At 41.9% G+C, this 63391-nt stretch overlaps 1 protein-coding gene across 1 annotated transcript; it reads right to left on the minus strand.

Moving 5' to 3' along the window:
* Positions 1-8044: 8044 nt before the first annotated feature.
* Positions 8045-60508, minus strand: HTR1F (5-hydroxytryptamine receptor 1F). The gene is made up of 2 exons (XM_073617009.1): positions 60357-60508; positions 8045-14553 (listed from the first exon to the last, which is right to left on the minus strand). The coding sequence occupies exon 2, from the start codon at positions 14511-14513 to the stop codon at positions 13422-13424; it is 1092 nt and encodes a 363-aa protein (XP_073473110.1). The 5' UTR covers positions 14514-14553; positions 60357-60508; the 3' UTR covers positions 8045-13421.
* Positions 60509-63391: the final 2883 nt, after the last annotated feature.

Genomic DNA, 63391 nt, shown 5'->3' on the forward strand with positions numbered 1-63391 from the left:
TATTAAGTAATACATATTAATGATAAGTTGAGCTCAACAATTTTTTGGTATCTTAAAAAAAAAAAAAAAAAAAAAAAGTGCACTGTTTATGTAATGTAATGTAATGTAATGTATATTTGTGTTTCATATGCTAATGTATTGTTACAGGTATATAACCATTGGATTATTTTGTTTCTAGGAGGAAAATTGAATATTTATTACTAAATTTTATTGGTGTTTTTTTCTCAGATTCGATAATTGGGTTTCCTGGCTTTAAAGGGTTGGCTCGTGTACCCACTACTGTTCAGTGATCCTGGCGCCTCAGTGCTGCAAGGGATATTTCTTTGCCCTTTGGCCAGTTGTGTTTGGTAGCAGAAGTTCCTCGAGTTGGATACACATTATGCAATTTTTGTTTTCCAATTTCCTTCAGATTTACCTTCAGATGTGTAGTATGAGGGCCTGCCTGATGGCATACAAGTTGAGAGTGTATAGTTTTGGGAGAGCCTGGAGAAGAGTTGTGCAGGAAGATTGTGTATATTGCACTCTGTGTTCTGGATGGAGAGGTCATTGCTGGGAAGGAAGCACCTGGGTATTATTTGGGACATAGACGAGTTTGTTTCTGGGTCCTAAGGAATACCAATGTAACGTTAACCAGGGAACTAGAGGGTTCCTTGAACCTAACCATAGGTAGAGGTGCATTGTATACCCTGGGCATGGTCTCTGAAATCCAGGCACAGGGATGGAGTTGTGTGGGCACGCTGTATTCTCCTCAGTGGATACCCATAGGTGTCCTTCCTGTCCTAGACTCCTTGGTACCTTAACTAGTGGTCTGTGTCCTGCATGACAGGAAGACCAGTGCCCCAGAAGGTGTGCAGCCTCTATAAAGAAACTTGTGTACCTGGTGGCAGGTGGTTTTCAATCCGGGTATTCTGACTATTTCCCATCCTTAGGAAAGAGAGGCTTAATGGAGACTGTCTTTGGAGCTGGAGGTGGGGCACTGGGTACCCTAACACACTATGGAGCTGGAGCTATTCAGGATCACATTGGGGGGGTCTTGTGCTACATATCAGGGAAGGGGTTAGGAAAGCCAACTTGCTCTGTCCAGCATCACTTTGCAGGGACAGACAGGTGGGGGTAGTATCCAGGTTGCCTATGAGTCGTAATAGATTGGTGGATGACTCAGTTCCAGGATCGTCAAAAATCTTACTTGCACTGTTCTCATCCCTAATGGCAGGGATGGAACATTGTGCAGATATCACGGTCAATCTGGGTACTATCCTATCAGACTCTACTGGATTACACCCTGGAGTCCATCTTGTTCTGATGGTTTGAGTATGGACAGCCTCAGATGACTGGTACTGATGAGTGCTAGAGGAAGGTAAGGGTTGTGCTATGGGAAAAGGCAATAAAGCTGGCACGGGGGGGGGGGGTCATGTCTAATGGATGCCGGGGTAGTGTCCCAACTGGTCCTAAACAAAGTTAAAACTACTTGAGACTGGAGACCAGGGTACTGGTGCTAGTATCACATGTCTAATGATGCACCGTCTTCAGCATCAGATTAAATGGTACTCAGCAGGGTACACTACCTCGGGGAGTCTATAGTACACCTCCTCTGGCCCGTGGCATGGATATAGCAGGAACACCGGGTTGTACCCCGATCACCCCTGAAGAAAGGTTTTATAGCAAACCTGACATCCCCTTACACCTACAGAAACTTCCTCTGGTATTTGGGGCTGAGTTAAAAGCTTGGCTGATGGATTTCGGACAACAGGATGAAATATTAAATGTACTAAGAGATGCTGAGAAACAAGCCACCATACGACTCACCCATGATCAAAATAGATTAATCCAAGTATCCCACGCTTTAGACGCAGACGCTAAGATTTCCTGGTGGGAAAGTTTATTTGGGTATAGTCCGAACGCTACAGCTTTCCTAAACATTTTGCTCCACCCTGTTGTTGTCCTAACCTGTGCAGCCTTATTGCTTTTCCTGATGCAGGTAATAATGTGCATTACTATCAGGAGAATGAATGCCAAAACTATGAGAATGTGTACCTCAACAAGGTATCTTCTCACAAGGAACAGAAAGGCCACTAACTCAGAAACAAATCTCCGAGGAAGCCAGATCCAATCCAGACCAGTACAAAGAAGTTGCGCATTTAAGAGAGGACCCTAGAACTATATTTTTCTTGTTCCAGGGATAAGCCTCTTCAATTTTAGTAATAAAGTGCAGTCAGGTTTACCTAAATTCCAAAAGTTTTAATCATTTTTTTTTATTTTTTATTTTTTTTTCCTCTCCCTTTTGTTGTTAATATCTGTGTACCTGACCTGCAAAAATACTGTTCATGGGAGAGGAGTTTTTTTTTAGAAAAAACATTTGTTTTGTTTTTATTTATTTTTTTGTATTATGTTTTTTTTTTTAACCAATGTATTCATTTTTTTTTTTTTATATATATACAGATTCAAGGCTCTTTAACAGTCTTGGTTGGAGCAGCGTTCAATCTGTAGTTTTTTTCATTTTTTGTTCTTTTTTTTTTTTTTTTTTTTTTTTTTTCTCATTTCCACTATTTGTCACCTCTCTTCCATTCCTTTTTCTTCTTTAATATTATGCTCTCTGAGTTTTTTTTCCTTTGATTTCTATCATCTATCTTCTCAAGATAATGTAACTAAGACATCAGTCATATCATTTTTGGTTTAAAAAAGACTTATTTTGACCATATTGTTAACTAAAGTATCCCTGAACATCCAGTTTTATGTCTTAATGTAATTTCACCTCCCCTAGTCTACCTACTACCTTAACCTGAGCCCCGTGAGCAGGTGTGGTGAACCCAGGGACCTGGCAATAACAGACAGTATTGTCTATCCCTACCATCAAGGGCCATGGATGATACTGGCTGTTGCTCAGACTCTGTACCCTGTGGGGAACCCACTCTACTCGTCCACATTACACCCTTTATGAGTATTTAGTCTTAATGGCCAACACTCTGCTCCTGTCCAGCATTTCTCCAATATCTGTACACTAACGTTCTCCTCTCTCTTTTTGTATTCATGCACGACTGTCTGGAGGCCTGCCCGACTCCACCTGAAGAAGCAGCGACCACCAAGTTATTTCTTGAGATAAATGTGTCACGAATAAGACTTTCCTGGACTTTCCTTCACCATGCTGAAAAGTGCTGTCTCGCGGTCCGATCCAATCAATGCAACCATTACATGGTCTTACAAAGATACAGGACTAGATATGCTAGGATCCCGCCATCAATGTTGGAGTTCCGCTCCTCCAAGGCAGAGGAGTGATGAAACATTGCAATACAGACACTCATGGTTTGGATGTGAAGTCTCCAATGGACCAAGATTTCTTTGCTATCTTAAGCCTACTTTGTTCCGGCGTGTTCAAGAAAGGAAGAGGAGGCCGCAGTGGTGGTGGAGAAGGGTCGGGGCTTCTGGGCTGTTGTGGGTGGGTGCAAGATCATTGAAGGAGGACATAAGTTCAAGAATGAACTTCAGGGGGAAATGTGATGGAAATATTGGATATCATATTTATATCAATGAGATTCAAGTGGACCATTGCAAGGACTCCAATTTAAACTGCCTTGCCTCATAGGATGTGTATGTGTATGTATGTATGTATGTATGTATATATATAGATATATATATATATCTATATATATAGATATATATATCTACGTGTATATGTGGGTATCTATATATATTTAATATGTTTCTTAATATAACAAAGCTCACCTTAAGAAATGTAGTTACCTTGATTTGAACCCGAGAAGCCCTAGAGGTGTTGATTAGATCAAAGAGTATTGGCAGACTTTAAGGCATTCATTCTTCAGGGGGCCATTAACATGCTTCCAATACACTGATGGGAATCAGGGAAGGTCCCCTAGGTGGTAATCAACTCACCAGGGGCCATTAACATACTACGGTCGGGACTGTTTGGGCTGGGAGATCAAAGGAGATTGTTCATTAATTCATAGACTGGTAGGCACCGAGGGGGTCGCACTATAACAGCAATGTCCGAGCATGAATTTTGAGACATCTCTTTCATTTGTGGCATCTTCTGATTGGTGGAGAATGCATATAAAAGGAAGTGGGCTAAATGGTTACAGTCAGTCCAGCCCGAGAACATCTGAGGGACATGCTGTCGGTGTAAAGTATCTATGTCTATCTTTCTTTCTAACCTTTTTTTCATCCTAGGATTTATCTTATAACTTTGTATATCTTGTATATGTCCATTGAAAACAATTATGAGTTTATGCCTGAATTAACTTAGAATTAACTTTGCAGCCTAGAGCCAACACTATAGAGATATATGATAAATTCTAATCATTCTAACCTTCTTTTTCTGTGTAAATAAATGTAATTTTTATCTTTTTTCCCTGTTATCACTCGTTTTTATTTTTATATAGACAAAGGTTTAATCACTTATATTTGTATCGTTAATCGTTTAAGTGAGGTATAAATATTTCCGTAACAAATGGTGCCCCCTGTGTGAGGAAGTACTAACAGACTGTATGTGTGACTTATTACTAGTTCTTGTATTCTGCAGATCACAGCTGTACTTTTCTTTTTTAAAGAATAAGCTCTTTAGAGGTAACTACATTGACTAATGCAGTTTTCATGCTGAATGAATGGTTCTTCCTATATTTGATTACTACGTGAGCTAAGACTGGGGATTCTACTATCAATGTCAGTGTCACCTTGCTCTAGTCCATGAATGGTGTGCAGGTCTATTGTTTATACAACAAAAAAAAAAGAAAAAAAAGAAAGGAAGATAAATGGAGTGATTGCAATCTTTGCAAATGTGTTTGTTTTGTTCCTTCTCACGGTCAGAAAAGACAGAAGCATTTGTCTTAGGAGTAATACAAACAAAAACTGGAGGAAATTTTATTTTTCTATACATCTTGGCACAAAATTAAATATTTGCATGTTTAAGATTATAAATTGTACAGTGAAAATAACTGTATTTATCATAGCAATTATAACAAAATGTCAGTTTCTCCAAAATCTTGTCTTTAACATATTTATATATATATATTTTTTTTGGCTAATTCACAGAAGATTCAGAAATTGTTTTGATGGCTTTCTAAATGTATTGGCTAGGGATGAAGTTAAAGTATCAAACAGCATGCTGCAAATGCTGCGTACACACGATTGGAAATGCCGCCAGCAAAACTCCGATGAGAGCTTTTTGTCGATGTGACTGTGTGTATGCTCCATCGGTCTTTTGCTGGCGGAATTCCAGCCAGCAAAAGATTGCGAGCATGTTTTCTATTTTTCGGTCGGGAAAAGTTCGTATCCGAAAATGTGTTCGTTTGTATGCAATTCGGACGCGCAAAAAATCACGCATACTCAGAAACAATTTGACGCATGCTCGAAAGCATTGAACTTCATTTTCTCGGCTCGTTGTAGTGTTGTACGTCACAGCGTTCTTGACAGTCGAAAGTTCAGAGAACTTTTGTGTGACCGTGTGTATGCAAGGCAAGCTTGAGCGGAATTCCGTCGGAAAAACCATCCAAGTTTTTTCTGACAGAAATTCTGATCGTGTGTACGCGGCAAAAGAGTTGGGTCAGGATTACAGATTGTGATGATAATAATACCAATGTCCCCTGGCAGAAAACCCTGATATTGGCACATGAATATCTTCATGGCCTCTCTAAAGGGATACAGCTGTAGGCATAGGTGTGACTACAAATCAGGGGTCCCCAATTTTTTCTTGACATTTATCTGAGGATAAATTATGCTCAGATCAATCATAGTAGATTAATTCCCCCTGGCAGTACAACTGACCACCAGCAATAGACCTCTTGTCCAGCTGTATACACCCCCAACAATATATCTTTCATCCACATCAGAAATGTAACCAACAACATACTTCTCTCAGTTTCGCTTACATGCAAGTCATTGATCAGCAATTTCTGATGGTCATATCAATCAATAAAAGAGCAGGATCTTTAGTACATTTCCCAAATCTAGGGAAACTGGAGCTACCTGCCCTATTACCTTAAAGTGTTACTAAACCCACAACAGTAAAATCAGTCTGTACATGCAGTAAAGCATGCTTGTTATACTCACTGTGGAACCTAAGGGGTTAATACTCCACATTGTGTAAAAAGGCTGTTTGATCCTGTCTTCTCTGATCTTCCACAGTCCCCCAATCCATCTCCTTATAGAACAGAGGCTAGGGGACAAGCTGAACATGCTTAGGTTGGTGTGTATTGCTAGAGAGTATTTTTTCTTGGGAGAGTGCATGTGATCAGCACAGGGCCAATCAGCACTGTCCAGACAGAGGATCAGGGGTCCTGCAGCCTCATAGAACAATCAGGGGAGAATGAAAACCCCTCCTTCAAGCTTTATCCAGACACCGATAGAAGTCACAAGACTACTCTAACTGCTGATTAGAAAAGGTATTTAGCAGTTTATATTTACCTTATTTATTGCATTTCCATGTTCTGTGTACTGTGGGAGACCAGATACAGTGATACTGTGGTTGAGTGTGATACATCACTTCCGCCCTCATTGGAACGCAGGTGGGGCGCAAATGGCGTCCCTGCTTCCTGCATTGTATGCTTGCTTTTATATTGCATATTGCGATGGAACTTTTACATTTTTTAAAATAAAATCGTGACAAACTTTGCTATGGGAGCCTGAGTCCTTTCATCACCCCACAGATGACTGGAGATCTGGCGGAATGATCCGAGCTCACTAGGATCTCTCTTGGCTGAATCGTTGGAATATCATTATCTTTCTGCGCATATGACTACCTGTACGGGGTCTCATGTAGGTCTGGTGAGTAGGAATGTGTGACAGGTGTTGGTGGAGGAAGATTCACAGTCACCCCTAATTGGCTTTACCAGCACAAAGTATTTTTCTGCAAAGATTTATTTCTTTGGACATTGCACTGTAGGGATATTGCACTCTATATTGGACACGTTAACATTATTGGCTATTCATAATTATGCACTTGCACTTTATATAGTATGATTTTATATTTGTATTGTATGTTTATGGCAATTGTCACTCACTGGTGACACCAAGTGATTTTGTTTGACATTGCACTCACTGATGGTATGATTTTTATGATTTTTAGTGTATTGTACACACTCAATCGAGAGCATGGTTTAATTAATATATTTATTAATTCTATTTGCACATTTACAAGCCACTTTGCCTATAACAAGCAGCTCTCAGACCAAGTAAAATATATAATCCATCTGCGCAGGTAAGGGTAATTCCATTCACCCCTTATTCACCATAGTGAATGCAGGGTCCTGGGTTTAGTAACACTTTAAATGTCTATAATTTCTCATTAAAACCCAACTCTGGGCTCTGCTCTCCTGGGTGTATTTATGCTTTATTTTTCTATTTTCTTATTATTCTATACTTCTCCTTTACTTACCATTTTCCGATGTTTTCGGGCCACATAATGCAGAGGGTCCACTTTATTTTCAGTTCTTCTTGTGGTATGTGATACTTACTGTATTTATTGGCGTATAACACGCACAGGCGTATAACATCCACATTCATTTTAATAGGGAAGTTTCAGGAAAGAAACTTACATTTTAAATAAGGAACTTTGAAGCAAAATAAGGGTCAGTGCTCATCTGCAGCCTCACCATTGCCGTCAATGCAGCCTGATCAATGCCCATCTGCAGCCTCACAAGTGTCATGAATGCAGCCTCATCAGTCCACATCAATGCAGCCTCACCATTGCCATCAATGCAGCAGCCTCACCATTGTATCAATGCAGCAGTGTCACCATTGCCATTAATGCAGCAGCCTCACCATTGCCATCAGTGCAGCAGCCTCACCATTGCCTTCAATGCAGTAGCCTCACCATTGCCATCAGTGCAGCCTAATCGATGCCCATCTGCAGCCTAGAGGGGACAGGGAGGGGGGTGGGACGAGCGCCGACAGATTACATACAGTGAGGAGCTCCTATGATAGACAGAACAGTGGTCCAATGGTGGCCCAGGAGACGAGACTTCCTATTACAGAGGCCGCCAAGTAAACAGGAGATTCTCACTGTATGTAATCTGACGGCGCTCGTTCCGCCCCCCTCCCTGTCCCCTCCGAGGCAGCTAAAATTGAAGTATTGGCGTATAACACGCACACGCTATTTGTACCCAATTTTCAGGGTGAAAAAGTGCATGTTATACACCAATAAATACAGTACTCACTTAATGAGCCCAGTCTTGACGATGCTGGGTGTCACTGAACCCAAAAAACTCTGGTGGTGGAAAAGCAATTACTGGGAGAGAGGAGGTGAGTATTGCAGAGCTGCTTTTTTTAACACTTCGAAAAGGACTATTTTTATATTTTTCATTTGCTCAGAGTTGGGCTTTAAAGTACAATTAAACCCTCAGTCAGGCTGCATATACAGTAATAAAAAATGCCTCTTTGTGTTTTTAATTCTTTTTCATTTTTGTATCTGCTCAATGCTGCAGCAAGGGTTAGTGGGACAGAACTAGGAGAGTCAGACCACTGAACTGTCCTGGACGTGTTGTACTCAATTCTCTGACAAAATCTCCTGGGTTTAACATTTTGTTTCAGCAATAGGTCACAACAAGAAACTATGGAGAGAATATTTTGGCACTGGAGTCTATAAGAAATATAGCAATCTTGTGATTCAACAGGTCACTCTAAATGTAAAGTATTGACACTATTGCTAAGAGTGCAAAACCACTAATATCAATAGTGTAAAAAGTTACATTGAAAATATAATTAATAATAATATCTTAATCAGATCTAAAATGAATGTTTCTATATCAATTTATGAATATTTTCGGTTAATAACATCTTAAAGTGGACACAAAGCAGCATAAAGGTCAATTAATGCATAAATCATAAAGAAAATAATATAGCCCAACAATGCTTTATTTCGAAATAGAATAGCCTTAAGGAGAACTCCAGTGAAAGGAATTATGTAGATAATAAAAATTAGCAGTAAAGGTCTAAACTGCAAAGGTGGAATTTTAATGAAACTATAAATTGAAAATAAACATTTGTTGACAAATGTCTCATATGCAACACAGCAATGTGTTGAAAATTAGGTGACTGTCAACAATATAAAGGCATTTTTGTTTAAGTTTTGGATGGAATGGGAAAATTTTTCTTGCTTTCTGGTCTCTGCCGGGGAGATTCACCCTCTTTATTTGTCTTGGTGACTGCTATCACCAGAACTAAAAGTCATGGGAGGTCCAAAAAAACTGTCACTACAACAGGACTGCTGTCTAAGAGGGCATGACCTTATTTTGGAGAGCTTTCATCTTACTTGTTGCATGTTGGGAGGTGATTTACTAAAACTGGAGAGTACAAAATCCGGTGCAGCTCTGCATAGAAACAAATCAGCTTCCAGGTTTTTCTGTCAAAGCTTAACTGAACAAGCTGAAGTTAGAAGCTGATTGGCTACCATACAGAACTGCACCAGATTTTGCACTCTCCAGTTTAATAAATCAAACCCGTTGTGTCTATAGGAGTCTTTCCCTACTCCATCCAAGATAAAAAAAAAAAAAAAACTGTTTTGGCTTTAGGTACAGCATATTTTAAGCTCGGTTCACAACTATGCAGTTTGCTTTTGATCCATTTCTGCAGTGCTTTTTTGATGTGTTTTCAGTTTTTATGCTTTTTTTATTGGCCACTTTGTTGTTGGGCGGCAAAGCCTATTGAACCAAAAATGCACCATTTTGCACTTAACCACGTGCGCCCACGGGGGCGTGCAGCAGGGCAAACGGTGGTGTGGTGTGTCAGTCTGACACACCGCATCTCTGATCTAGGTAAAGAGCCTCTGACAGAGGGAGGGATAGGTTTGCAATCAGTTTCAAATAAGATCATAGCTCCCAACTGTCCCTGATTTCGAGAAATGTCCCTCTGTCCTTCCACCCCCCTCATTTGTCCATCATTTTGGTCTGATCTATAAAGTTGTATATAAAATGCACTTTTTAGCTTTCAAAAAGTGTTTCCCAGAGCTAAACCTTTCATCCAAATTCTAAATGCTGCATTTGTAAATTTAAAAAGCCAATAGAAAGGAATAGTAGTGGTAAAAAAAAAACCCTTGTGGATTTAATTAACCTTTTTTTTGGTTAATTCTCCTTTAAGGGGATGTGGCAGGAGGTGTGTCCTTTGCTTACATATGTTTGCTAGTAGGTGTCCCTCATTCCCATCTCAAAATGTTGGGAGGTATGTAAGATGAGTGTTCTGCCATTCAGGATCACAAAAAATCAAAATTTGTGTGACTTTTTTCCTAATCTGAGATCTAATTTCTGATTTGTACACAGCAGAAATACTGTTTTCATTCTCTCTATGATGGCAAAATACTCCTGTACACCCTGTACACCTTTACTATACCCAACTCCTTATACTGACCCAATTATTTCTAGTATCCTTGCGTCAGTCTCTTCACTAGTGACTATTAATAATGTATGGCTATCATCGGGAAGGAACTTCCATGCAGACATAACAGTCTAGTAAAGTAATCTACATTGGGGGTTGGCAACAGTTTTATTGCACTTTAAACGTTGATCCCACTGTGCCACCAGCTCCAAGCCTGGCGTCTCCCTTGGGGTGTAAAGAACTACAAGGGATCTCTTTTTTTTTTTTTTTTTTTAAAAAGAGAAGAAATGTGTTCAGTAAAGCAGTTAACATCCTGGCAGGATTATACGCCTTCCCTGCACTCAGGGATCTTCATTCATGTCTGTGTGGTGTTTGGATGGAAAGGTCAACTGTGTGCACAGCCTGCAGCAAGCAGGATAAGTGGCACTTCTAGCTCTGATCCTAATAAAGTGAATATGCTGTGCATACTGTGCTGTACATCCTATAATAAAGAAATAGGCGTGTAGAGAGAGATCAAGATTACTGACAGCAGCATTCTGTGCTGGGCGCTTGCTGTCAGAAGTGTTACATTTTTTTAATTGTAGTTTACCAGTCTACAAATTTAGTGGCTTTATTAATTTAGTTTGTAGTCTTTTTTTTCACCTACTGATTCTGCCAATAGTGCACACAGAATCTAGTGAAGCTGTGCATAGTAATCAGCTTCTAGGTTTTATTGTCCAAGATTAATTGAACAAGCTAAAGTTAAAAGCTAATTGGTTACTATACAGGGCTGCACTGGATTCTGTGTGCACCAGTTTTAGTAAATCCCCCTTTATTTCCTAGGGTGACGACTAGGGTTGCACATATACCGATAATGGTATCCGTATCGGTGCTGATACTAAGCATTTGCACAAGTTTTGGTACTTGTGCAAATGCAGTGATACTTAAAACCGATACCTACTGGCTTGGTTCTTCCAGCTGTCACCGTGATTCTCCCGCTGACAACTGAAATGTACACAAAAGAATGCAGCAATTATCAGATGTTAGGGTTGGGGCAGCAAAGTCCTTAACAACTGATGACACATTCATCTGTCAGCAGGCTTCCCCGCTGACAGATAAATGTGATTCAAACCAGGGGCAGCTGCTGCTAGATCCTGTAGGATCAGAGCACTCTCCTGCTGGGTCTCCATTCCATCTCCAGCCTGCAGTGCAGCACGAGCATGAGAGGAGAGAGCCGGGACGAAGAGAAGTCAGCAGCTGGATGTACGGCATGAGGAAGGGAACCGCGAGATGGGTGCAACCGATGCCCTGCATGGAAGTCCTGCTTGCCCTGATATCACTATCCTCCACCCCCTCCCAGACTGTCAGATCTATTGCAGGAAGCAGGCAGCAGTGCTGCTCTTCTTCAGCTGAAGCCACCTCCTCCCAGTTAATGGTAGAAGAACAGGTAGCATAGCAGCATGTCGCACATAGGTCTTCAGCAGTAGGTAGTACAGTGGGAAACAGGAGTACAGGGGGGCACAGTGGGGACTCGGGTAATAGGTATCGGTAATTGGTATCGGCACGTACTTAAAAAAAAGAATCTGTACTCGTAGCTAAAAAAGTGGCATCTGTGCATCCCTAGTGACAACGATTACTCTCTGTACTGCAGGGATCAGCAACTTGTCTCCAGTCATCAACTACAGCCATGTGACAGGTGAGATCATGATGCCTTTCCTTCTTGCAGACATCAGATTAGAGTGCTAATATGAATGCAGAAGTTTTAAGCCGGCCATACACGGGTTGAATTCTGAAAGAATTTTCTTACGAAAATTGTAACTAAGATTTTTCGCAGCAATGGCTGACTTCCATGCTGCCATCGAATTTGAGTGATTGGGCATATTGGAAATTTTTTGAAAAACGAACACATTGCTAATCAATGATGGGAGAATTGTGCGAGAAATATAATCAAAAAAGAAACGCGCATGAGCTATGACCTGGAAAGAAAAGAACTTTCCTGGCAACAAATGTTCTTTTCTGTAGCAACATGCGGTGAAATCAAAGGCTTGGTTGATTGAATTTCAAAATCATTGCTGGCGCCATCAGATCACAAATGCACAAAATTTCTGATTTTCGAAAGAAAATTTGTTCGGAATTCGATACATGTATGGTCTGCATTAGGCTCTTTCTTGATGCATTTTATATAAGACAGCTGAGTGGAGACCTCAAAAGACTTTACTCTTTCTGCCGGGCACCACTGAATCTGGGGACTGGTGAGTGAAATATTACAGAGGGAGGAGAGAATTGGTGCTTACCACTGACCTCTGGGACCTGCATAACTTACTCTTGCCCACTGCACTCTGTGATACTTACTACTGCCCCCTGCACTCTGTTGTTTACAATTTATCATCTATTACCAGCTTTAGACTTCTCAAATATAAAACCATCAGAATACACTCCTACATAGATTATGAAGCCCATGGTTGTACCAGGCTGTGGCATTAGCAATTCTGGCTTGTATCTATAATCATTGTTCATTTCTTCTGCAGTGGGCTGTCTGAGTTTCTAGAATCTCTTATTTAAAAAAAGCAAGCACGAATACTTGGAGGAGGAGTTGTGTAAAATAGAAATTTTGATACCAGATCACAGAGTCAAAGGGGTCGTGATAAATCAATTACCCCTCTTTTCCCCTCTACATTATTTTCCCCTGGAGTGCTCCTTGAAGCGTACTCAAGACTGATAACTCAGTTTGGTGGATACAGGCAGATTTAGTCACCCACCAGTTTTTTTTTTTTCTAACCATTAGTTATTCCTTGCAGGGAAATATTTATTAAGTCAAAGACTCAATCGGGCCACATGCAGCTCGGAATTGACTTTTGCAGTCTGCAGGAACAAGACCACATACTCTAAATATGGTACAAGCAAAGTCATTACAAGGGACCGAGCTGGGAACAATCTTTTTCCAAGATCCCTGAAATGTATTAAAAGCTGATGGATGACTAAACCAATTAGCGTCCATTTATCCTTTAGTTTTCAGTTTTTGGCAGAAGACTGGCTTTTTAAGATTAATCTGAGGTCATCTTACTGAAATATAACACAAGTTTAGTACAGTATATGAATTATAAAAAAAAAATTCAAGTAAACTGTCATAGGTAATGTCTACAGCGCATTAGTTTCTGAAATGCTTTTTTAAAGTCTTCATTGAAGATGGTATAAATCAGGGGGTTGATTAAGGAATTGAGGTATCCAAGCCACGCGAGGAAGTTGGACATGTCATCAGATATATAACATGCATCACACACGTTTACAATAAACTCCTTAACGAAGAATGGAAGCCAGCAAATTACAAATGCCCCCAAGATCAAACCTAAAGTGGTGGCAGCTTTGCGTTCTCTGTTGCTGGATATCCTTTGTTTCCTCAAAGCTTTCTCGTGTTTCATTTCAGTTAAAGGATTTCTAATTGTGATGTGGATCTTATCAAAATCTGTCGAGTGGTCAGAGAAAGACTTTTCCGGTATACATAAGGTAGAACTTTTCCCACATGCCTCCAGAAGAACCTGGCCATTCTGTTCTCTCTCACATCGACTCACATTCCTTTTGTGATACAATGATTTTGCCGCTCTGTAAATTTTATAGTAAAGAATAAGTATCAACACTAGTGGGATATAAAAGGCTCCAAAGGTAGAGTAAATTGTAAAAACAATGTGATCATGTTTGATGATGCATTCATCTTCGTGGTTGTGCTTTTGGTGCCGCCAGAACAAGGCTGGCATAGAGATGAAGATAGAAATGATCCATACTATAGCAATCATAAAGGCAGCATGCTGAGGCGTTCGTTTTCTGGCATACGCCACAGCATCGGTGATAGCTCTGTAACGATCCAATGCAATTGCAGCAAGGTGAAGTATTGAGCATGTGCAACACGTAATGTCTACGCTCAACCAGATGTCACAAACAGCTTGACCCATAACCCAAGTTTCCTTTACAATGTACATGATACTGAAAGGCATGACCAGGACGGCAACCAGAAAATCTGTTACAGCAAGGGAACATATCAGATAGTTAGCGGGGTGGTGGAGTTTCCTTGTCACAATTATTGCAGCGATCACCAGAGAGTTGATTGCAGTTGTCATTATCGTCAAGATAGACAGGGACAGTGAAGTAAGAATTTGGCTTGTGATCCCTTTTATTAGTTGTCCAGAAGTGCAGTTATATTCTGTTATGTTTAGTATATCCATATTCTTTCTAAACCCCAAGTTTACAGGGCAAAATTGGTATCTAAAAAAAAGAAAGCAGATGGTTAGATGAAGAATTATCAAAATATTGCCTGGGGACTTTAAAAGGCAACTTTCCTAAAGCTGGTACTTCAGTTTTCTGTTCTTGTTGGCGAACTGAATCATATGAAACTGTATGAAAACAGTTACTCACTGACTACTGGACTCTCAACTGCCACTGCTATTACAAGCTGTAGGATGATGTTTTTTTTCTAACATGGATTTCTCTATAATGTAGAGGAAACTCAAAACTTGGGAGTCCAACAGTCAGCAAATAAAAACTTTCTTATCACTTTGTGGGAAGGGTGAAGAGACAAACCACTGTAGGAATTTGTGCTACCGAAGTCCCAGGAAAATATTTAAAAAAAAAAAAATCAGCAAATATTGTCTATAAACATCTTTAATATCAGGTGACCCTCTGGAAAAAAGTTTGCTGTGGTGAGATAAAATAACTGAGACTGCATCATGCTGCATTTTGGTAAAATGGCCCTTTCTATTCCTAAAGCATGTAAATATAGAAATACACTTCAAATCCATTAGATGCTTCAAATGCATTCATTATATCCCAAAGCATGTAGTCTAAACGAACCAAACAGCAATGTTTCATAACTGCAAATTTTGACTTTTTGCCAAAAAACGTTTTCACACTGAGGCGGTTTTCAGGCGTTTTACCGCTAGAAATAGCCTCTAATGCCTGAAAACAGCCTCCCTATTCATTTCAGTGTGACTTTTCACACTGAGGCGGTGCGCTTGTGGGACGTTCTGAAAAGTCCTGCAAGCAGCATCTTTGGATTGGTGTATACACCGCTCCCAAAACGTCCTGCCCATTGAAATGAATGGACAGCGCTGCCAAAGCGCCGCAACACGGGCGCTTTTAACCCTTTCTTCGGCCACTAGCGGGGGGTAAAAGCGCCCCGCTAGCAGCTGAAAAGCGCCGCTAAAACTAGCGACGCTTTACTGCTAACGCGGAACAGCTACAGTGTGAAAGTAGCCTTAACATCTAAACAAACACCCCTATTCTTAACCACTCTGATGAATGATGAGAGCAGCAACACAAGACTTTAAGACCCCTTTCATACTGAGGCGGTTTTCAGAGCTTTAGCCTCTGAAAAGCATCTGAAAACCGCCTCCCATTCATTGCAGCGTATCTTTTCACACTGGGGCGGTGCGCTTGCGGAACGTTACAAAAAAGTCCTGCAAGCAGCATCATTGGGGTGGGTTGGGAGCACTGTAAATAGCGCTCCCAAAACGCCCTGGGCAGCGCTTTCAAAGGGCTGCAAAACTGGACTCTTTACCATTTTTGGGGGGAAAAACCGCCCCACTACCGACTGAAAAGTGCCACTTGAAGAGGCAAAAGAAGCGGCGCTTTAGTGCTAACAGCACAGGCGCTCAGTGTGAAAGGGGTCTTACAGAAATGATAACCCAAATTTTGGGGGAAGACTTGAGCTTGAGTTTTGTTCACCAATCATGCACCAATTAATTTAGCCACACACAGGATTTTTTTGTTCACCCTGTAGGCTGAAAAAAATAAATGAACAGATTCCTCCATACTATATAGCGTAGATGGATGAATCTCCTGCTATGGTCAATGTATTCTGACAGCTGGCATCATCTCATTGGATGCAGCTGCTGTTTAACTGACAATTATCCGTCTGGCTGTTTTGATTTCTCAATTGAAGGATATCGGGCCGGAGGATGGCTCCAGGGCTATTCATGTAGTGAATTTCTTCCGGTTCATCAACAATCAGCCAAAATTCACATTGGGATTGATTTACTAAAACTGGAAAGTGCAAAATCTGGTGCAGCTGTGCATGTTAGCCAATCAGCTTCTAACTTCATCTTGTTCAATTAAGCTTTAAAGTGGAGTTCCACCCACTTTTACAACTCTTCAGCATCCCTCACTAAACTGTGCACTGTAAACGAATTGGATATTTAAAAAAAAATTTCTCAGCACCCACTGTATATCTGCTGCATTCATTTTTCACTTCCTCCTCCCTGGGCGCGGAACATCGCATCATTTCCTGTTTGCAATGCCTTCTGGGAAGGGGCGGCAACTTCCTCTGACACTTCCGTTGCTATGGAAACCTGACCTGAAACCTATTACACTGCTTGTGCTGCACTGAGCATGTGCGAGATCTGCAAGGATGAGATCCAGGAAGAAATACAGTCTGGCTTCAGATGCCCACACTTAAGATGGCCACGGCCTGCTGTAAGTTTATAAAATAACAAACTACTGCTATTGACTAACAAAACAGACCTTAGTTTACAGACTAACTTTACTAGAATACATTAAGCTTGTGTATTATGGGGTATTTTTATTTAAAAAGTATAATTTCGGCTGGAACACCACTTTAACAAAAAAACCTGGATGCAAATCGGTTTCTTTGCAGGGCTGCATTGCACTCTCCAGTTTTAGTAAATTGCCACCCAATATATTGTGCCTGTCTGGCACTAGAAGAAACCAGCCAACCAAATGTATTTTTGTTTGGGTGCTTCTGCTCTGGTACTTCCTGGAGCCAGTGTGCTTCACTCAGCAATCAGACAAAATTCGCATTGGGGTTGATTTTCTAAAACTGGAACATGCAACATCTGTTTAAGCTGTGCATGGTAGCCAATCAGCTTGTTCAATTAGGCTGTGACAAAAAAAAAAGCTGGAGCCTGATTGGCTACCATGCACAGCTGCACCAGATTTTTCACTCTCCAGTTTTAGTAAATCAACCTCGTAATGTGCGGCCACCTTTAGTTTATACATAAAACAGTCCATGTTTGGCTGCTGTGTTTGTTAAAACTGGAAAGGGAAGGATGCTTTAAAGCAGGCACTACATTCTATAAGGATTTAGTCACACTGGATTGGATGCAGATCATCCACCACAGAGGGGTTGATTTAATAAAGGCAAATCGAATGTGCACATTGTAAGTGCAGTTGCATTAATTTTCCTTAGTAATGTGGCAAAGCTTCACTTTGTAAATAATACCCAACCAGGTGCAAATAAAGTAAAAAAAGCATTTTCTTTCTTACACATAATTGGATGATGGAAATCAGCAGAGCTTTATCACATTTACTAAGCTCTGGGGAAACTGAGCGCAGCTGCACTTGCAAAGTGCACAGTCTATGTGCCTTTGGAAAATCAACCCTCATTTGCCTTTATTAAATTAAAGTGGTTAAATTAAAGCCACTATATTCAATTCATACCATCCTCTCTGTTTAATAATGTAAGCCGTGCTTTGTAAAAAAAAATGCAACTATATACCTGATATACCGCTCGGCGCTCACGTGACTGGTCATCTATCTCAACCTGACATCTGCAGTGGACGGGGCCAAGAATCCCCCGCTGACGTCAGTCAGGAGAGGAGGAGGAGAGGAAGAGAGAGGTGGCCGATCACGTGAGTGCCGAGCAGCACTCGGAAATCAGGCACATAGCTGCATTATCCCTTTCATAACTAAGCCTATTTCTGACATTTGGTGTTTGCAAGTTAAAATCTGTATTTCTGCTAGAAAATTACTTAGAACCCCCAAACATTATGTATATTTTTTTTAGCAGAGAATATAGAGAATAAAATGGCAATTGTTGCAATATTTTATGTCACACGGTATTTGTGCAGCGGTCTTTTAAACGCAACTTTTTGGGGAAGAAGACATTTTCATGAATTTAAAAAAAATAAAACAGTAAAGTTATCCCAATTTTTTTGTATAATGTGAAAGATGATGTTATGCCGAGTAAATAGATATCAAACATGTCATGCTTTGAAATTGCGCACACTCGCGGAATGGCAACAAACTACGGTACCTAAAAATCTCCATAAGCGACATTAAAAAAATATAATGGTTACCAGGTTAGAGTTACAGAGGAGGTCTAGTGCTAGAATTATTGCTCTCGCTCTGACAATAGCGGAGCGACTGTAAACACCATTTACATATGCGGGCGCGACTTCCGTATGCGTTTTCTTTGCTGTGCGAGCTTACGGGGGCACTTTAAATTTTTTTTTTTAATTTCATTTATTTTTATTTTTTTACATTGTGGTTTTTTTTTTTTAAATTTTTGATCACTTTTATTGCTGTCATAAGGAATGTAAACATCCCTTGTGACAGTAATAGGTCGTGACAGGTACTCTTTATGGAGGGATCGGGGGTCTAAAAGACACCAAATCCCTCCTTTGCACTTCAAAGTATTCAGATTGCTGGAAATGGCGATTCTGAATACTGTATATTTTTCAAAAACTGGCGCTATTGGCAGCTGAGTAAACAGGAAGTGACGTTGTGACATCACTTCCGTGTTTACAGAGAGAAGACTGGAATTAAGCCATTTCCAGCTTCGTGCCAGTCTGTCTCTAGCCGCCGGAAGTGGTGGATCGAGGATCGGGTCTCCCGGTGGGACAGGAGGCCCGGTAAGAGCGGTGGAAGGCGGGGATGTCCCCTCCCGCTCCTCCGGGATAACAACCGAGCGGCTTTTAGCTGCATCAGTTGTTATCCCTGGATAGCCGATAGCCAGCTCTAAAAAATGGTACTGGGATGATGCCTACAGCTGCGGGCATCTTCCCGGTATAACCACCTAAAGCCAAAGCCGCATATATGCGTACGCTCGGCGGCAAGGGGTTATTTTTATAAGGTACATACGCAGGGGCAGCTTACATTATTAAAAAGAGAGGGTAGTGTGAAACTTTAACTGTAATTTCAGCAGCAGGAGGGAAGGGGGTGGAGAGCTGCGAATGACGGAGGCACGTAAATTGACCATGGTGTCAGGGCTCAGCAGCCATGATAAACAGTGGCCAGTTTACAGGGGGGAGGGCAGAACCAGGCAATATCAGCCAGGTATTTCAGGTGATACAGAGGGCCAAATTACACAGCACAAGCATTGTGCTGTATAACATGCTTTAAAGGAACAGGATCATTTTTTTTTTTTGGGTAACAAACACTTTAACCCCCATGACTTTTCCTAGCAGGCATACCTGCCACAGTGCCCAAAAACACTCTTCCCCTCATTTACTAAGTTCTGGAGCAAATTCCTTTGTAGAGTGCAACTGCACTTGCAAAGCACCCATTCTACTTTAGTAAATCAACCCAGTGTAAAAAAATAGCCATGGCATAAAAATTGCTGACCATCATACTGGACAGCCTCCTCCCATCCTGCTGCGAAATGTGAGATATTCAACAGAGTGTGCACTTTTATACCCAGTCTCTGCAATGTGTCTGGTAGACACCTGCCAGCAGTGTCAGGACAAAGCCATCTAGAGCCCAGGGCGAACACGCCAAACTGTGACCCCACCCAAGATGTATGAGCTTTATGTGGTAGCAAAAATACACCCCCCAAAAAATTGAGCACTAATCTGCATGCTTACCCCCTAAGCATAAATATCTCCTCCTCCCAGGACAAATCTGCTCCCTGCTGAAATTGCCTCTCCCAGCACAAATGTTTGCCTCCTCTCCCAGCTCAAATCGCCCCCCCCCAAAAAAATCCTCTACCCCTCAAATTTCCCTTCCAAATGTACCTCCCCCCACACTCCAAATCCCAGCACAAATACCCTAATCCCCCCTCTTAGCACAAATACTCTCCAATCAACTAGCACAACTCCCCCCGCATACAAATTTCCCCTCCTACTAGCCCTCTCCCCTTCTACCATATCACCACTTCTATCACCCCAAATCAAATTACCTTTCCAGTTTACACCCCCAAATTTCCCCTCCTAAAGCAAGTTTTACCCTCTGCTGCCCCCCAAATTCCCCCACCCAGCACAAAGCACCTCCTCCTGATTTCTTGTGTTGCCCCCCCCCCCCCCCCCACCTCATATGATGCCACAGGGCCCAGGGCAGCAACCCCTCCTGCCCACCAAATAGTCTTGGCCCTGCTTGTCAGGCAAAATAGCCAAAGAGAACAATGGGAATGAGCCATAATACTGAAGATTGTATACCAATACTATTTAGGAAAATAGTAGTAATATTTTTTAAAATCAAGTGTGGTTTGGCAGTATTTTCACCATTGCCATTGTTTTCCATAACTTCTACATTTCTCACTCTATTTGTCTTCAAGTAGACATGAATAATCTGTACAAGCACTCTGAGCAAAGAAAGCTTCGTGTGCTGCTGTGTAAAAAAGAGCTGTTTGCATGGTGAGAAATACAGTGCCGTGTCTGCTTCAGTTTGATCCCAACAGGTGAAGATGTGTAAAGCTAACTACCTAATACTCCGACGAAAGCTGAGGTCTAGAGCAACAGATGTCCTATATTTTCTAAACAGAGAATGTAAATGAGCGGAAGGGATTAGGTTAGAGCCATTCTCTTATTTAATCCTCCACCGAAAAATTCCTAATTTTACTGAAACATGGGTGCTCAACCTGTGGCCCTCCAGCTGTTTCAGAGCTACAACTTCCATAAGTCATTGCAAGGCTGACAGTTACAAGCATGACTTCTAAAGGACAGGGGAATGATGGGGATTGTAGTTTCACAACAGCTGGAGGGCCACAGGTTGGGCACCCATGCGAGGGAGCAGTGCCCATTACCATCCAATGGTATAACCTTCCATGGAGCAAAAATAGAGGCATTGAATACAAATGAACACATCATCAAACACAAACATGAATAACAAATTAAGCAGAGTATAAAAATTCCCCAGTGTCAACTTTATCAGAAGACATTAATATAATAATGATGAGAAAATCAAATGCAAATTCTGTATATGATTCAGCAAATGTTTTGAAATGAAAATTTCACCTTTGATCTCAATTTCTATAATTCTTCTCTTTGAAGTTAAAAAAAACGAATTTGCTTTAAGATTGTGGTAATTTGGAAAGTTCTGTCTTTTAGAAGTTTTCAGATCTAGTATAAAAGTACCTTATTGCTTTGCTTTAGAAGCTAAATACAGTGATTAAATATTAAATGGATTTTTCCTGCTGTCCATGCAGTTCTGAAATTTACAAAGCCCTGCTATACAGAACAGTTCTGACTAATAGGAGAAGGGGACCTGATCTTTTTCTACTGGACTTTCACTTTCAATTACAGTTTTCCACTCCCACCCACCCTGTTACTGGACAATGTAAGTAAAAGCAGCACTTTGATTAAAGTGATTCTAAAGTCTAATTTTTTTAAAATGTAAAAATAACAAACATGTTATACTTACCTGCTCTGTGCAGTGGTTTTGCACAGAACAGCCCAGATCCTCCTCTTCTCGGGTCCCTCACCAGATTTTAATTGACAGCAGCCAGAGCCAATGGCACCCTGCTGCTGTCTCAGCCAATGAGGAGGGAGAGTCCCAGGCAGCCAAGATTCTTATGAAATATCGCTGGATCGAGATGGGCTCAGGTAAGTATTAGGGGGCTGAGGGTGGCTGCTGAGGGGGCCTTCTGACTTCACAATCTTTTTAAAGCCCTGTACACGTGATCAGAACATCATACAAAAAATACTGCTTTCGAAGCAATCGTATGATAATCTGATTGTTAGTATACAGCTGTTTTCTGAAGGGACAAACACAAACATTTTTCTCGTAGGATTCCAGATCGTACGATTTTTGTTTAATCAGTACAGTTTTTGTCTGAAAATACAATACATTACATCACTTCCGAAATTATATTCTGTTGCGTACTTTAGCAACCTATTAATTTTCGATATGAGACTAGCAAAAAAAAAAATGGACGATGGGTTGCTTATTTTTATTGGATAAAAACAGCATTTACTTGCACTTGGATTTGTTTTATGAACATTAAGTACGGTATATTTTATATCATGTTGTATTAATTTAGCACCTTACTATTTAATTTTACTTATGCACAAATTTGTTATCACAGATTTTGGTGCAGGTTGCTTTTATATGTTAAAATCTTCCCTGGCGCAGAATTATATTTCCAAGTTAAAGGGGTTGTAAAACCTCATTTTTTGTTTTTTTAAAAATAACAAACATGTTATACTTACGTCCACTGTGCAGCTCGTTTTGCACAGAGTGGCCCCGAACACCGACTTCTGGTGGCTCTCGGAGCTCCTCCTCACATCAGATAACCCCCTTGGAGAAGCGCTCTCCCTGAGTCCAGCATTTGCGTCCATAGACAGGAATGCCGGACTCGGCCCCGCCCCTGACACCCGCGTCATTGGATTTGATTGACAGCAGCGGGAGCCAATGGCTGTGCCCGTGTCTCCGCCGACTGAAAGAAGGGGCTCAGGTAAGTAAAACGGGGGGGCTGGGGGGCCGGTCAATGCCAGGTGTTTTTTTACCTTAATGCATAGGATGCATTAAGGTGAAAAAACACGAGGGTTTACAACCCCTTTAAATGTAGGTACTTAGAGAAGATGTATAGCCAAAGCTTTTTTGGCTGTACTTCTCTTATGGATCACAGGAGTGCAGTTTGTTTTGCATTCCTGTGACCTGTTTTCCCCTGACAGCTGGCTAAAGCTCATGTCACAGACCCGGCCCCATCTCTGAAAAAGATCCCGACCATATGATCGGGATTTGCCCAGAAGCCTGGACTGGCAGCTGGCTCAGCCTCTCAGTGAGCCACTGAGAGCTTGACCCAGCTGCTCCCGTTCCCTCCGCAGACCAGCACTGCAGTGAGCACTGGAGGGGCAGAGCAGAGAGCCGGTGATTGACAATCACGTCTATCTGCTCACTGAAGAGTGAAAGCTGTTTGATCGCTCAGTTCTCAGTCTTAAAGGTGGCGGGGGACAGCTGAAACTGGGATCGGTGCTGCAGCCATCTAAGGTAAGTATGAATGGTTATTTTTTTCTTAGTCCATACTACTCTTTTAACACTATTTGCATTGAAATAAATACAATAATGACATATTAATGATAACAGATTTGCATTCATTTGTGTCTTTTAATTCTGCCTTGAGTTCAGCTATGTGTATTTACACACACTCATTGGAACTTATACGTAAACTATAACAGGCTCTGATCAAAAGTATTTCAATGTTTCTTTTTGTAATGTTTACCAGCTTGTTAACAGATGTTTTATATAGCTTTCTGATGTTTTGTATAAGTTCTTTGTTTTACAGGTCATCACTTAATAAACAGGGCTTCCCTGATATAGATGTAGCACCCCTGATGTACAGACTATTGCAGGTAAAACATTTTCTGACTCACAGTAACTGGGTAAGTCTGGTTAATTGGTCAGGGTTTTTGTAGATCAGGCTGGAGGGATCTATAGGTCAGGCCTCTGGCACCTCCCCCTGGTTCTGGAAGCTTGTGGGTGGAGGCCAGGAGGTCCTGATCTGCATATTTATGGGTATCTGGCCAATCCCTAGGCAGGGGGCTTGGCATGGTGGCCGGATTAGCCCATAAATTTTGTGGAGCCTGGCCAGCAGGGAAGTTGGGTGGAAGATAGAGTGAGGAAGCTTTGTTGTGTAGCCTGGGAGTGGACCCAGGGGCTGAGGGGGCTCTGCCTCTAGGCTGGCAGCTGAAAAAGGAAGAAGGACAGAGGGATCTTTACTACTCCACAGTCTCTTCTAGTAGACAGCTGAGAAAGGAAGGATAGAGGGATCTCTACTACCCCACAGTCTCTTCTAGGAGACACCCTGGCTTGCCAGGAAAGACCTGAACAGCAAGAGGCCTGAACAGCAGTCTCTTCCAAGGCAACAGGATTTCCAGGGACAGTGTGAGTACTTCTACACCCCCAGGGCCTAAAAAGGAGAAGGCTGCCCGATGCAATATCTAGCAAGCTTTCTGGAACAGTGACAACAAGCTAAACTCAATCCCTTGTCCTGGGACTTTTCACCAAGCAGCTTGGTGGGCTGGTATTTTCAAGAGAGGGAACACAGAGCTCCTCCAAGTTGGGACTTTGCTAAAATTTCACCAGGGGACACAGAGCTCCTAGAAAGGGAATTTGCATTGCCATTTCTAGAAAGACCGTTGCTCTTCCAGAGGGAATACGGTTGAGGATTTCATGTTCAAGTCATGTTGGGCATCCCATGACCCTTATTCCCTATCCAAGGTTTTTTCCCCCCAAAAAAACATCAAAACCAAATCCATGGACTGATTTCTGTCTCAGGATGAGAGAAAAATGCGGGCTTCCTGAATGTGCAGGACAAGGGAGACCCAAAATCCAGCAGCCCTCTAACGGGTAGAGCTACATAGAGTATGCAGGGCATGCTGATCCTTCTACTAGAAAGAGCAGCACTAGTCCTAAACTTGTCCACTGGAACTGAAGGTATAAAATCCAGATAGACAGGCTCTTCAGTCGAGGACTTCTTATTCAATCTGATGTGTGTGTACGTGAAGTGCTCTAATAGCCAAGAGCACAGGAACAAGTTTGAGTTGCAGTTCTCCGGAGGTAGACTTTTCATTCATTCAGCCATCCTCCATGTAAAGTGCTTCTCATTGTGGGAACCAATAAGTCTTCTATGAATGGAGCAGGGGCCAGAAATAGGAACATAGTCAGCACTTTTGACTAGTGCCTGCTATAGTTGCAGACGCTCATATTAACTCTCACAGCACCGGAAGACCACAGCTGCATGGGCGGCAGAGGAATGAAAATTTTGACCTAACACAGCAGACACCAGCACAAAGGACACCTTTTTCATTGTAAATACTGCTCCTGGTGCTGTAAAAAAAAAAATCACTAGACTTCAGATTTATGAGTTGTAAGTCAATTAGCAGATGTGTACATTTAGGATAGACCTGAACTGTACTTTAAATTTAGGTCTGACTGATATATTAACTAATATAACATGAGGGATTCCTAATACAAACTCTATTCAGTCACAAGCACCGGAGCACAGCTGCGATGGCTGGAAATAAAGCCGCCATCAAAGGGTGAGGATATGATCAAGCTGAGCCACTGCTATAACAAAGTGTTGGAAAAAAACTCCAATACTCTTAGATCTTGTCAAATAAAATATAAACTGGGTGAAGATCAATTATAAACTCACACATATTCTTCAAAATATTCAAAAGAAGTTTGAGTAAACCTGGGATCTGTTTATTCGTTATACTTCACTGGACTGAGACTCAAGAGGAACAACTGTATTTTCCCCTTCTTTTCTACAGCATACTGTATAGTCTAGCATTCTTTAGTGATACTTGTAATTGATGTTTTGTAGGATCTGATGTGATATCGCTTTGTTGTACTTAAAGGACATAGGAATCTGATATGGCTGTTAAAAGGAGGCAAAGACATGATATAGAAGCCTTTATTAGTGTAGTTTTAAACCATTCCTTATATTAGACGACATGTCAGGTTTTGTGATCTGTAACAACTTTATTGAAAAAAATCAATAAACAGTATGAAATACAAGCAGAGTTTTGATTATCCGGATCTGCCTGATTGTTGCGCTTTCACAGCTATGGATATACTTAGATGCTGAAGAGAGACTGGAGCTGCTGGTAGGTATTAGGCAGCTTTTCTTTGTTAGATTAGGTTAAAGGATTGTATGTTGTCCTACATTTATTGTATAGTATTTCTTCACTATAAATTATTGCTTTAATATTAAATACATATAATGACAATAGCCATAATAGTTACTGGACTGCAATTTTATAGCACATTATCGGTAAATATGGATTTAGCGCCCTGGGGTTTAGTCAGGGAGCTCCTCACCAAATTCCTTCTCAGGAGTACCTACTGTAGTTAATTACTAGGGATCCATTGACTTCTCCCTAAGTTTGGCCTGGTTGTACTTTCCTCTTCTACCACCGGGTGGACGGACACTTGGAGGTAATAAATTGAGGACAACTCAAGGTCAGTTTATGGGTATATGGGGTATCTCAACCAATGGGCAGGGATTTTGTTGAATCCCTTGGCCTGCTGGTAGGGCCTATATAGGGCAAGTGATCCAGGTTCTTGTGTGCCACCCAGACCGCCATCTGGGTGGGTGTGTGTCATCGGCCCCAGGCTGCTAGGCCAGAGATTCGGCCTATCCCGGGGGCATCAGGCTGCCAGGCTGAGCGAGGGCCTATCTAGAAGTAAGAGGGGCAGCGTAGAGTTGGGACTGTGGCTTGCAGTCCAACCAAAAGTGATGGTTCTGCTGGCCGGAGAACCTGTAGTGGTAAGAGGTAGGAGGAAAGCTGTTGCCACTAAGGGACCAATCGCCTTTACCAGAGACCACAGTGAGTAACTGAAGCAAGTACCGGAGCAGTATTCTCACTGAACGGGCACGGTGGAGAATCTGGAAACTTCAGGTGGTGATCAAGTCAGGGACCCAACCAGCGGAGGTGACGCCTGCAGAGCAGGGGTGAAGCTTAAAGGTATCTGAAGTGCCAAGCTAGGGACCCAGCAGGGAAGCATGGGTGATAATTGAGGGAGATATTACCACAAAAGCCTTGAGGAGCTCACGGGATTCAGAGACAGTGATTTAGAGTGTCCAGTGAGAGACCAGCAGCTCAAGGGGCTGAAGAACTACAAGGAGAAGTTGTAGTACAGCTGAGAGAACTGTTACTTTGAGTTAAGAACTGTTTAAGTACTGTTGCCATAGGAGACAACAATCCTGCACGTGCAGAAGTGGCACCTTGCTGGGGCCTTTCCCTGTACGGCTGTCCTCCTGTTGAAGTCTCGGAGTCTGCCATTTGAAATTGCAACTACTTAAGGGTGTCCTGGCCCTAACCCTCTTTCCCTTGCAAAATATTAAAAGGACTGTTAAAGAAATAAAACCTCTTTTACATCCAAGAAGTGTCTGGCGCCCAATGACTTTTACCACCTTTGCACCCACTATGCCTCACAACCCACCAGATATTGAAGGATGTCAGCTAGCTTTGGCCTTGAAGGTCCCCAATAGACTAGAGGAGGTCAGAGATTCTGCTACATGTACACTATATTACCAAAAGTATTGGGACACCTGCCTTTACACGCACATAAACGTTAATGGCATCCCAGTCTTATGCCCCGTACACATGATCGGATTTTCCGACAACAAATGTTGGATGTGAGCTTGTTGGCGGAAAGTCCGACCGTGTGTATGCTCCATCGAACATTTGTTGGCAGACTTTCCGCCAACAAATGTTGGCTAGCAGGTTCTCAAATTTTACGCCAACAAATGTTTATTGTCGGACCTTCCGATTGTGTGTACACAAGTCCGTTGGACAAAAGTCCACGCGTGCTTGGAATCAAGTATGAGCCAGAGATATAACTAGCGTTCGTAATGGAGATATCAGGTACGTCTTGTACGTCACTACGTTCGTAATTGTTGGCCAACATTTGTGTGACCGTGTGTATGCAAGACAAGTTGGAGCCAACATCCTTCAAACAAAAATCCACGGTTTTGTTGTCGGAAAGTCCGATCGCGTGTACAGGGCATTAGTCCGTAGGGTTCAATATGAATGGTTAACCCATTCATGACAGTTGAAACTTTACTGTTACAATGATCTTCAGATCTTCAAATGATCTTCAGATCTTCAAATGATCTTCAAACGTTCAGATCTTCAAACACGTATGAAAAAAACAAAAACACTCCCCCCAGAGGGGTACAGTGTTACTATAGTGAAACTGAACTGCTCTCATGAAGGTATGTAAAAAAATAGCAACAAATTAAATAAAAAATGTTAAAAAATAAAAAAAAGTGAATAAAAAATTATTTAATTTTTTTTAACATACTGTCACGAGTCAGTGTCCCTGATCACCGCCACATCAGTCACATGATGACGCTGTACTGCACTGGTAGTATGTAACAGCATGTAACAAAAAATTGTGAAAAAAATACATTTTAGTCAATTTCTTCATTTTTAAAAAAATTGTGACACAAAATTACAACTTCAAAAAGCTCACCATGGCTCTTGCTAAATGCCTCAGAATTTCTACTTTCCAAAAAGGGGTCATTTTGGAGGGATTAGAACTGTCTTCGCATTTTAGGGGTTTAAGAAATGACATCAGAATTGATCAATTTTCATATATATATATACCATAGTTCGTAGATGTATAACTTTCACACAAACCAATTAAAATACTATATTGGGATTTTTTTTTATCAAAGACATGTAGCAGAAAACATTTTGGCCTTAATTTATGACTAAATTTGATTTGATTGAATATGTTTTCTAACAGGAAGTGGAAAATATTAGTTTTTTTAAAAACAATTTGGTCGTTACAAAAAATAAAAGAACCCAGTGGTGATCAAATACCAACAAAAGAAAGCTTTATTTGTGAAAAAAATGATAAAAATGCCCTGGTCATGAAGGGGGTAAAATCTTCCCCAGCTGAAGTAGTTCAAATCACTACTCCCTGCCAAATGGATTTTCTTAAAGTTTTGTTTTGCTTTGGTACATGTTCCCCCAGGACTAACCCAGCCCCCCACGCCATTTGTCTGAGAATCCCTTGCCTATTAGCCTAAAAAATGTCCATTAGTGTTTTTTATTATTCAGCTCCCATTGACTTCAATGCGATTCGGATTCAGCACCCAAATTTTAGTTGGCTTTTGCAAACCTTGAACCAAACCCAGGTACACTCAGCTCATCCCTAATGCTGAAGAAATGCTGATTTGGATAACTGCTGTACAGGCACCATATCAAGCAGTATATTACCCACATTTGGGTTGATTTACTTAGGGCTCGTTCACACTTTCTCAAAATACTGACGTTATCAATCGTGCCTATAGCGTTAATGCGCGTTAATAGGTGCGGTTGATAAGAGCTTAATGAGCATTACAAACACTCCCCCAAATGCCCTATGCGTGTTTGCGGAACGGTTGACAGATTCCGATAAGCCCCCCCCCACTTGCAGACCCCCACAAGCACCGTCCAGGGTTGTAGGGAAGAGGCCCTTGTCTATTTGGGGGGGAGGGGGGCGCTCGCTCGTCCCCTCCCTTTTCTGACCTGCCGGGCTGCATGCTCAGATAAGGGTCTGGTATGGATTTTGGGATGGACCGCACGCCATTAAAAAGAAAAAAAATTGGCGTGGAGTTCCCCTCAAAATACATACTGGACCCGAAGGGCCTGGTAGGAATTGGCTGGGTCCCCGTGCCATTTTTTCCTCAATCTTTTTTTATTGCCAGCATTTTTTTTTTTACATTCAGATGTTATCGGGAAACCATTGACATGGCTCATTGTTTGTTAAGGACGCAGCAACCGCCTTCCCCGCCTGCTCCTCAACAACCAGCTAAAATTCACATTGTACTAACACACCGCAACCGTGCTGCAAATGAGCCGCAACCACATGCTGGCGCAGTTGACGCACATTGCCATAGACTTGCATTGGAGGCGTTGAAAGGCTTCAGACGCCTCCTGACTCGACATGAGGCTTCAATTTTGAAGCGAAGAAACACGATGCTAACACTTCATGTTTTGTAATGTGAACAGCACTGCATGCTCTCCATTGTATAATTTGCATAGGCGTTTGAGGGGCGTTTTTTAACGCCCCCTCAAATGCCTGCTTTTAATGCCAGTGTGAACTTAGCTTAAAACTGGAGAGTGCAAAATCTGGTGCAGTTGTGCAAAGTAGCCAGTCAGCTTCCAGGTTTTATTGTCAAAGCTTAATTGAAGAAGATGAAGTTATGCCGCGTACACACGACCGGACTTTTCGGCATCAAAAGTCCGACGGTACAAATCCGTCGGACAATTCGATCGTGTGTGGGCTTCATTGGACCTTTTCTGTCTAAAAATCCGACGGACCTTAGAAATAGAACAAGTTTCAAATCTTTCCGACGGACTCGATTGCTATAGAAAAATCAGTTAGTCTGTATGCTAGTCCGATGGACCAAAAAAAAAGCTAGGGCAGCTATTGGCTACTGGCTATGAACTTCCTTATTCTAGTCCGGTCGTATGTGATCATGTTTCGAAACGATCGGACTTTGGTGTGATCGTGTGTAGGCAAGTCCGTTTCGTTGGATCTCCGTCGGAACTCCATTGAAAAGTCCTTCGGAGTTCAGTCCAACGAGAAGTCCGCTCGTGTGTACGCGGCATTAGAGGCTGATTGGCTGCCATGCACAGTTGCACCAGATTCCGAGTGTTCCAGTTTTAGTAAATCCCCCCCATTGACTGAAGAGTAAAAACATCTACAGAGTACCAAGTATGTTGTTAGAAGATTAGAAATAGTAAAAATATGAAAACATATAGTAAAAATATAATTATAATTGTTCTTCAAGAGAGCTGTATTTTTCTTGTGTCACCTCAATAGACAATAAAGAAAGATATCTTTTTTTTTTACAACTGCAGTTACTGTTTATATGTATAACAGGACACTACTGGTAAGTCAAATCTATCTTTTGAATACAGGTCAACATTTACCTGTGGAAATTCAGACAATCTGCATATTATCAGCAATTCCAGAGCCAGAAAAGAAAAAGCAATACACCATTTTATTTAAAAGTCCCATCACTGATATCATTTCGAGTTGAGGTTGTCTGCAATGCACATAATCACAGGTCAACCTCTATTGCTTATGTTAAGCTTTACTATAAATTACTTTTTATTTTATATTCCACTTCATGTCACAAACACATCTCAGCTCCTTCATTATCTTTCAAGCACATTCAATATGTAACTTAGTTTTGTGATCTTGACATGGTCTCACAGCACAGTTTGCATGCTTATCATACCTCAGTGTGCATATATATTATTGTAAATGTATTGTATCTAGGATCTGCTGACAGATTGACAATGGCAATGCATTAGAATACACAGATAAAACACAAACAGTCCTATATGACCCAAGACCACAGTACATTACTGGTGATTACATCTATTCTTATGTGCCAGAGCCACGTGGTATGCCAGATTTTTTCTTACCAGATCTGTTGAGGTACCAATAGACTTTAGGAAGTCGACTTGTACGCAATCACTTAGCTCTGGGGTAAATTTCCTTGCACAGTGCAACTTCCCTTGCAAAGTGAGCAGTCTAATTACCTTTAGTAAATCAACCCCACAGAGTCAATGAGGCTATGTTTAAAGTGGATGTAAACCCGATTTTTTTTTTTTTTAATGTCATAATGTAGAGTATAAGATTTCCTATCATTTGAGCCCAGTCTTGCCACAAAGAGTTACTCCATCTCTGAGCAATCCTCTTTTATTGTTCAGTGAGATAAAACTTGACAAACAGAGAAAAACTTTGTCAAATCCTCCCCCTTGCTGTGAGTGACAGGTGATTTACATCTCGTGCACTAGCCTAAGACATGCATTATCTTTTAATTCCCACCCCCACTCCTTTCTTCAGCAGCTCTGCAAGGATTGGCTGTTCCACACCTCAGTATGATTTGGCATGCTGAAGTCATGTGGTTACTTTCCTGTCTTTTCACTGGATGTTAGAGATCATAGCAGAAGTTCAGTGTAAGAAATAAACAGGAGAAAATGCATATTGACAAGGGGAGAGTAGAGGAGGGCGGGGAGTCTACTGACATCACGACTCCACCCACCGAGCTCCAGACAACAGACCCACCCACAGAATATGCAGTTTTTCGGCTCTCATAACAGACAGAGGGGAGACATTTGACAGGTAAAGATACAAGCAGGAGGCATGTATATCCTTATAGATAACCCCTATGGCAGTAGTTTAGAAAGGATGACATTGAGTTTACATCCACTTTAACCTCGTCAGGCCCCCGGAAGGTTTTACCCCTTCATGACCAAGCCATTTTTTTGCAATTCGGAACTGCGTTACTTTAACTGACAATTGTGCGGTCGTTTGACGTTGTATCCAAATAAAATGTATGTCCTTTTTTCCCCTCAAATAGATCTTTCTTTTGGTGGTAATTAATCGCCTCTGCGGTTTTTATTTTTTGCGCTATAAACAAATAGGCAGAAAATTTTGAAAAAAAACACCTTTTTTTTTTTTTTAACTTTCTGCTATAAATCATACCCAATAAAAAATGCAAACAATCAAATGTCTTCATTAATTTAGGCCAATTTGTATTCTGCTACATATTTTTGATCATAAAAATCCCAATAAGCGTATATTGATTGGTTTGCGCAAAAGTCATAGCGTCGACAATCTATGGGATATTTTTATGGAATTTTTATTGATTTTTTAAATTTGTTTTTGCTAGTAATGGCGGCGATCAGCGACTTATAGCGGGACTGTGACATTGCGGCGGACAAATCGGACACTAAGTGATACTTTTGACACTTTTTTGGAGACCAGTGACACTAATAAAGTGATCAGTGCTAAAAAAAATGCACTGTCATTGTATTAATGACACTGGCTGGGTAGGGGTTAACATCAGGGGCAATCAAAGGGTTAAATGTGTCCCTAGGGAGTGCTTTCTAACTGTGTGGGGGATGTGCTTGTACTGTAAGAAAACAGAGATCAGTGTTCCTGGTTAGCAGAAACACAAGATCTCTGTCTTCTCCTGTCACAGGACGGCGATCTGCCTTGTTTACATAGGCAGACTGCTGTTTTGTCTGCCTCAGGAACGATTGTCGAGTTCCAGCGGACATCAGGTGTCCTGCTGTGTCCAATCACAAAACAGGGATGGGACAGCCAGCGGTAGAAAGCAGAAGCAACTCTGTGGATATTGGTGAGAGAGAGAGAGAGGAGCGACGCCACTCTGAGTGCAGTATGTCAGTTAAAATTCAATGTTTAATAAAAGAAAGAGAAACTCACATTTTGGTGATATATACTGTGCATGGCTGCCTGATGTCTGATAAAGGAGCACGCATGCTCTGAACGCGAGCTCGACCACGCCCCCAACCATCACCACTGACGTGCTTGATGTGTGATCGTCTTCAGCCTCGGGAACCACCGGAGCTGCCAGGAACTGCTGACTACCACCGCTGCCCAGCTTGACTACAGGAGCCCAAGCTTCTTATGCCATGCACATTATATCTCACCAAGATGTGAGTTGATCTTACTTTTATTAAACATTGAATTTTAACTGACATACTGCACTCGGAGTGGCGCCGTTCCTCTCTCTCACCCATACCCAATATGTAATGTTGTAGACCATATAGTCCTGACCCCTGCATTTTATATGTTATGTAGTACAATACATACACTATATTGTCAAAGGTGTTGGGATGCCTGTCTTTACACACACATGAACTTTAATGGCATCCCAGTCTTAGTCCATAGGGTTCAATATTGAGTTGGCCCACCCTGTGCAGCTATAACAGCTTCAACTCTTCTGGGAAGGCTGTCCATAAGGTTTAAGAGTGTGTGACCATTCTTACAGAAGCACATTTGTGAGGTCAAGCAAGACTGTGTTCACAGAAAGGACCATAACAACATGAATGAGTGGGTTCGGGGTGGAGAAACTTTACTGGCCTGCACAGAATCCTGACCTCAACCTGATAGAAAACCTTTCAGATGACTCAGAGTGGAGACTGCAAGCCAGGCCTTCTTGTTCACATCAGTGCCTGACCTCACAAATGCACTTCTGGAAGAATGGTCAAACATTCCCATAGACACAATCCTAAACCTTGTGGACAGCCTTCAGAGAAGAGTGGAAGCTGTTATAGCTGCAAAGGTTGGGCCAACTCAATATTGAACCTTACAGACTAATGACCCGTACACACGGTCGGACATTGATCGGACATTCCGACATCAAAATCCTAGGATTTTTTCCGACGGATGTTGGCTCAAACTTGTCTTGCATACACACAGTCACACAAAGTTGTCGGAAAATCTGATCATTCTGAACGCGGTGACGTAAAACACGTACGTCGGGACTATAAACAGGGCAGTAGCCAATAGCTTTCATCTCTTTATTTATTCTGAGCATGCGTGGCACTTTGTGCGTCGGATTTGTGTACACAGGATCGGAAATTCCGACAAGGGATTTTGTGGTCAGAAAATTTTATAGCAAGCTCTCAAACTTGTGTCGGAAAATCCGATGGAAAATGTCCAATGGAGCCCACACACGGTCGGAATTTCCGACAACAAGGTCCTATCACATATTTTCCATCAGAAAATCCGACCATGTGTACGGGGCATAAGACTGGGATGCCATTTAAAGTTCATGTGCGTGTCAATACTTTTGACAATATAGTGTAGTTCTGATTGGTGGACTCATTAAACAATGTTCTATAGTACTGACCCCTGCACCCAAAAACCTATGCTGTACATAGCATAATCTTAATAGCTGCATTCCGTATGCTATATTGTACATTACATAGTCCTGACCACTGTGCTTTTAAAGTTAGTTTGTATATTACATACTTCTGAACAAAGTGTTTTATTGGCTCACACAATTGCTGTTTACTAAGGAGACACTATTTTGATGGTTATTTTTTAAGAAAGGCTAATGCCCCGTACACACGATCAGACATTGATCGGACATTCCGACAACAAAATCCATGGATTTTTTCCGACGGATGTTGGCTCAAACTTATTTTGTCTACACATGCTTACACAAAGTTGTCGGAATTTCCGATCGCCAAGAACGCGGTCACGTACACCACGTACAACAAGACTATAAAAGAGCAGTTCAGAACCAAGCACGGCACCCTTTGGGCTCCTTTTGCTAATCTCGTGTTAGTAAAAGTTTGGTGAGAGACGATTTGTGCTTTTTCAGACTCGTGGTTTTCAGATCGTATTTCTGCTGTTCAGTTTGTGCTTGTGGGTTTGTATCTGGTCTTCAGTGCATGCAGCGAGTTACCCTTGACTTGTCATTGTGTTCTTGTTCGTTCGTTACTGATTTTTAGGTCGCTCTTCACAGGCCTTGCTGTTCTTCAGTGCGTTCTGTTACTTCGTTCTGAGCAGCTAACCATTTTCTAGCCATGTTGCGTATACGTACTCCTCGTAGAGTTCGTGCTGTGCGGGGGCTTGGTGTTGGGGTCCTTACCTTGACACAAGCCCAGTCCATGAACAGGGTGGGGAGGTGTTCATGGACCAATAATTGGTTGCTCCAGCGTGACCAGTTCTGTCACATGCCTTTGCTCCGTGAGATCCGTGAGAATAATCCTGATGATTTCAGGAACTTTCTCAGGATGACGGACCCCATATTTCACCGTTTGTTGGCTTTGCTGACCCCCTATATCAGCAGGCAGGATACCTGCATGAGGCAAGCCATCACTCCGGAGCAGAGGTTAGTTGCCACCCTGCGGTACTTGGCGATGGGGAGAAGACTGCAGGACCTCAAGTTCTCGATAGACATCTCCCCCCAGGCTCTGGGGATCATTATTCCGGAGACCTGTTCTGCCATCATCCAGGTTCTGCAGAAGGAGTATATTAAGGTAAGATTTTTATCCTTTAACATCACAATTTATTGTATTTAATGTTTGATAATATATTGTATTTCTTTCCTCAATCTCTAATTACCATGATTGTAATATGCTGAGAATGTCCCCTTTGTCCTCATGCATGCTGGATTTTTATGTAATTTTTTTTTGATCCTTCATACATATTTGCCTTCACTTACCTCCCCAGCATGCTCTCCTGGGCCTATATTCACCTCATGTAGTCACTTAACAATGTATTTTGTTAGCTCCATAGTAGTGCTCTACCCCAAACACCCCCTAAAATGTGTAAAATTGTGACGTGTGCTTTAAATTCAGGCAGAGTGCCAGAGGCTTTTTTTTGGGTTCACAAAATCATTTGGAACCCTCCCTCCCCCCAACTGCTAACTCAGCTGATACCAATCCTCTGACTGAATGAATCTGCTGACTTTGCCAAACCCATACACACTATACCCACCTCTTTTGTGGTCAGATTTATGGATGAATTCCCCAAAGCATGTAGTGCAAGGGCCTGCCTGAATACTTTTAAATGGTACTGTTTTAAGTTTTTGTATCCTATTATTATCTTGATAGGTAATAGCAGAATGTAAAAATGTGCTAAAATGTGTACAGTGTGTATTTATATCTTTGTATTATGACACTTCTTACCTGTCCAGTGGGCTGTCAATAGTGTAAGTAAGGAGGGGCTGGCCAAAGTAATACACATTATTTAGGCATTCATCTCTCAATGAAGTGGAGAGGGTTACCTGTCCAAAACATCTCCCCCCATAAAATGTACCTGTCCAAAACATCTTCCCCCCATAAAATGTATCAAATGGCCCATGGGGGGGGGGGGGATCTGATAGGTGGCCCTTATACCTTTGTCTTTAAGTAGTCCCTAAAATAAATGTTATACTGATGTTGGCCAAGAATGTTTGTGTCTAATCTGCTTTCCATGTTTATGTGCAAAATTAATAATTTTTTATTCTTGTTTCCACAGTTTCCTTCCAACCCACAGGAATGGCAGACTGTGGCCTCCCACTTTGCCCAGCAGTGGGAATTTCCTAACTGCAGAGGGGCAATTGATGGGATTCAATAGTATTGTGATGTTGGCAGTGGTGTCAGCTACTTACGAGTTCCTGTATGTGGACGTGGGGAAGAATGTCCGGATGTCAGATGGTGGAGTCAACGCCCAGACGGAGTTCTACAGGCGTCTCCAGAATGGCAGCTTGGACTTGCCACCTCCAGAAGACAATGCGGAAGGACTCCCATTCATCTTTGTTGCGGATGAAGCGTTTGCACTGGGGGACCATCTTATGCGGCCATTCCCTAAGAGGACCCTCACCCCGGACCAGAGGGTTTTTAATTACAAGCTGGCCAGAGCCAGAAGAGTGGTGGAGAACACGTTTGGAATAATGGCCAGCTGGTTCCGCCTATTTCTTACACCCATACACATGGCAGAGTATAAACTCAATCATATCATCCTGGATTGCTGTGTTCTCCACAACTTTTTAAGGAGAAATTTTGTGAACTATGCTGGCTCAGTTGGGCCTGAATCCGGAATTCATGTAAATGAACCAACCCTGACGGTGCTTGAAGCTGGCCGTCCTGGCTTGCCCCCCCTGAGTGCCCGCTAGGTCCGTCTAAGATACATGGAATACTTTGCGGGTAGGGGGGCCATCAATATGCCAGACAATGTCTGAGACATTTTTAAATAAAAAACAAATTTTAACTACTAAAATATTTGCTGACATTTACTGCTTGTGTTTCTTTTAGCTGACTCTGACATAAATTTGGGGAGTCCTGAAAATGGCGTGATTGTGTAACATTAGAAAGCACTGTTGGGTGTTATTTACTAAAGGCAAAGACACTTTGCACTACAAGTGCATTTGAGACTGCACTAAAACTGCACTTATAGTGCAAAGTGGATTTGCCTTTAGGAAATAACCCCCATTGTCACCAAAAACACCAGTTTTACCACACACAAAGTTTTGGAGCATTGAAAGAAGAATCCAAACATTCTTGATTATCAATCTTTTTAATACCAGCACAATCACATGTGCATTTATAAAAGGTTTTTAAAACAAACCAACATGTTTGTTGTATAAAAATTTTTTGGGTCACATTAATAAAAGTAGAAATGTCCTAATAAGGTAAAACAGGCATGTTTAAAACCAACAAGAAATACACAAATCTGGAACTTCCAAAGTTCAACTTTGTTATAAATTGAAGGCAATATCAGACATGAGTATTTATAAACTGTGTTTGATATTGCATTCAGCAGATGGGGTGAAGTCACCCCCGGAAAAGCCAAATTTTGAAGATGCACACAAATTGCCGAATGTCAACATGTGCTAGCTGCCATCACGGGGGATCAAGGGACGTGTTTTGGGGGTGCAACCCCTTCCTCTCAGCTACTCTATTATTGAGGAAGGGGTTGCACCCCCAAAATGCATAAATTGCTTTCCCGTGATGGCAGATAGCACATGTTGGCACACTGTCTGCATCTCCAAAATTTGGCTTTTCTCGAATATGTCAAAAAATGTGAAAAATTTTGTCTGTCCAAAAAGCACAACAAAGTAAGGGATTTGGAGGTGTTTTAAACTCTCCCTAAAACATCATTGATGTTCTTCATTTTGTTTTGAACATCATTGATGTTTTGCTTGATGTTTTTGATGTCCCTATTACACCCCATGATCTCCCTGATCAGAAATTGTGCACTTTCACTGGTGAAATGACCTGGATCCACAACATCACGATCACCTAAAAATATAGAAAAAAAAACACCATGTATTATAAATATGCCGGCATCCATCTCTTACCTGAGCCTGTGGTCGCAGACACTCACCTGTTGTGGTGACAATTTCCACCACGTCTCCTTCCTCCTCCTCCTCCTGTTGGCTTTGGGGGATTTCCACTTCTTCATGAGGTGGGGGGTCTGTTGTCTCTTCGGATGAGTGGTGTCCTCCGAGTCTTTTCTCCCCTATGTTAAAAAAAATAGGTATACTTAGCACACAGATATTTGATGGCAGAAATAGGAATATGAAACATTGCTTGGAAGTGGGGTACAATTGTCTATTTTGTCAGAGTTCCAAGATGAAAAAGTATTTTTGTCACTTTGTCAAGCTTGAATACTTACCTGTTTTGTAGAAGCTTCACAGATGGAGACACCCCTATAGTATACACTGGAGCACCTGTGTGGGCCCCTAATAAAAAGGGCGCTCTGGTGTCCCACACTAGTGTTCCAGCGTCCAGATGTGTAAACAGCTGCTGAGTGTCCTCTCCTTACACAGAATCTAGTTTGCATTACATTCTAGTTCCAAACCCATCTAGACAACAACATTTATTTAACAGAAGTATGCCTGAAAAAATATTTGGAACTGCATCTGGACAAAACATGGTGTTTTCTAGGCCGAACGAACGAATAATGTGCCCATGAACATGAAAGTTGCCATTTTAAACTGTACAACAGTTAAGAAAAGCACATGGAGCAGCACGAACGTAATAAAAATAAAGAATAGGAACAAAGCACAACTACTTACTTTTTTGCAGCACTCTCCTGATCCTCCTATACTGATCGTGCTCCCTTAATTTGAGGTTCGACCACCATTCCTCAGGTGATCCTTGGATCGTCGTACCCCAAAATTCTTCTGCAGACTCTTCACAACTTTCGCCATGATCTTGGCCTTTTTGATAATGGGGTTGGAGTAAGGTCCATACTTCCCGTCATAGTCGGTCCTCTTCAGGATGTCGACCATCTCCAACATCCCCTCAAAGGACATATTTGAGGCCTTAAATTGTCTCCTCCAGGATCGGGACGTTTCTGGCTCCGGGCTTTCCTCCTCCTCGTTGCTGTAATTAGCATGCACCTGCTCTGTCTCCGCCATGTGCTCTTCCCCACTGCGCTGAACGAGAATGGGTGGGGAATAGACTAGAAAGAACATCAGGGGCGGGCGGAGTTTCACGCATGGGCAGTGTATATAAAGCGTAACACGCGTGCGTAGTACATACGATCTGTGAGCGGAGGAAGGAGTATCGGAGACGCCGATCGTGATAATGAAGGTAAGATTGAAACTTGGGCCTATACTGCTTCTAGATTGAGGCCTATATTGGGACAAGATTAGGAGACTTTAGCCTGACATTAGGGTTTGTCTTGTGTATTGCAGATAAAATGGATGGCTTCAATGACCACAATTTCCTCCCCCTGTTCATAGACAAATACAGGGAGCTGCCCTGTCTGTGGCAGATGAAACATCCACATTATAATCATAAACAAAAGAGGCAGGCAGCGCTGGAGAAACTGCTGGAGTTGGTGAAGCCGGTGGTCCCCACGGCAACCATCCCCTATTTAAAAGCCAAAATTGGTGGCCTGAGGAGCACATATCTTAGGGAGCACAAGAAGGTCCAGGATTCCCAGAGATCCAGAGCTGCAGCAGATGACGTTTATGTCCCCAGGCTGTGGTACTATGAGAGACTGCGATTTCTGTCAGACCAGACTGAAGTCAGGGAATCCCTCTCAGCCCTTCCTTCCACTCTTCCTTCCACCCTATCTTCCACCCCAGCTGAGGCTTCCGATGTCCAACCTGGGACTTCCAGCCAGGAAGAAGTGGAAGAGCCCAGCTGGAGCCAGGTATAGCATTCTTCTACAGATTTCTGGTCAATAAATAAATTATATTTACTAGATGTTATTATTTATCACTAATTGCTGATTTAATAAAGTGTTTTACATATCAATAGACAGTAGTGGGCAAAAATAATTGGGACAAAAATGAAAAATGCTGGGCTCAGAATGATAGTCTGTTATATTTGTTAACATTCAATTTGCAACAGTCATGAGATGAAAATTGTGTGATTGATGAAGAAAAAACTAAAACTATGTCCCTTTTTCATACACAGGAAGACCTCAGCCAGGAGGAGGCTGTGGAATGTGGCACACAGGAGGAGGCTGTAGAATGTGGCAGCCAGGAGGAGGCGGGGCTAAGTGGCAGCCAGGAGAAGGTCGGGCCCAGTAGAAGCCTGACAGAATCCCAGGTCCCTCCCCTCCGCCTTCCAAACAAAAGACCCAGGAAAGGGAGTAACGTGCAGGATTCGCGAAGAGGCCTTTGCCTGCATGGCTGCCACAAAACTGAAGGACATGCAGGAGGGTCAAAGCCTCATGTGTGAGGACATTCTTTATAAAACCTTAAATAAGGGGGTGAGGGGCGAAATCACACCCAATACCCACCTGTGTGAGTTGGACTATCCTCCTCCTCCTCCTGCCACAACTCCACCACCACAGACACAGCGTGGAAGAAAGCGTGGAAGGAAGACCAGAGAGTGATGGCCTGGGTTCAGTCTGGTCTGACAAAAGATGCAGACTCTTGTATGACCACAGCCTGGGGACAATACATGTCATCTGCTGTTGTTCATGATCCCTTGGACTTCTGGACCAGATTGTACTCCCTTATATATGGACTCCTCAGGCCACCAATTTTTCAGTAAAATAGTTGATGTGTGCCCTGGGGGCCAAAGGCTTTGCCAATTTCTGCTGTTTCTCCAGCGTTGCCTCCCTGTTTGTTTGGTTATGAGCCCTTAATAATTTTTTGTTTTGATTTATTATACTCGCCTATGTGTGTTTTCCTTCAAAAAGGACAGTTTGTTTGTAAGGAGGCAGGTACATTTCAAATATACAATGTGAAATTAACAAGAGACACCAACACCAAACAATCTCCTTGAGATTAAATAATACAAGATAGTAATGGTGTTGTGGTAACTTGACACACAAAACACACCCAAAAATATTCTGGAGTTAAAAAAAAAAAATATAAAAAAAAAATAAAGATCAGGCTTGAAAAAAATACAAATCAAAAAAAAAAAAGAAAATTTTTTTGTCAGATGTGACAAATCAAAATATATTGATGAAATCATGATAAATAATAAAGAAATAAGTTTGTGAGAACTCTGTGTGAATATGAGCAGCAAAACGACTTAATTCTTCTAGCATCATAAAGAAGAAGAGAGTGCGCTGCATTAAACAATTTAAAACATTGCAGCCTGACGAAAGTGCTATATCCATTCCGAACGCTAATTTTACCAGACCGAGCAGGTCCGTCTCGGAATTTATTCTGAGCATGCGTGGCACTTTGTGCGTCGGAATTGGCCACACACGGTCGGAATTGACGCGATCGGAAAATTTTATAGCCTGCGCTAAAACTTTGTGTGTCAGAAAATCCGATGGAAAATGTCCGATGGAGCCCACATACGGTCGGCATTTCCGACAACAAGCTCCGATCGCACATTTTCCGTCGGAAAATCCGACCGTGTGTACAGGGCATAAGAAGCAATGTTGGCTCTTTCTATACATTCTGTAAGCATATTTGACTGAAAATTTTCATTTGTGGAAAATGATCCCTTGTTCTGAGGTTTGTGTGTTGAGCATTTTATGGGTACAAAAACTGCAAGTACAATATAGCATACAGAGTGCATAGGGAGTGCAGCAGTTAGGACTATGTTATGTACAGCATAGCTTATGGAGTACAGAGTGCAGTGTTTACTGTAAGTAGATCCATACTCTATTTACCTATATCACTTCAAGCCATGTCCAAAATTCAGTGAAAAGTAGCCATGCCCACCTCATATATTCTCTGCGTAAATATAACCCCTTTTTTTTAAAGTTCTAAATTAGGGAGGTATGACTTTGCAAATCAAGATGAGCTGGGCTGCTCTGAGAATGTCCTTGGTGGTTCTGTTGTAACATTTGAGAATACATTGCTCCACAATCCCTGCAGCTACAGAGGTCAATGACTCTTGTTTTAGAGTGCTTTTACTGCTTGTTCAGAATATGTAAATATGTTTATGCATTTAGCCTGGGCACATTTTCACTTCAAAGCAATAACCTCTGAATGGAAAAATGTTTTGTCCATATAATGCACTGGGACTGCAGCTCTAAAGTCTCCTCTCTTCCAATGATTAGGCTGCAGTATTGTATATTTGTAGCAAGTCACAAGGTAAAAGGCTGCGTCAGGGATTGATCTGTGCTAGACATTTGCGAACACAGAACCGGGATCTATATGATTTGCATCATCTCCAATGGCGGCTGGTGTTTTTTTTGGGGGGGGGGTGGCAAACAACCCCCGTCTGCCAGTCGGTCCGGCACTTTCCCTATCTAGGCAGCGGGCAGCAGGCATCGGGCACCGGGAAGCAGGCATCGAGCAGCGATCATCGGGCAGCGAGCATCGGGTAGGGGCTCCTGTGTCCCTTTCCTCCATCACGGCGGCTGTGCATCTCCTTTCCTCCTCCTAGGCATCCAATAGGATCGCATATTCTTTCAGCCAATTGGGTGATGGGTCTCAGACCCGCTTCCTGATTGGCCAGGAGGAGGATCAGTGTTATGCCCTGTACACATGGTTGGACATTGATCGGACATTCCGACAACAAAATCCATGGATTTTTTCTGACGGATGTTAGCTCAAACTTGTCTTGCATACACACGGTCACACAAAGTTGTCGGAAAATCCGATCGTTTTGAACGTGGCGACGTAAAACACGTACGTCGGGACTATAAACGGGGCAGTAGCCAATAGCTTTCATTTCTTAATTTATTCTGAGCATGCGTGGCACTTTGTGCGTCGGATTTGTGCGATCGGAATTTCCGACAATGGATTTTGTTGTCGGAAAATTTTATAGCAAGCTCTCAAATTTTATGTGTCAGAAATTCCTATGGAAAATGTGTGATGGAGTCTACACACGGTCGTAATTTCCAAAAACAAGGTCCTATCACACATTTTCCATCAGAAAACCCTATCGTGTGTACAGGGCATTAGAGTAGTGAATATTCATTCGCTATTGTAGCACAACTGGGTGAGCTGTGAGTGCATTCTCTGTGCCCCGAGCCCACCCTATTTTGAAGCCTATTAGAGCCCTTGGCTCTAATCAGTGTTTAAAAAAAAAACACCCCCGCTATTGGAATTCACACGCCCAATGTTCTGCAAGGGGCCGGACACATAGATGGGGGGGCAGCGGTATGGATGGGGGGCGTCTCCTGTGTGCCCTTAATGGACGGGCCACCCCTGATCATCTCTGAGACAGTGAGGCTGATTTACTAAAGAGTAAAGATTATTTATATAATAAATTGTGTGAATGTTCACTTCAATTATCCAATCATTAAAGGTTGTAATAATTGAACCTCTTTAGGACCGCCTGCCTGCATTGTACTGCTGATCGGTGGCTCCTACAGGCACAGTGACGTGCCTGTACATTGCTGCCTTCTTCCATGTTCGGGGTGCTCACGATACCCTCCCCCCCTGCTGTGCTTGGACACAGCGGGACTTTGTCAACAGGTCTCATCCAATGATTAATGGCCAGGACCTGCTGATCGGCTCTGTCTAATCACAGCCCAGAGCCCTGTGTTGACAAATAACACAGGGCTCTGTACAGAGGCTGCTTTTTTTAGTAAAAAGCAGCACATAATATAGACAATAACACTTGTTAGGCACACACTTAACCCCTTCCCAGCCACTGTCATTAGTACAGTGACAATGTATAGTATTATCACTGACGATGTCAGTTAGTCAGTTCCCATGGTTTGTCAGTTAGTGTCATATTGCTTGCAGCACTATCACAAAATCGCTATAAGTCACTGATTGTTATTATATATACCATATTATTTTATATATTATATATACCATATTATATGGTAGTAAAATAAATCTATAAACTCCAGGATGTGTACCATAGTTTGCATAACTTTCACAAAAAACAATCAATCAGTGGCGGCTGGTGCGCAAAATTTTTTTTTTTTGGGGGGGTGGGCGCAAACAAACTGAAAAATTCAGAAAAAAAAACCATCAATTGCAGCCTCACTGTGCCCATTAAACGCAGCCACTGTGCCCATCAATTGCAGCCACTGTGCCAGCTGTGAGCCCCCCGTGCCCGCTCGCCGTCTGCCCGGCACTTACCCTGTCTCGGTGGGGCAGTGGGTGATGGCGGCGAGCGGTGTCCTTCATGCATCCCCTCCCGCCCTCTCCTCCTGTCTTATCCTCCTGATAGGCGTCCAATCACAGCGCCTGCCGTTTCAGCCAATCAGGTGACGGGTAACAGACCCGAGCACCTGATTGGTGGAGAGGCGGTTCAGTGTTAGGAAATCGAATATTCATTTGCTGTTCTAACATACCTGGGTGAACTGCGAGCGCCAAGCGTGGCGTTCACAGGTCACCTTTTTTGACGCCTATTCAGGTGCTTCAAAAATATCCCCCGCCGCTGTAATTCAGGCGCCCGGTGACGAAAAGAGGCCGGGCGCCTGAATAGGGGGTGGCAGCGGCAGCCATGGATAGATTCATGCTATGCATGAATCTATCCATTGGTCATAGAGGGGGTGGCTGGAGAGAGGGAGTGGTGCCCATGCGCCTTTATGGACGCACCGCTACTGCAATCAATATATACTTATTGGGATTTCTTTTACCAAAGACATGTAGCAGAATACATTTTGGCCTAAACTTATGAAGAAACTTAATACTTTTATTTTTTATTGGATATGTTTTATAAAAGAAAGTAAAAAATATTGTTTATGTTTTTGTCAAAATGTTTAGTCTTTTTCCATTTATATAATAACAAAAAAAAAAAACCCCACCAAATAAAAGCTCTATTTGTGTGAAAAAAAGAGAAATACATTTCTTTTAGGTACAGTGACCGGTCAATTACCAGTTAAAGTAGCAACTACAGTGCAAAACAGCAAAAAATGGCCTGGTCACAAAAGAGGTAAACCTTCTGAAGCAGTGGTTAACAAAAATTTGCTTCTCACATGACTTGACATGATTGTGTTAACATTCCCAACTACTTTAATATTTCAGCCTCAAAATCTCAGCCCAGGGAATAGATGCTGACCGCTTTGTGTGAAGGAACTGTCCTGCTAGTACTAGGAGTGTAATATACTGTGCCTGGGTTTACTAACAAGCACTCCAATCCTCATCACTTTAAAGCCAATCTCTGGCATTACAAAGAGAAATAAAATACTTTTAACCCCCCTATCCACTTACCCCTAACTAATCACACTTTATTACTAAAAGCTAAAAAAAAAGGTCAAGGCCAAATCTGATTCTTTATTCTTCTTTTCTGCAGAGTGGGCATGATCTGCTTGGTTAGGTGGGAATTGTTGGCTGCCAAGGTTGTCCAACATTGTTGGGAAAACAATAGTGAGTCAGTGACCGTGGATTCAGGTAAGTACTTTCAGAATTTTAAAGCATTTATTTAATTTTTTTAAAGACTTTTTTTTTTTTGCTCTGAGATTTTAAGGCTGCTAATATTTTTGTAGATGCATTGAGTTATTCTAGAACATCTTCAGTTAGCAATATTTGTACTGCAGTCCATCTGAGAATTTGCATACATTTACACAGATTTCCTGTATAGGATCTACATGCAGCTTGCTGATTACTGAGAAGTATAAGAAGCTGTATTTGTCCTCCTTTGCAAGTAATGACTCTACTTAAGCACTGCAGCATTGGGCTCATCCTGTTTGTACATATTGAATTTACATGATATGATGATACAACCCTGAGGTTCATAGATGAGGCTTTCACAAGCTATTAATCAGTTCTCATTATAGCTCACTTGCTTTCTTCAAGCTCGTAATTATGGTGTAATATGTAATGAAACCATGATTAGGAAATGAAAACTGACCCTACTGAAAAGAAAATTGTTTTTATGGCTATTGGCATGTTACTTTATTTGAATACATATTTTTGAACTTCACACTGGTACCTAGTGCCTAATGACCAAAAATGCTTAAAGATTAAGAAAATAACTCTTTATTAGTAAACAGGTAATATCTGCACCCAAACTGAACTGCTATTAATTTGTTGGTGGGGTCAGTTGATTGGTACCCAAGATGGAGTAAAGGAAGGTGGCACAATTATTATTTGGTAAAGTTGAAGTAACAATGAACATATAGAAGACAGTGGCAAGGTGCCCAATGTTATAGGCAACCCGGGTATAATAGCTAATAACCAGGGCTTTTTTTCACCAGGAACGCGGGGGAACACAGTTCCGGCACCTCCAGCTCTGAATGTATGTAATGGCAAGGGGTGCTGGGGTTTACTGGAGGGTCTATTGATGCTGGCTGCTGGGGGATCTATTGTTGCTGAAGGGGATCTATTTTTACAGGGGGCGAGTCTATTGTTGCTGGGGAAGTCAGTTGTCGCTGGTGGGGGATCTATTGTTGCTGGGGGGCTCCTATGCTACTGGGAGACCATTGTTTCTGGAAGATATCTACTGTTGAGGGAGAGGTCTATTGTTGCTAGCTGTTCAGAGCCTATTGTTTCTGGGGGTGCTCCATTGTTGCTGGCTACAGGGGATCTATTTTGCTTCCTATCATTAACTTACATACAAATTACTTAGCACCACAAATTGATACTTGGTTCTATATCCATTACTGAGAGGTGGGTAGGGGGTGGAACCAAGGAACGATGCTCAGAGGTGGGTAGAGAGGGGAACCAAGGAATGGTGCTCGGAGGTGGGTAGGGAGTGGAACTAAGGAATGGTGCTCAGAGGTGGGTAGGGGGTGTAACCAAGGAATGGTGCTCAGAGGTGGGTAGGGGGTGGAACCAAGAAATGGTGCTCAGAGGTGGGTAGGGGGTGGAACCAAGAAATGGTGCTCGGAGGTAGGTAGGAGGTGGAACCAAAGACTGGTGCTCAGAGGAGGGTAGGGAGTTGAACCAAGGAATGGTGCTCGGAGGTGGGTAGGGAGTGGAACTAAGGAATGGTGCTCAGAGGTGGGTAGGGGGTAGAACCAAGGAATGGTGCTCAGAGGTGGGTAGGGGGGGGAACCAAGGAATGGTGCTCGGAGGCGGACACAAGAGGTGACTTGGAAGGAGGGAGTTCCTGCACCTATTCTCTGAGAAAAAAAGCCCTGCTGATAACAATGTAGGTCTCTCCACTTTAGAGGACACTCATTTAGGTTATGCTACCGGAACAGTATCTGATGAAGGGGGTGGCTGGCAGAACAGCTGTGCAGGCACCTGTAGTAAACAGATAGGAAGGTCCTCGTCCCAAGCTCTCTAGAGTTCCCAAAAAGCGGAGCCAGGCATAGTATCCCTGCACTATTTGTGGACCGGAACCTCTCTCTAGTGTTGAGTTCTTTGTCCCTAGCCAGCAGGGATCCTGTCCTTACATCATCCACTTTGCAAATGCGTGCTAACTGCAGGGGTAAAGGACAGTGCTATTTATTAGCACTGCCCTCACTAAAGATGGCCACGGAGGTCATTCAGGGCATCCGCGTCCAATCGAATAGCTGCTCCCTTGATGACACCTACAGAGGCTTCAGAGGAACAAAAGCTCCTCTCAATCTTTGTTATCTCTGCACAGAGACTGCCGGACCAGCACCACATACAGAGGAGGAGCTAAACTGCCCCGCCTACAAGTTAAAGATAAAATGTCACTCTACTGCAGAATAAGCTTTGTGTGGATTACTATGCATGCTGTTTACACACATCAGACTTGTTTGTCATCTCATTTCGATGCTCATTAGATCCTTAAAATTACTAAGATTTGAATATTATTTATGCCATCACTCCTGATTTGCTAATTCTAAAAAACTTTTTTATCTACTACACTTAAAAATCAGTAACATAATTAGAGTTTTGACAGCTGGCCTTATTTCTTACTATTTTTCAGTGGAGTTTAAAACATGCTAACATTCAAAACTGGTATATGAATAAATAATAAAATAAACATATCAACCTGTCTTGTGAATAATAGCTCATTTTGTTGTATTTTGTCTTCTAACAAATGTTTAACAGTGGTTTCTCCTGCTCTTTTCTGTGATACATAGATGAGTAAGTCAAGAAATATGTAGCTGCTTTGCTACGCTGATCGACAAGCTCTGTACTAAGCTCATTCTGCCTCAACGCTTTTCATTTTGAAATACTTACTAGGAACAGGTTATATGCACCTCCAAAACAGAATCATTTCATCACAGACCATGTGCCTTCCTCAAGGGAAAGCCCTTTTCCCTCGAGGAAGTCACATGATCTATGACAAAACATGTCAGGATGGAGTCAGTGACATCATCAAGCTGGAAGTAATGAAGTTTGCACTATATTGACATGATGCCAGTTTCCTATGTTTCTTAAGGGGGCAATACATTGAAATTTCTTGCTCTGTATTGATGTGCAAATTCAGTGCACTTTTAAATGTGAGTGCATTTAAAAAATTTTAAATAAAATGTAATGGTTTTTAAGACATTAGCACAATGATGGCCTGTAATGTTTATTTTGAGCTGCTTTGGTTAGCGAAGACAAAAAATTCTTTCCTACGAACAATGGTGAACTGGACCAGTGACTGTTGGTAAATTTGGAGAAGTTGACTGAGGATCAGACCCCAAATATAGGGGAAGGCATGTTGGAACCTATTTAACACATAGGTCAATGTTGTGAGGTGAGTGTTTACTTGTGGAGTTCACGTGGTGTTTATTGAAGTGGAGCACATCGTATTTAATTGGACTCTTTGTTCATATTTTTGTTTAACATACAACTGTCTAATTTTGGATAGAGGTTCTCACCACTATTTACATATGTAATATATGAGGTTTTTAACTATAGAATTCAAAACACTGTTCTTTATTGGTGATTTTCATAATGTTTAATTATTATTTTTTGAGATGAGCATTGGATTTATTCGGGGTATATTTTTAACCACTTCAGCCCCAGAAGATTTGGCTGCTCAATGACTAGGCCAATTTTGCGATGCGGCACTGCATCATTTTAACTGACAATTGTGCGGTCGTGTGCCGTTGTACCCAAACAAAACAGAGCTTTCTTTTGGTGGTATTTGATCATCTCTGCTGTTTTTAATTTTTGTGCTATAAAGAAAAAAAGAGCATAAATTTTGAAAAAAAACACAATATTTTGTACTTTTTGCTATAATAAATATCCCCATTTTTTTTCTCAGTTTAGGCCGATATGTATTCTTCTACATATTTTTGGTAATAAAAAGCGTATATTGATTGGTTTGCACAAAAGTTATAGCGTCTACAAAATAGGGGATAGATTTATGGCATTTTTATTATTATTTTTTTTTTTTTACTAGTAATGGTGGCAATCTGCGATTTTTATTGAGACTGCAACATTATGGCAGACACAACGGACACTTTTGACACATTTTTGGGACGACTGACAATTATACAGCGATCAGTGCTATAAAAATGCACTGATTACTGTATAAATGTCACTGGCAGGAAAGGGGGGAAACTGCGTTTCCTATGTTTCTGTTCTAACTGTAGGGGGAGGGGACTGACTATAGGAGATGACAGATACCTAGCTATTAGGAACTCATGATCTGCATCTCCTCTCCTCACAGAACAGGGATTTGTGTGTTTACATACACACATCCCTGTTCTGCCTCTCGTGCCCGCAATTGCGCGTGGCCGGCGGTCATCACGAATGCCAGTTATGAGCATCGGCACCCCCGCCTGCTATCCCGCTTAAAGGAGCCGACGTACAGCTACGACAGTTCGTGGGATCGTGCCGGCCTGCTGCAGTATAATGACAGTGGCTGGTTGGCAAGTGGTTCATTCATTTTATATATTGCATTCGTTAGCAGTTGCACTACCCCTTACGTTTTGTTTATATTGGTTGTACATGAGTCAATAGAGAGATTGACTTCTGTACAACTGGCCTGCCCATACTTGATCAATATTCATCTTGTCTGGGCTGAATTTCGGTCTGTCTATGGCCAGGTTAAGACTTTGAACACCTTTCATTTTAATGCACCAGGAATATACTTAGCTGATTTAAGATAAGATGATTTAAAGGATAAGTTCCGCTTCAGGAACATGTTACACGTTCCACATGTCTTTAGGGTGGAACATGTAACATGTTTCTGCTCCTGCAGTGGCTAAGTGATCCAAACCCTGTGTGCGGCAGCAGTGCGGGGAAGAGTTTCCTGTACCGGCTGTAAATGAATGAACTTCAAGTACCGACATCCTTTGTGGCTGTAGGCTTGTAGTTCTCAATGAACTATTACGGCGCTGTTGAGCACTGTGGTAGTTTAGTCTTCCTGTCAGTGTGAAAATTGTTTCTTCAGAGTTTAAAAATCAGTGCATGCATAAATGATCAAGCAATTAACTAAATGAGAAAAAGGACAAAACATTTGCATAATGAGCTCATCTGAACCGGGATTTCCTGGAGCAATTGTTTTGTTTATGTGTGAAATTTGCCATTTATGCATTCCTGCTGGTTTGGTATCAATGTTTCCAGTGTTCAGGTGAAATAAATTGTAAGTGCCTTATTTGTACATAATCATAATAATCATGAAACACATCTGAGTACAATTAAAGCTGAAATATAATTTAACACCTTTTAATCCAGCGAAGTGTTTGTAATAATTTTGCTTTTGGTATTAGTTTCTTGTGTTCCCAGTGCAACCAGATTCAGACATCAAGGTAAATGATATACCTAACTGGCACCATGCCAAGGACAAAGTTCCTTCCAGAAAGTTCCTGGAAACAATGAGTACCAAATCTCTGAAGATGCTCTTGCATTATACTAAAGCGTCTTCTTGCAATATTTTGGGTACTTATTATTTCCCAGGATCTTCAGCGGAGTGAGAGGAGTCCCTGAGAAAATAAATGAACTTTGCATTTTACTTGCTTTAACTAATAGAAAGTAGTGTCACTTTTTTTGCTATGCTTTGTGGCAGGTGTGTGTGCATCAAAATTCTATTCTAACAGATTTAAACACATTTTAGCAGATAAAACAGTTTTTATACATTTCAGCTGTGTTTGGCAGAAATGTAGTTTTAAAGAGAATACAGTCAATGAAAAATGCCAGTGAATATTGGCAGCATTTTGCCATGTGCACTTTTAGGACAGTACTTATTTGCATATGATTATTATTTGCATATGATCTTTGGTGTGCTGCAGTAGCGAATTGGTGTGGCAAGTTGGAGTGACACTGGAGGATGCCTGCTTTGCATCATGTCCAAAGGGCTCATCTATTTGTGTAATCATAATTTAAAGAAAATTAAATAATTCAAAATACAACATATCAAAAAGTACACCTTAGAGGAAAGAAAAAACAACAACCAACCAAATAAACAAAAATTAAAATAGGATAAAACCTTTAATAAAAGCAGAGGTATTTCAAGCTAAAATAAGTTGTCTATTCATGAATCTTCCACCAGTGTTCTAGATAAAAAGGGAGGCAGGCTAGAACCCATAGCCCTAAGAAAATTATGCCTTCTGCAAATCTTGAGGAAGAGTACAATAGTAGGTTTGGGGTCATCAAGTTACGTGCAAAAAATGACAAAGCTTTCATTCTTGCGTTATTGGTCAGCTGTCATTGGCTCTAGCATGCTGAAAATAATAGTGTATATCTCATCACCTCCTCCCATGCTCGTCTCCAGGACTTTTCCAGAGCCTCTCCAAGCCTATGGAACTTCTTACCCCAATCTGTCCGTCTATCTCCTACTCTATTAGCTTTTAGACAATTCCTGAAAACCCTCCTCTTCAGAGAAGCCTATCCCACCCACATCTAACAACTGCATTTTCATTTTGTCCATCTGATCATCCCCAACAGCTACTACCTTTTGTTACATTTGACCCTCCCTTCTAGATTGTAAACTCTAATGAGCAGGGCCCTCTAATCCCTCCTGTATTGAATTGTATTGTAATTGCACTGTCTTCCCCGATGTTGTAAAGCACTCTGCAAACTGTTGGCGCTATATAAATCCTATATAATAATAATAATATATGGCAATAACACTTGTTATAGCTTAGCATTTTTAACCTAATTTCTATTAAGGGGTCCTGCAGTATTCCAATTTGTAGAGTACTTGAGTTTATGGTTCGTAAACCAATGGATGGTGCTCTAAAATAAGTTAAACACTGAACATTCTCCATATCTTTTACACATGTTAGCAATGTTTTAACAAATTTTAAACATCTATCCAAACAGTTCAAATTGTATTTTTTAACTGTATGTTCAACCCAGGTGCAGTACACAATTGTATGGTTTTACTAAGGCTTTTTAACCATTTCAATAGCAACAGAAGAGATCCTGCCACAGAAAATAGGTGTGAATATTAGTCTGTAATGGCATTAAACATTTTCTAGCATTATTCTTGAATGCTTTATTTGCCATTTTGTCAAAGGCACAGAACTGATTTAACCTCCCCCCTTAGGATGCCTTTAATTAGTGTACCCAGTGATGTGTTAAAAATGAAATAGGCATGATTATTAAAACTACATACGTTACGTAATACTGGTATATAAGACACCCACAGATTTACTTGAAGGCAGAATTTTCATTAAATCAGGAATTTTTTCGTATTCATGTTTCAAACCAGGAATAAGGTTTCATACTGGATGTCTTGTTGTATATAGGGTTAAAGACCCTGTGCAACCCAAAGCTTCACAGCTGCATTGGGAATATGCAATATTCATGTCTCGATCAGGAAGAAATTGCTATACTCTGTTGTTGTCCATAAATATCAGGTCGGTTTTCATCTTTAGATAGTGATAGTGATCTGTTAATAATATGGAATGTTGAGGACTGCTCAGTTTTCCATCTGCATACAATTCATAATCCGGGGGCCAGAGTCTATTGTTTCCCTCGTTCCTGATAACTTGACGTATGACAAAACATGTTGGGAAGCCAGAACACACACACACACACACACACACACACACACACACACACACACACACACACACTACATCATGCATGCTTATTAGCAGGTTGTGCCAATATTAGTTTTGTAAGTTAGCAGCTGGTCCAGGCTAGGGGAAAGGGTTGTTATATGTGTTCATTTTCCATGCTTTTTGGTCCATGCCAGCCCACCTGTGCTATAAAAAGGGGGGAGACTGAGGTCCAGGGTCCTTGGCTGTTCCCACTCTTGGCTTGGGGTATCAGGACTGCTGGGCCTTGCAGGCCACTGAAGGCACCAGGCTTTTCGTAAGACAGCTAAGTCATGGAGAATACCAGCACGAACTACTCATGGGTATGCCTGGGCAACCACACTACTGTAGTCAGGGTCAGGAAACTGACTTGTTCATACTGGATTGTAATGTTGAAGTCTCACCAGTGAAGTTGTATTAACTCTTCTAAGCCTGGTCTGAAGTTATTCAAAAGGGTACATCTGGGTTTTGATGTATGTAAAGAACCAGTAAGGCACAAAAGGTGAATGAAGTAACACCACTACAAAAAGGAGTTAACTTGGCAAGACAAGGAGAAAGATTGTAGTTGCTAAGCGTAACCAAACACAAGTTCAAGACTTGCTGGCTCTCTTCCTAGCAGTCAGTATTCAATAGCAACCGGATCTGAACCCTTATTATGGAGATCCATGGCCTAATCACATAGGTATAGGAAGGAAGGAGTTAATGAGCACATATGAGGACCGCATTAGGTGCTTGACGGGACTGGAATTGAAGTAAAAGGGGTACGCTGGACTGGTGGAGTGAGCACAGGGTCAGTATGTCCTTCCTAATCCAACATCTACCAAGGTACATTGTGTAGTGACATAGAACAAGACACTTTTCAAAGGAGCTTTGTTGGGGAAGTTGGGGACACTTTCAGATTTTTTTGGTATTTGATGTCACCACCCAGTGTTGTTTTGTTTTTATATAACTACTGGCACTGGATGTCATATGTGCATTTATTAAAGCGGACCTTCAGTCATTTTTTCAACTTTCCATATATTAAATATTCTGCCCTTGTTGTTTTTAACTTTGGATAGTAAAACATTTTTCTTCTGCCAGTAAATACCTTATACAGCACACTTCTTGTTTCTTGTCTGGTAAAAAGCCTAGGCTTATGACATCATGCACAGCTCTCTCTCTCTCACTCTCGTGAGAGTTTGCCAAGAAGGGAGGAGGGATGAGTTATAAGAGGACCAATGAGAGCTGCATGGCTGCAAAGTGTCTGTGGAAATCCAGGAAGTGAACACGCAGCAGCTTCAGCTGCCCACAGTTAAAATGGTTGCAGCCAAACTCAGTGGAGGTTTCTGCAGCATATTTGGCAAGTACAGAATTACAGTATATATAAAATAATATGCAAAGTGGTTGGAGGGAAGCTTCAGAATGGCAAATATGTTTTTATTACAAATTACTTATATTTATTAATCATAATTTGTTTGCACTAGATATGTTGGATTATATTAACACTTTTTTAAAGTTTACTAGCTATAAACTATTTAGCACCACACAGGAGAGTTTATTGTGTCCACTGGCAATTCTAAGTTTAGTTTGGAAATACTGACACATTGGTCAGCTTACATGTAAGAGGGAGACACTAAGCAGGTATGTAACCATGAAGCGAAAATTAGAGTGTATTATGTCACAGATAGAAATATTTTACAGACTCAACACATACACTATGTAAGTGAGTAAAACGAGTATTTTGTTACTTCCATTTTTGGCTATAGTAAATAGGCTGTTACTGGCCTATGAAAGCATTAGATCAAATTGATCTTGGTTTAATCTGATGCTTTTAAGGACAGGGGAGAGATATGGGCACTAATAATACTAATAGTATAGAATACCTCTCACTTTCCATGCTATCACAAGGGATGTTGTTCATCTTTTGTGATAGCAAAAAAGTTGATTGAAAAAAAAAAATTAAAGAGACAGTTACATAGTTACACAGTTGGTGGTGCTGAAAAAAGACACCAGTCCATCCAGTTCAACCTGATTGTGTGTGTTTATGTGTGTTTATGTCAATAGTACATTGTATACCCCTGTATGCCAAACCAGAGACTTGTAGAGTGGGATATTATCGTTTTATCTCTGGAATGAATCCCCTTTTTAATGCATGCCAATATTCTGTTTGCTTTGCCTACAGCAGCCTGGCATTACATGCCATTGCTGAGCCTATCATCTACTAGGACCCCCAGGTCCTTTTCCATCTTAGATACCCCCAGAGGTTCTCCCCCTAGCGAGTAGCTTGCATTGGTATTTTTGGCACCCAAATGCATTACCTTCCATTTTTCAACATTAAACTTAATTTGGCATGTAGTTGCCCACCCCATTATTTTGTTTAGGTCTTCTTGTAAGGTTACCACATTGTGAGTAGGAGTTATTCCCCTGCTAACTTTGAATCATCTGCAAATACTGAGATTGAGCTATTTATCCCATCCTCAATATCGTTTATGAATAAATTAAACAGGATTGGTCCCGGGACAAAACCCTGGGGGACCCACTTTCCACATCAGACCATTCCGAGTACTCGCCATTTATAACCACCCTTTGGTCTCGCCCCTGTAGCCAGTTTTCAGTCCAGGTACTTACCCTATGATCCATGCCAACAGACCTTAGTTTGTACAGTAAGTGTTTGTAGGGGACTGTATCAAACACCCTTGAAAAATCCAGATACACCATATCTACAGGCCTTCCTTTATCTAGATGGCAGCCCACTTCTTCGTAGGAGGTTAATAGATTGGACTGGCAAGAATGATTCTTTATGAATCTGTGCTGATTACTGCTAATGATACAATTTTGATTACTAAAATCTTATATATAGTCCCTTATCATCCCCTCCAATAGCTTGCAGACTATTGATGTTAGGCTTACTGGCCTGTAGTTCCCAGGGATATATCTTGGCCCTTTTTAAATATTGGTGCTACGTTGGCTTTTCTCCAATCAGCTGGTACCATTCCAGTCAGTAAACTGTCCATAAAGATTAGGAACAATGATCTAGTTAACACCTAGCTGAGTTCCTTATGGATCCTTGGGTGTAAGCCATCTGAACCCGGTGACTTGTTTATATTACGTTTTTCAGTTTATCAGTTTATCAGTTTTTCTGATTCTGCCTTCTGTTAGCCATGAGGGTACATTCTGTGTCGTGTTATTAACATTAACATCCCCCCTTTTCCTTTGTGAAGACTGAGGAGAAGAATATATTCAAAACCTTTGCCTTATCACTGTCATTTGCAGCCAAATTCCCTTCATCATCCCTTATGGGGCCAATATGTTCTGAACTCACTTTCTTACTGTTTATATATTTAAAGAATTTCTTGTTTTTTTTTTTACTCTCCTCTGCTATGTGCCTTTCATGTTCTATCTTAGCCACCCTAATTGCACCCTTACATTTTCTTATTGCATTGTTTGTAAAGTTGGAATGCTGACAATGACCATTCAGCCTTTAGCTTTTATATGCATTTTTTCGTTGGAGTTTAGTCACCCAGGAATTTATTTTAGCTCTTTTAAACGTATTTCCCATTGGAATGCAGTGGCCAATACCTTTATTTAGTATGTTCTTAAAGCACTCTCATTTTTCCTCTGTGTTCTTTGTTCCTAGGATATTATCCCATTTAATATTACCGTATATACTTGAGTATAAGTCGAGTTTTTCAGCACATTTTTTTGAGCTGAAAGTGCCCCCCTCGACTTATACTCGAGTCAAGCACTTTTCTGCAGCAAAAAATTTCATTTTCCGAACCAACTTTGGGGCCCTGTATCTCAGGGCCGCTTGGTGCTAGGAACCCCAGTGTGCAAACCCAGTGGAACTGGTACCATAACATATCCAAAGCTGGAGTTCCTAGCACCAAGTGGCCCTGAGATACGGGGCCCCAAATTAGGTTTGTAAAATGTCATTCTCTGCTGCAGAAAAGTGCTTGACATTTTCTGAACCGATTTTTGGGGCCCTGTATCTCAGGGCCACTTGGTGCTAGGAACCCCAGCTTTGGATATTTTATGGTGCTAGTTCCTCTGGGTTTGCACACCAAATATGGGGTTCCTAGCACTAAGTGGCCCCGAGATACGGGGCCCCAAACTCGGTCAACTGTGTCCATCTGCAGCAATGTCATTTCGGCACCCTTTGGGTTCAGAGACCCCAAATTTTGGCTGCCGCTAGGGGGCATCTAGGAACCCTTAACTACCGAGTTTGAAGTTCAGGGGACCTATGGCTGCAAATGGGCACAGTGAGGCATGCAAATGGGCACAGTGAGGCTGCAAATGGGCATTGTTGACCCTCTTTTCCACTTACATTAGCTGTGCATTTCTCACCCTCGTCTTATACTCGGGTCAATAAGTTTTTCACATTTTTTTGTGGTAAATTAGGGCCTCGACTTATACTCGGATCGACTTATACTCGAGTATATACGGTATCTAGCAAAAAGCGCGGTTTAGGGAAGTTGGCTCTTTTGAAATTCAGTGTACATGTATTATCCTTGTGTTTCCTATATCTGTGATTTATGCTGAAACTAATTGACCCGTGTGTCGCTGTTTCCTAAGCTGCCCCGAATTTCTACATCCACGATCAGGTCTGTAGTTAGTAATCAGGAGGTCTAGTAATGTATTGTTTCTTGTTGGTGCATTCACCATCTGACCCATGAAATTGTCCTGCAAGACATTTAGGAAATAGCAAGCCTTAGACAATTGTGCGGTTCCTCCTGCCCAGTCTATATCCAGATAATTAAAATCCCCCATTATAATGACATTTGCCATCCTTGCCGCCATTCCAAGCTGTGATAAGAGATCCGCCTCCCCTTCCTCCCTCTGGTTAGGGGGCCTAAAGCATATTCCCAGTATTACTTTCCCCCTAGTTTCCTCCCTTTGGAGCTCTACCCACAAGGATTCCACTTCCTCCCAAGCACCACTAGTGATATCGTCCCTCACATTCACTTGCACATAATTTTTGATATACAGGCCTCCCCCTTTTTTCCCCTCCCTATCTCTGTGATATAGGGAATACTTGATAGTCAGATTCTAGCGTTGGTATACAAGCCTCGTAATTTTGTCCGGTCACATACTATTTCCTTGTGAGTTGTTACGAGGCTGCTGTTTGGATTTGCCAACTTACTTACCTTGGGTTCTGGTATTCTAGTTACCCTACCACTAATACCTCCAATATTACCCGCTGAGCCTTGTTCCTCGCTAGCTAGCTTTCCATCTGGACCCTCCCCCCATCACCTAGTTTAAAATCCCCTCTAACTTTTTGGCCATCTTCTCTCCCAGCTGAGCTGCACCCTCCCTATTTAGGTGCAGCCCATCCCTGCTAAAGAGCCGGTTACTCACTAAGAAGTCAGCCCAGTTCTTCACGACCCCAGACCCCCCCTTTCAACACCAGCTCCTCAGCCACTTGTTAACTTTCCTAATCTCCCACTGCCTCTCTGGTGTGGATTGAGGTACCGAGAGGAAAACCTTGGAGGTCCTACTCCTCAATTTAGCTTCTAAGTCCCTGAAATAGTTTTTTAGGACTCTCCATCTTCCTCTTTGTCATTGGTACCCACGTGTACCATGACAGCTGGATCCTACCCAGTCCCACCAATAATCTGTCCACCCGATCAGCAATGTGCCAAACCTGAGCGCCTGGTAAACAACATACAGTTCGGCGCGTACAGTCTTTCTGACAGATTGCCCTCTCTGTCCTTCTAATAACTGAGTCCCCTACCACCAGGATCTGTCTTGCCTTACCCTTAGCCTCGCTCCCGCTCTCACTGGAGGAGTTTTTCTCCTGGCAGCTAGGGGCGTTGCACTGCTCCAGCGATGCTGGTCCTTGACTGGTTTCTCCAACATTACACAACAGGGCGTACTTGTTGGGATGTTCCAACCCAGGACCGGCCTCCTTACCACTTTCCCCTCTACCCTTCCTAACTTTCACCAAACTACTCTGCTCTGGTGCCTGCATCCATGTATCTCCACCCGCCTCTGTGCTGGCCCCTGCCATCACCTGTCGGATATGTCCCCAACTCTCCTTTAGTATGGGTTTCTTCTCAGTGTTGCCAGCTGTTTCCCTAGATTCAGGACCTAGGCTCCCAAGAAAGCAACATGCATTTCGTGCAACAGTAGTCGCCCTCGACTGGATAATCGAGGAGTGCATACATGCCACAAGATGTGCACCAAGTCGCATCTCCACACCCGCCGGGCATCGTACCTACTAATTAATAGAGATACTCCTAGGGGATTAAGAATTTTACTCTGTCTGTTTAGCTATTAACTAGCGTCCTTGCTCAGTATTACTCAGTCACTCAGCGGTACTCAGTTACTCTCAGTCACTCAGCGGTACTCAGTTACTCTCAGTCACTCAGCGGTACTCAGTTACTCTCAGTCACTCAGCGGTACTCAGTTACTTTCGGTCACTCAGCAGTACTCAGTTACTCTCGATCACTCAGCAGTACTCAGTTACTCTCAGTGTGATAATATTTTTTCTTCATAAAATAAATAATAAATCTAGATTTTTTTTTAAAAGCACCCCATCTCCCTGTGCTCACACGCAAAGGCGAACACATGCATTGGCCCCACACACATATATAAACAGCAATCACACCATGCACGTGAGGTATCACCGGGAACATCAGAGCGAAAGCAATTATTCTAACACCAGACCTCCAGTGTTAATCTAAAGTGGCAACCTGTTTAGGTTTTTAAAGCGCTGCCTATGTATAATTTAATGTACCATAGTTTGTCGCCACTCCACAGGTGTGCGATATTTTAAAGGGTGACATGTTTGGCATCTATTTACTCAGCGTAACATTATCTTTTATATTTTACCAAAAATTGGGTATTATATCATGTTTGTGTGCACTAAAATGAATTGAAGTGTATTTTTTTTTTTAAATGTGCGTTTAAAAAAATAGCTGCACAAACACTATGTGACAGATTTTTCCATGTATGACAGAAATGTCAGAATTGGCCTGGGGCTCAAGTGGTTAAAGCTCAAACCTCAACCATAGAAGGCTAAACCTCAACCATTTTTTGTGTTTTTTTTAACCTAACTGAAAGTAAGGTAAGCAAAATGAAAATGGGCAATAGAAAAAACAATACAACACCAAATTGAATATTTTCTAGGGAAAATATAGAGAATCAAAATAAAAAAAAAATGAAAACAAATAAATAATGTACACGCATACCTTCATCACGTATTACTTTTACAAAATTAGGACATAGTTGAGAATTGCTCCTCAGTATCCTGTGAAAGGATTTCTTTTTGGTCTTCTTTGCTCTGTACATGTCAGACGAATTATAGTTTCTTCCACATTCTGGTAATCTTTTAATGTCAATCTGTAAATTAAGAAGCAAGAATATTAAAACAGTTTCACTTCTGAGTCATTATTAGATCTATGGCAGGTGCCGATTTCTTCTAAATATTTAAGTATATACATTTAGAAAAGAAATATCATTATTTATAGTAACATTAAATTAGTGTCCAATGTGTAATCAAACATTTCAGCACTCCTACATCACACCCCTCAGCTCTTGTGATTGGATGGAGGAGGGCTCATTGACGCCTTCTAGAGAACTATGCACATATGCAGATAGTCATTCATGAGAGCCAGTGACTCTGATATACCAGATCAGACTACTTTGAATCAAATTTAACACCAACAAAACTCAGGAAATACTTGTTAAAATACATTACTTTTAATCCTGTTTGTTTTACTGTTGCTTTTGGTCTATTTTGTAATATCTTTGTAGAAATTACTGGTGGAGCTGCTGGTTTAACCACTTGCCGACCGCCTAACGCAGATATACTTTGGCAGAATGGCACGGGCAGGCAAAATCACGTACCTGGTACGTGATTGCTTGCCGCGGGTGGGGGGTCCGATCGGACCCCCCCCAGGTGCCCGAGGCGGTCGGCTTTTGACTAGAAGCGTTCAGAGATGAGGGGGAGGCCATCCATTCATGGCCCCCCCTCGCGATCGCTCCCAGCCAATGAGAATCTTCCCCTGCCTCTGTATAGTACACAGAGGCAGAGGAAGTGATGTTATTTCTCCTCGGCTCTGTATTTTCCGTTCCGGCGCAGAGGAGAGAAGACATCCGAGTGAGTTACACCACACACACAGTAGAACATGCCAGGCATACTTTACACCCCCGATCACCCCCTAATCACCCCTCCCCCCCATCACACTGACACAAGCAGTTTTTTTTCTGATTACTGCATTGGTGTCAGTTTGTGACAGTTAGTGTGGTAGGGCAGTTATTGTTAGCCCCCTTTAGGTCTAGGATACCCCCCTAACCCCCCTAATAAAGTTTTAACCCCTTGATCACCCCCCGTCATCACTGTCACTAAGCGATCATTTTTCTGATCGCTGTATTAGTGTCACTGGTGACGCTAGTTAGGGAGGTAAATATTTAGGTTCGCCGTCAGCGTTTTATAGCGACAGGGACCCCCATATACTACCTAATAAAGGTTTTAACCCCTTGATTGCCCCCTAGTTAACCCTTTCACCAGTGATCATCGTATAACTGTTACAGGTGACGCTGGTTAGTTAGTTTATTTTTTATAGTGTCAGGGCACCCGCCGTTTATTACCTAATAAAGGTTTAGCCCCCTGATCGCCCGGCGGTGATATAAGTTTGGTTTTAGGGTCAGATAGGGTCTGCGTCGCTCCAGGCAGCGTCAGGTTAGCGCCAGTAGCGCTAACACCCACGCACGCACCATACGCCTCCCTTAGTGGTATAGTATCTGAACGGATCAATATCTGATCCGATCAGATCTATTAGTAGTGTCCCCAGCAGTTTAGGGTTTCCAAAAACGCAATGTGTTAGCAGGATCAGCCCAGATACCTGCTAGCACCTGCGTTTTGCCCCTCCGTCCGGCCCAGCCCAGCCCAGCCCAGCCCACCTAAGTGCAGTATCGATCGATCACTGACACTTACAAAACACTAAATGCATAAGTGCAGCGTTCGCAGAGTCAGGCCTGATCCCTGCGATCACTAACAGTTTTTTTGGTAGCGTTTTGGTGAACTGGCAAGCACCAGCCCCAGGCAGCATCAGGTTAGTGCCAGTAGCGCTAACACCCACGCACGCACCGTACACCTCCCTTAGTGGTATAGTATCTGAACGGATCAATATCTGATCCGATCAGATCTATACTAGTGTCCCCAGCAGTTTAGGGTTCCCAAAAACGCAGTGTTAGCGGGATCAGCCCAGATACCTGCTTGCATCTGCGTTTTGCCCCTCCGCCCGGCCCAGCCCAGCCCACCCAAGTGCAGTATCGATCAATCACTGACACGGTTCAAGCTGGTGAGGTGGCAAGCGCAAGTAGTGTCCCGCTGCCACCAAGAAGAAGACAAACACAGGCCTGTCGTGCCCATAGTGCCCTTCCTGCTGCATTCGCCAATCCTAATTGGGAACCCACCACTTCTGCAGCACCCGTACTTCCCCCATTCACATCCCCAACCAAATGCAGTTGGCTGCATGAGAGGCATTTTCTTTATGTCCTCCCAAGTACCCCTACCCGACGAACTCCCCCAAAAGAGTCGTGTCTGCAGCAAGCGCGGATATAGGCGTGACACCCGCTATTATTGTCCCTCCTGTCCTGACAATCCTGGTCTTTGCATTGGTGAATGTTTTGAACGCTACCATGCACTAGTTATTAGCGTAGGGTACAGCACTGCACAGACTAGGCATACTTTCACAGGGTCTCCCAAGATGCCATCGCATTTTGAGAGACCCGAATCTAGAACCGGTTACAGTTATAAAAGTTACAAAAAAAAGTGTAAAAAAAAAAAACAAAAAACAAAAAAATATATAAAATAAAAAAAAACAAAAATAGTTGTTGTTTTATTGTTCTCTCTCGCTCTATTCTCTCTCTATTGTTCTGCTCTTTTTTACTGTATTCTATTCTGCAATGTTTTATTGTTGTTATGTTTTATCATGTTTACTTTTCAGGTATGTAATTATTTATACTTTACTGTTTACTGTGTTTTATTGTTAACCATTTTTTTGTTTTCAGGTATGCCATTCACGACTTTGAGTGGTTATACCAGAATGATGCCTGCAGGTTTAGGTTTCATTCTTTTCAGCCAGCAGTCGGCTTTCATGTAAAAGCAATCCTAGCGGCTAATTAGCCTCAAGACTGCTTTTACAAGCAGTAGGAGGAAATGTCCCCCCCCTCCCACCGTCTTACATGTTTTTCTGTGGCTCTCCTGTCCCAACAGGGA

This window comes from Aquarana catesbeiana, linkage group LG02 (genome assembly GCF_042186555.1).
Source record: "Aquarana catesbeiana isolate 2022-GZ linkage group LG02, ASM4218655v1, whole genome shotgun sequence".
In the NCBI taxonomy this organism is placed as follows: domain Eukaryota; kingdom Metazoa; phylum Chordata; class Amphibia; order Anura; family Ranidae; genus Aquarana; species Aquarana catesbeiana.

What these genes read in the sequence shown, in the direction of transcription:
- HTR1F (XM_073617009.1), bottom strand. Translation starts at nt 14,513, where the DNA reads ATGGATATACTAAACATAACAGAATATAACTGCACTTCTGGACAACTA.